This window comes from Chiloscyllium plagiosum, unplaced genomic scaffold (assembly GCF_037043375.1).
Source record: "Chiloscyllium plagiosum isolate Xiang-an unplaced genomic scaffold, Cpla_swu_hap1 HiC_scaffold_13, whole genome shotgun sequence".
In the NCBI taxonomy this organism is placed as follows: Eukaryota; Metazoa; Chordata; class Chondrichthyes; order Orectolobiformes; family Hemiscylliidae; genus Chiloscyllium; species Chiloscyllium plagiosum.
The window spans coordinates 52472476-52531816 of record NW_028270151.1 but is presented as its reverse complement, the minus strand read 5'-3'; the positions used below and the strand labels follow the sequence as shown (position 1 = coordinate 52531816).

The following is a 59341-nucleotide window of genomic DNA, read 5'->3' as shown; positions in this document are numbered from 1 at the left end:
ATGGCATGTCAGAAGAGCCAAGTGAAGTGTACATCTTGAGGCGTGTAAAATCATGGACATATCATGCATTCCAGATGAATATATCTGCAGGAGATGTCAGCAGCTAGAGATCCAGTTTTGGAACTTGAGAAGTAGCTGGAGTCCCTACTTCCATATACAGAGGATAATGTGGATGTAATGAGATGGTCACTATAAAGATGTACGCTGGCAGTGAGGGAATGGATGAGTACCAGGTAGATTAATAAAATTATGCAGGTCTTGCTGGAGACACTCATGTCTATGCTTCTTGCTCATCAGTATTCCATCTTGGAAACTCATGAAGGTGATGATTCCTGAGTGGAGTGCAGAGTGGAAAGGTGTAGTGCTGGAAAAGCACAGCAGGTCAGTAAGCATCTGAGGAGGAGAATTGACATTTTGGGCATGAGCCATGTCAGGAATTGGGAGGGAGGGGAAGGTCTGAGAAATAAATACTATGGTGGGGATAGGGGTAAGGCAGCTGGGAAGGGGATAGGTAGATGCAGATGGGGGCTGATAGTGATAGGTCAGAGGGGAGGATGGACCATATAGGTAGGAACGAAAATGGATAGGTAGGACAGCTCAAGAGGGTGGTGTTGATTTGGAAAGTTGGAGCTGTGATGAGGTGAGGGGAGATGAGGAAACTGGTGAAATCGATATTGATGCTCTGTGGTTCGAGGGGCCCAAGACAGAAGATGAGGCATTCTTCCTCCAGCGTGGGGTGGCTTGGATTTGGCAGTGGCGGCAGTCCAGGACTTGCGTGTCCTTGGTGGACTGGGAAGAGGAGTTGAGGTGGTCAGCCACAGGGCGGTGGGGTGGTTTAGTGCATGTGTCCCAGATATCGTCTCTGAAATATTTCGAAAGTAAGCATCCTGTCTATCCAATGTAGAGGAGACCACATCGAGAGCAACAGACACAGCAGATGAAGTCTACACATTCGCAGAAATATCTCTGCCAGATGTGGAAGGATCCTTTGGGGCCTTGGGCGGAGGTGAGGATGCAGTGGAGTGCAGTCAGTGCCACGCCCATGGTACCATAGGCATCCCAGCAGTACAAAGAAGGATGAAGAATGGAAGAGTTATAGGGAATTTGGAAGTCAGGTGATCAGGTAGGTGTTCCTAAGGTGTGAAATGTGACCCCAGGATGGTGTGTTGCCTCCTGGGTGCCAGAGTCAACGATGTTACTAAATAACTGCAGGACTTGCTTCTGGAGGAAGCGGATCAGCCAAAAGTTGTCATTCACATTGTTACCAATGACATGTAAAAGAGGGATGAGATCCTGAAGACAGATATAAGGGAGTTAGGAAAGAAGTTAAAAAGCAGGGCATCAAGAGCAGTAATCTTAGGATTACACCCAGAATCATGTGCTACAACGTATAATAACAAGTGGATTGACTGATTGAACATGTGGCTGGAGAACTGATTAGGAGGGAGAGCATTAGATTTCTGAGTAAGTGGGACTAGTCCTGGAACATGTGTCATCTGTGCATGCTGGACAAGTTACACTTCAACACGACTGATACTTTCAGACATTTGCTTGTGTTGTTGGAGTAGGTTTAAATGAACTTGTCAGGAGGATAAGAATCTGCGGACTTAAATAACGGGAAGAAAATAAAGTTGATAACAGGAAGTTGAAAAGGTGCAAGGGAGACTAGAAGACACAAGAAACAAATCCAAGCATGGAGTATGCCTTGAAAGCAGAATAGTATCAAAAAACATTAAAGGCATTCTACTTGAATGCAGACAGCATTCACAACAAGGTAGATCATCAAAATGTGCAAATGGAGATGCCTGGGTATGATCTAATTGCCTTCACAAAAACATGGCTGCTTGATGACCAGGACTGGAAAATAAATATTCAAGAATATTAGGAAGGACAGACAGGAAGGAAAAGGAGATGAATTTGAGCTAATAATAAATAGAACAAATCAATACATTTGCAAGGGAAAACATCGGGTTGGAAGAACAACATATGGAATCTGTTTGTGTGGAGTTAAGAAACAGCAAACTTCTGCAAAAACTGATTGGAGTTATTTATAGGCTACCACAGAGTAGTGGCAATGTGGAGTATCATATTAATTGGGAGACAAGAAAGAATGCAGCATAGACAACACCGTTATTATGGATGATTTTAATCTGCATATAGACTATGTAAATGAATTGAGGACAAAACTGTGGAATACAAATTTCTGAAATGTTAGGAATAGTTTGAGAGGAGTGTATTGAGAAATCAACGAGAGAGCTTTGCTATTTTAGATTAGTTCTTTTTCATTGCATCATATTCAATGAATAATCTTATTAAAGCAGGTCAAGATAAATGAGTTTTTCTGGTTGGCAAGATATAAGTACTGGGTTGTCACAGAGTTCAGTCCTCAGGTCTCAACTCTTCGCAATGTATATTCATGACTTGGTCATGGGGATAGAAAGTAGTATAGCCAAATTTGCAGATGATCCTAAAATAGGTGCACAAGTAAGTTGTAATGAAGAAATCCGAAATTTACAAATTGATATGGACAGCTTAAGTGAGTGCAGCCAAAATTTGGCAGATGGCATTTAATATGGATAAGTGTGGATTACCCAAATTGGTTGGAGAAATTGGAAGGCAACTTATTATCTAAATGGAGAGAAACTTCAGAGTGCTTCAGTATAGAGGGATCTGGGTGTCCTCACACGATTCACAAAAAACCTAGTTTGCAGGTAGAGCAGGTAATAAGGCAGGCAAATTGAATTGTGACATTCATTGCAAAAGGAATGGAGCATAAAATAGGGGAGTTTTGCTTCAACCGTACAGACATTGCAGGTGCAATTTCTCAATATAGTGCACAATTTGTGCCCTTAATTGAGGAAGGATGTAGTTGCATTGGTCAGTTCAGAGGTGGTATACTGGACTGATCCCAGAGAATGAAGCATTTGTCCTATGAAAGTGCTCCATGCTGAACCTCTCTTTGCCATCTTTCTCTCGTTCCTGAAAGATCCTCTGTTTGATTTTACCTTTGTTGACAAGGGGTGGTTATGGGGATTGTTGCAGGAATTTAGAACATCATTAAATTGGGATAGTCTGTTGGGTTTTCAGATAAGTTAAGCTATTCTGTGGTCTGTTCTTGATGGTGCTTCATTTGGTAATAATGCAAATAAATTGTTTTGTTTAAAACTAAGGAGCTACTTCCTTGAAATGTTTTGAGGGCATCTGGACTGGTCCATAACACCAGGATCTGATAGTCTACATACCAACAGGTTGCTATAAAAGGTAGATGCATTGGCAATTATCTACCAAAATTCTATAATTCCTTCAGAATGGAAAGTAATAAATGTATTCTGACTATTTAAGAAGGAAATGAGAGAACACACAGTAAGCTACATACACATTAAGCCTTGCATCAGGACTACGGAAAGTGCTAGAACCTGTTGTAAAAGGAAGTAGACAGTTGGATGGGAACGATCTGACCAGGCATAATGCAGATTTGCGAGTAAGATTCATCTTTGATGAACTTGAGTTTTTTTTTAAGATAGTGGTAACAAAATTGATGAGGGCCAACAGTCATAATAAATTTAGATTTTGTGAAGGCTTGTAATAAAGTCCCTCACAGGAGCCTGGTTTAGCAAAATTAAACACATGGGATAGGAGATAATGTACTAGCCTGGATTAATTATCCATATATATTACATACACACCTAAAACTAGGAAAGACTAGCCCCTAAAACTAGCAGTAAATGCCAAACAGACTGGATTTTAGTAACAGATTAATCCTTAAAATTCCTTCATTTGCCAAATCCACAATTTCTTTCCTATTTTCTTGACTTAAAAGGAGTACAGGAAACAATTACCGAGCCCCCCTCACTGGGGGAGGAAATAACCTATTGATATTATTGCTGGTCTGAAAATCCAGAGTAATATTCTGGGGACCTGGCTCTACATCCTACCATAGCAGACGGTGCAATTTGAATTCAATATCTGGAATTAAGAAGCTAATTATAACCATGAATCCATTGATAATTGTCAGAAAAACCCATGAGGTTCACTAATGCCCTTTGGGGAAACAAATCTGTCATTCTTACCTGGGTGTGACTTACATGCGACTCCAGACCCCAGAAGTGTAGTTTACACTTGACTGTCCTCAGGATAATTAGGGATGGACAATAAATGCTACCCCTAGGCAGTGGTACCTCATGTTAACGAATAAAAAATTTCACCCAAAAAGAAACTATTGCTGAAAGATTTCACAGCTCTTTCAAGAGATCACAAGCAAACCTCATTTTGACTGGAGTGAAATCGCTTGTAATCCATTTGTAATAGTTAGGTTGTTTGTGAAAGACATTTTTTCCTGCACTACTTATAACATCTGAGAGGTTAATTTTGAAATCCTGGAGGGTTGGCAATGATACTAACAGAGCAGAACTGAATCAGAATACAGATTGGGCTTGGTTTCTTGTTTCTCATCAATTTGATATTTAACAAGTGGGCGGCACGGTGGCAGAGTGGTTAGCACTGCTACCTCACAGCGCCTGAGACCCGGGTTCAATTCCCGCCTCAGGCGACTGACTGTGTGGAGTTTACACATTCTCCCCGTGTCTGCGTGGGTTTCCTCCGGGTGCTCCGGTTTCCTCCCACAGTCCAAAGATGTGCAGGTCAGGTGAATTGGCCATGCTAAATTGCCCGTAGTGTTAGGTAAGAGGTAAATGTAGGGGTATGGGTGGGTTGCATTTCGGCGGGTCGGTGTGGACATGTTGGGCCGAAGGGCCTGTTTCCACACTGTAATGTAATCTAAAAAAAAAAAAGATGTTCTGTGAGCTGAAACTGCAACATGGAAATCCTAGGGTTAAAGCGGATGACAGAACCTCTCATTTGCAAAATGTATAAATGATGCAAAGTCTTAATTTATATATTTTTCTTGGCTTCATCAGCTGTTTCGTTGAATTTATGGTGACCTGAAGAAACCATGTTGAAAACCAAGCTCATTGGCCATTTCTAAGCACTCAGTCAGACATTTCAATAGTTATTCACACTAAATAGGATTCCTAAAGCTACAGTGAGAATAATAGTACAGTGACACTGCAACTTCAAGGTAAATTCTGTTATCTGGTTAAATGCCTTCATTCAAAAGAATTAATAATGGACTGCAATAGCCGAATGAAACTCAAGACCCAAGCAGCTAAACAAGAGGGAGTATCTTGAAAAAGTATTGAGAAATACAAAAAAAACTTTGAGATAAAATAAAACAAAGAATTGCAGATGTGGAGATATGAAACAAAAAGAAAATGCTGGCAAAACTCAGCAGTTTGGCAGCGTCTGTAGGAAGAAAACAGAGTTAATGTTGAGTTTAGATCAGAGTGGTGCTGGAAAAGGACAGGTCAGGCAGCATCCGGAGCAGGAAAATCGACGTTTCGGGCAAAAGCCCTTCACCAGCATCTGCAGTCCTCACTTTTGCAGAGTTAATGTTGAGTCCAGTCACAGTCTATCAAAGTAAATTGAGACTTTTTTGTACAGTAAAATTCTTTAAGTCTCCCAAACAATAAACCTTATCATATCCTTTGGAAGTTGATCAAAAACATTTTTACATTTTATTGGCTCCCATTTGTATCCTTAATTGTTTCATTGAAAGCTGTGATAATCCTTACCTGGTGGTTTTCAAATCATGTGGCATTTGGTTATTAAACTATATGTGAACCAAAGAACAGTAACCAAATAAGGAGAAAAGGATATTATCTGCACACAAAAGGGACTGGAAAAAATTGAGATAAGAAACTTAAAGTATGAGAATGAAACTGGATAAAATAAATTATATTTGGTATGGATGAGAGAACAAGTATGAGAAGAGAAGTCAAAGCAGATCTCCTAAATTAATGCATTTGCAGTTTTAGTTCTCTATGAAGATTTGCTACCTTGTCAATGCAAACATTTAAAAACACTGATGTTGGGCAACAAAAATTCCCTGAAGGTGCCAGTAGTTAAGAGCTGAAATCACAGATCTAACATTTCAGTACATCTTACAATGCAAGCTGCAGTTCTTAAAATGAAAAGTCATAAGGGATTTAATACTATACTTTATTGAGGCTCAACAATAAACAAATCTATAGATAGGAAATGTGCATGCAATAAAATGAATTACTAAAAAATTAATTTACAGCAGTATGGATATATATATTTATATACATCGACTTAAGTCGCTTAAATGATTTGAATGTTGATAAAGACTTGTTAGCAGCAAAGGTATGGAGTGGAAATTAAACAGATACACCTTTCACTAACATTTCAAAAATACCAATTCTGCTTTCAAAAATATTCATTTTCCTGCTTTCAAAAATACCCATTTCCCTTCTTTGTGCCTATATGAAAAGGAGATAGTTTGTTCCAATTAATAATTTTAACATTGAGATCACAATGAACTCACTGGTCATCAGTTTTTAAATTGGCAAATGTTCATGTATTTCAAAATTTACATTTTCCTCATCATCAGTACCACAAAATTTGAAAAAGTTTTAAAAAAGATCAAATTTTAGGCCATGCATAAATTGTAAACAAAGGGCTTTATTTTACCTGAAATACTCTGCAGTACTAATCTGAGAAAAAGTAATTTAGGCATCCGTTTTTACATAAAGGGAACTATGTACCACAAATTTCACCAAAGGGTTTTGAGCTAAATAACTTGTTTTCAGCAACATTGGAAATCATGATTTTTCAAATAAAAATGTATCGACTGCTGTACCTAATGCATGATGCATAATTTAGTTGTTATGAATTTCAACTGCAAAATGGCAATACAGTAAACACATTGCTCAGGCATCAGGAATTGATATGAAATCTTTAATGGCATGAATGTTCCTGCATGTAGCTACAAACTGGAACAAGAAAATACCTTTCGAATGAAAATGATGCGAAGTCTGTTAGTTGCACTTTATCAAATCACCCAAGTGAAGTGATCTGATCATCTAATCTGCCAAACAGTCTGCATCTTCACTGAAATGTTTGGTTTCCAACATTCAGGAATTTTAATATATTTAAGATGTAGATGCATAGAAGAAAATGTTTATTTCTGTACATACAATTTGGATAAATTAGATATACACTCAAAGTAGATGGACTGAACTTAGCTTGCTAAAATTCTGAATGTAACTGATTTGGACTTATGAAAAAAATCTAAAGATAACATCGTCAGAATAGAGATTTTCATGAATGTTTCTGTAGTAAGTTCAAAACTCAAAACCTTTACAATGTACCACTGACAAAGTTACTTCTGCATGGAAATTTCAGAACTTGAGGTATGTCTTATCAATTTATTAATTTGACAAAGTTTACAATTATAAATTACATTTTCTGAACATGTGGGATAGAGGTGATCAAATTAAGGCAACAATTAATAATAACCATACATATTGTGTTGATAAACTGATATCTAGGTAAATAGCAAAGTGAAAATATTTCACAATGAAATTATGGTAGTCAGTTAATAAAATAGATATATAAAATTGTCAAATGATACATTAAAAATGCTGCCTTTGGAAAACCCTAGTCCTCTTATCCTTCAAATAAAATTTTGGCTCACATGCAAGTTAGGAAATATGTACAGTACACAGTTGGCTGCTAATATTCAAAAGCATGTATATGATCAGGATTTTTGGCAAAAATCAAACCCTTTGAGAGTTCTTTAGGCCATGAAAATCACAACTGTGTTCATTCTAATCATTTCATACAGTATCCAAAATTACAGTGATAAACAGAGCCAAACTGCTGGTAATTTGTTCATTTAGAACAATGCAATTACAAACTGTCAATAAACTTTAAACATACTGAATACATCAAAACTTGCCAATATACTTCCATACAACCTATCCATTTGGCAAAATATTTGTAACAGATCTGTTTTTAAAAAAAAAAATTGGTCACATCAATAATTGAGATTTACAATGATATACTGGCAATGGCTTAGTTAATTTACTGCAAATGAACTGTGCCTTAGAAAGTTCAAAACACCAGACAAATTGTACTATAAAGGGTGTCCAAATACATTGGCAAAGGCTTCACAATTTTACCAGGAAAATCTGATGATGAATCCCTTACCCGTACATATTCTTAACCCATTAAAATATATCCTTGCCAAATACTGAATTATACGGTAGGATCTGGGTAGGGCAAGGGGAGGGATGACAAAAAGAAAAAGGTGCAAAGTAGCAGCTCCAGTCACACTTCCACCTTACTGTTAACACTGGGAATGTTTTCACAAAAAAAATTGTTTCATTCACTCCCATTCCGTAGTTCCAGGTGGTTTTGAGGTCAAGTCGTACATGACACGGGAAATTCCAGGTATCTTCTTGATTTCTCTCACCATTTTTAAAATAACCTGACAAGGAAAACAGGGTTCTCATTCATACTTAAGTAAAAGCAAAGCACTTTAAATGCTGGAGATCTTAAATGCTTAAAGAGCTTGAGAAACTCAGCAGGTCTGGCAGCAACTGTGGACAGATCAAACAGAACTAATGTTTCAAGTCTTATGTGACTGCTTTGGAACCTGAAGAGGCTACCATTTTATGCTTGTATTTCATTCATATTTACTTCTTTGGACATGCATTTAAAATTATCAAAAACCTCTGCAGTGGAGAAGTGACCTGGTCATAAATAACCTGTGTCTGCGCTGATAATTTGTTAGAACTGCAGTCAAAATGTTAACTATTCCCTATGCTGAACTGAACTGGAGTAGTTGGTCAAAATTACTAGAATAGTGCACTAACTGAAAAGTGCGTAGGGCACAAACAAAATTACACTCAGTAATGATGTCCTTCATGATCCAGACACACACGTGCACAGAAAAACAGCCATCTCAAGCTGCTAAAAAAAAAAGGGTCCAAAAAATTTTACCCCAGGAGCGTGAAACCTCTGGAGGAGATAATCAAAAAAAACTTAAACACAATACCCAACGTACACTTGCATCCCACCTTAGTATCAAGACCAAGTCAATGACAAAAATGTTTTAAAACAATTATATATTGCTGCATTATCCTCTAAATTACTGGTGAAAAGGTTGTCACAGTTTCTAAGTACATAATACAAATCTCACCTCTTCAGGAATGTGATTGCCAGGAGTTGCTGAGATGCCAGTCATAAAATCATTTGTAATGAAGGTTCGAATCACCACAGATCTCTGACAAGAGGGCTGCTTCTGGAGTGGGTCACGGTCAAAATGTAGCGGGGTTAAAACAATTGGCATCTGACTAATTTTCCCAGAGTAACCTATAAAGGCATACACACACCATACCATTTACTTAAAAAGTGCTGACATAGCATATGCAGATATGTTCAAATCAACATAACTTTAAGATTGTCTCTCCTGAAAGAGGAAAACTGGAAAAAATGATTATGAAAATTTATATGGAAACACCTAAAAATATCTTAATTGAAAAAGACTGTAGTGCAGTAGCTTGGCTAATTGAATGCATTGCTCCGGAGGATGAAAGTAACCAACTGCGATCTAAGAAAGCTGATAGCAACTTAGTCTAAGCAAAAGATGTTCAATACTATAAATTAATGAAAATGTTTCCCTAGAGTACCATCCCATTCCAAACCAGTAGATGGTACCTTCTTGACCACCTCGCTAACAAATGACTAAAAGGATTGGTGGTGTGGAGACCACCAAATTTCAGATAATCAAACTATGATTGTATCAAACTAATTCTGTGGAAAGGAGAACACAACGTAATGCCACATACAGGTTTCTCAAGAATACTAACTGTATTCCTACCAGACTCTCTAAGAATGTTATGCGCCTCAAAGTCAGCCTGCCGGAGTGTACTAAGCACTCCTGTTGTTAGGAAAGTTGGTGTTACATCTGTTATAGGTTCTCGAATCTGTGGTCCAAAAACATACACAACTCTGAAACACAAACATTTTCATTAGTACAGGACAGATTTATTACGGCTTGCAATAGTGAAAAGATTGTTCATACTTAGCAATATCTATTTTCAAATAGCTTAAAGTACAAAATAAATACACAAACCTGTTAATATTATGGCACATTCGTGGAATAAGTCGGGCTAGGAATATGAAGGAATCCCAGTGCGGTTGATCTTTACTAGATAAGCCACAAACATAACTATACGTCCTACAGTCACCCTTCAAGAGAAGAATATGATTAGCGAGTTTGGAGAAAATTTGTAGCTCAGGTTAAAGTTCTGGATGTAAGCTGGAAGGTTCGTTTTCAGATGTTTCATCACCATACTAGGTAACATCAGTGAGCCTGGAGAAGCACTGGTGTTCTGATCTGATTTCTATTGGTGTGTTTAGGTTTCTTTGGGTTGGTGATGTCATTTCCTGTTCTCTCTCTCAGGGGTGGTAGGTGGGAGCCAAATCAATGTGTATGTTGATAGAATTCTAGTTGGAATACTGTGCTTCTAGGAATTCTTATATGTCTCTCTGTTTTGCTTGTCCTATGATGGATGTGTTGTCTCAGTCCAAGTGGTATCCTTTCTCACTTGTATGTAAGGATGCTAGTGAGGAAAACAACAAACCACCATTCCTATATGTTACAATGGAGCGAACAGCCAATGGGGAACTTCAAACCAGCATCAACAGGAAAACAACACATATGGACCGAATACTGAACTACAGAAACAATCATCCCAACACCCACGAACAAAGCTGCATTAGAACATTATTTCAATGAGCCACCACACACGCCCAGCACAGAGGAACGACAAACAGTAGAGGAAAATCACGACAGCATATTCAAAAGAACACAGTCCACCAATTTCTCAGCAACTAACCCAAACAAGCAGACAAAACATGCCCAGAAACTTAGCCACTCTCTCCTACATCAAAGACATTTCAGAAATGACTGCCAAACTACTCAGACCTCTTGGCATCATGGTAGCCCACAACCCACCAACGCACTACAATATCAGTTAATGAACTTGAAAGACTTTATACAGAAAACAAAATAAACATTTACAAAATACCTTGCAATTTCTATAACAAACACTGCATTGGACAAACTAGCCACCAGGATACATGACATCAACTAGCCACAAAAAGACATGACCCACTACCATTAGTATCCTTACATACAGATGAGAAAGACACAACTTTGAATGGGACAACACATCCATCCCAGGACAAGCCAAACAGAGAGACATACAAGAATTCCTAGAAGCATGGCATTCCAACTGGAACTCTATCAACAAACACCTCATCTTGGATTCCATCCAACAGCCCAAGAAAAAGAACAGGAAAAGACATTGCCACCCCAAGGAAACCTAAAGACAAATAGAAAGTGGGCCATAACACCAATGCTTCACTGGAGGCTCATTGATGATGTTACCTAGTATGGTGACGAAACCTTCCAGCTCAGCAAGCAAACTTAAATCAAGATAATTTTATTCCTGACATAGACTTTAGATTTCATTGAAAATAGACACGAGTTTAATAACTTGAAAATATAAAGCTACAGCTCATTTTCAGAAAAACAGAAATTAATAATTACCAGGTCAAGCTCTTAGTTGTTATTGTAAAAATATTTACATGTTAACTCTTCAAAATCAGTACAACCGAGTTCATAGAGATACAAATACCCGGTTACAGGCACAGTAATTTGCATCATCCAGTACCAACTCACAAATGTATATTACTTTCTATATAACAGGTGATAAATTTCCAAATTATACAATTTATTGTGGAAAGCATTTAAATTCAGGTTTTCTCAAGTACAATGACATATTTGAAACAGTGTACAAAAAACCAAGTTAGCGATGTTTAAGATTTGTAGCTCAGGTTCATGACAAGTATTTAAGTTAGCTCGCTGAGCTGGAAGGATAGTTTCCAGATGTTTCTTCACCGTGACTAAGTAGCATCATCAGTGAGAGCCTCCAGAGAAGCGCCGGTGGTATGTCATAGAGTCATAGAGATGTACAGCATGGAAACAGACCCTTCGGTCCAACCGGTCCATGCCGACCAGATATCCCAACCCAATCTAGTCCCACCTGGTCTATATCCCTTCAAACCTTTCCTATTCATATACCCATCCAAATGTCTCTGAAATGTTGCAATTGTACCAGCCTCCACCATTTCCTCTGGCAGCTCATTCCATACACGTACCACCCTCTGTGTGAAAACGTTACCCCTTAGGTATCTTTTAGATCTTTCCCCTCTCACCCTAAACCTGTGCCCTCTAGTTCTCGACTCCCCCACCCCAAGGAAAAGACTTTGCCTATTTATCCTATCCATGCCCCTCATAATTTTGTAAGCCTCTACAAGGTCACCCCACAACCTCCAACGCTCCAAGAAAAACAGCTTCAACCTGTTCAGCCTTTCCCTATAGCTCAAATCCTCCACCCTGGCAACATCCTTCTAAATCTTTTCTGAATCCTTTCAAGTTTCACAACATCTTTCCGATTGGAAGGAGACCAGAATTGCATGCAATTTTCCAACAGTGGCCTAACCAATGTCCTGTAAGCCGCAATATGACCGCCCAAATCCTGTACTCAATATTCTGACCAATAAAAGAAAGCATACCAAACACCTTTTTCACTATCCTGTCTACCTGCGACTCCACTTTCAAGGAACTATGAACCTGCACTGCAAGGTCTCTTTGTTCAGCAACACTCCCTAGGACCTTACCATTAAGTGTATAAGTCCTGCTAAGATTTGCTTTCCCAAAATGCAGCACCACACATTTATCTGAATTAAACTCCATCTGACAGTGGTCAGCCCATTGGCCCATCTGGTCAAGAATCTGTTGTAATCGGAGGTAACCCTCTTCGCTGCCCACTACACCTCCAATTTTGGTGTCATCTGCAAACTTACTAACTGTACCTCTTATGCTCGCATCCAAATCATTTATGTGAATGAAAAAAGTAGATGACCTAGCACGAATCCTTGTGGCACACCAGTCTGAGAAACAACCCTCCACCACCACTCTCTATCTTCTACCTTTGAGCCAGTTCTGTATCCAAATGGCTAATTCTCTCTGTATGCTATGGAGATCTAACCTTACTCACTAGTCTCCCATGGGGAACCTTGTCGAACACCTTACTGAAGTCCATATAGATCACATCTACTGCTCCGCCCTCATCAATCCTCTTTGTTACTTCTTCAAAAAACTCAATCAATTTTGAGAGACATGTCCCACTCACAAAGCCATGTTGACTATCCCTAATTAGTCTTTGCCTTTCCAAATACATGTGCACCCTGTCCCTCAGGATTCCCTCCAACAACTTGCCCACCACCGACATCAGGCTCACTGGTCTATAGTTCCCTGGCTTGTCCTTACTACACTTCTTAAACAGTGGCACCACGTTAGCCAAGCTCCAGTAATCCAGCACCTCACCTGTGACTATCGATGATACAAATATCTCAGCAAGAGGCCCAGCAATCACTTCTCTAGTTTCCCACAGAGTTCTAGGGTACACCTGATCAGGTCCTGGGGAATTTATCTACTTTTAACCGTTTCAAGACATCCAGCACTTCCTCCTCTGTAATATGGACATTTTGAAAGTTGTCACCATCTACTTCCCTACAGTCTATACCTTCCATATCCTTTTCCACAGTAAATATTGATGCAAAATACTTGTTTAGTATCTCCCCCATTTTCTGCGGCTCCACACAAAGGCCACCTTGCTGATCTTTGAGGGGCCCTATTCTCTCCCTAGTTACCATTTGTCCTTAATGTATTTGTAAAAATCCTTTGGATTCTCCTTAACTGTATTGGCAAAAGCTATCGCATGTCCTCTTTTTGCCCTCCTGATTTCCACCTTAAGTATACTCCTACTGCCTTTATACTCTAAGGATTCACTCAATCTATCCTGTGTATACTTTACATATGCTTCCTTCTTTTTCTTAACCAAACCCTCAATTTCTTTAGTCATCCAGCATTTCCTATAACTACCAGCCTTTCCTTTCACCCTAACAGGAATATACTTTCTCTGGATTCTCATTATTTCATTTCTAATGGCTTCCCATCCTCCAGCTGTCCCTTTACCTGCGAAAATCTGCCCCTAGACAGCCATCAAAAGTTCTTGTCTAATACCATCAAAATTGGCCTTCCCTCTGTTTAGAGCTTCAACTTTTAGCTCTGGTCTATCCTTTTCCATCACTATTTTAAAACAAATAGAATTATGGTCGCTGACCCCAAAGTGCGCCCCCACTGACACCTCAGTCACCTGCCCTGCCTTATTTCCCAAGAATAGGTCAAGTTTTGCTCCTTCTCTAGTAGGTACATCCACATACTGAATCAGAAAATTGTCTTGTACACACTTAAGAAATTCCTCTCCATCTAAACCTTTAACACTATGGCAGTCCCAGTCAATGTTTGGAAAATTAAAATCCCCTACCATAACCACCCTATTAGCTGAGATCTCCTTACAAGTTTGTTTCTCAATTTCCCTCTGACTATTGGAGGGTTCTATAATACAATCCCAATAAGGTGATCATCCCTTTCTTATTTCTCAGTTCCACCCAAATAACTTCCCTGGATGTACTTCCAGGAATATCCTCCCTCAGCACAACTGTAATGCTATCCCTTATCGAAAACGCCACTCCCCCTCCTCTCTTGCCTCCCTTTCTATCCTTCCTGTAACATTTGTATCCTGCCAGTTCTGCCCATCCCTGAGCCATGTTTCTGCAATTGCTATGATATCCCAGTCCCATGTTCCTAACCATGCCTGAGTTCATCTGCCTTCCCTGTTAGGCCTCTTGCATTTAAATAAATGCAATTTTTTAGACCTACCTTGTCCCTGCCTAACCTGACTGTTTGACTCACTTCTGTTCTTAACTGTACCAGTCTCAGATTGCCCTCTTTCCTCACTATATCCCTGTGTCCCCCCTCAACTTACTCGTTTAAATCCTCCTGAGCAGCTCTAGCAAGTTTCCCTGCCAGTTGTCCCCTTCCAATTTAGACGCAATCCGTCCTTCTTGTACTGGTCACTCCTACCCCAAAAGACATTCCAATGATCCAAAAATGTGAATCCCTCTCCCATACACCAGCTCCTCAGCCATGCATTCACCTGCTCTATCCTCCTATTCCTGCCCTCACTCGATCGTAGCACCAGGAGTAATCCAGATATTACTACTCTCGGGGACCTCCTTTTTAAATTCCTGCCTAACTGCCCTATTTAAACGTCCTGCCTCTCCCTTAAGAAACCAAGACGTATAAAGAGAGAGGCAGGACATACCACCAGCACTTCACCAGAGACTCTCACTTATGATGTTACCTAGTCATGGTGACAAAACGTCTGAAACAAACCTTCCAGCTCAGCAGGCTAACTTACATACTGAGTAGTTCAAAAATGCCAAGTATATTAAATTCAATAGTCCACCAATTCACTTTTCATTTCCAGGCCATAATAATTTAAAGATTCAATTTGATTCAAAAGAATAAAACAAACTTTATGACATTTGACTTCTTCAATATTTACAATGCAACACTAACCTGTACTCCAACAGTTTTAATTGGCAGAAGAAAAGCATTAAGTGAATGCAGGCTTGTAATTTGCATCAATTTTTCTTGCTCTTCATCACTTGTACAGGACTTGACTCTTTGTAATAGCGTGTGCGGCTGTAGAAAAACATAGTACCATGACTTCCCAACATCCCTAGATTCACATTTTCTGCAAACACATTCTTTGGTGAAAACTAGCATAAATCCTTTGATATACTCTCAACATGTAAAGTCATAAATAATCTTGTAACGGTTTTAATGCAAGAAAATACATTTTTTGGCATTTCTTTTTCAATATTACAGAATATTACAATGGTCACCTTTTGTATCAGTCCAAGTGCTTTCAAACAGCAGGTACACTTTGCCCCACATTTTAGTGTTGCCAGAACACAAATGCTCATAGCTTCAGGTACTTAAATAATTCTCGATTAAACATTTATGGATTCAGAGTCCATCATTTGAGGTAAAGTCTGAAGATACATCAGTAAAGTATTCCTATTCATCTGCCATTTAGATCTTCCACTAATTAACTTGAATCTTTGGTCTTAAGTTAATGACTTACTTGCTAAATGAACAATTCTTCCTCTACCTAATCTTTCAAAATCTTTCTTAGAAGCATTCATTCAACAGACCATTGTTCTTGGAGGAACAGACAAGATTAAAAAGCTTTAACTTTCCCCAACTTTCTCATCCTTGCAAACTTCTCGGCATCTCCTTTCTAAGGCCTTTAGAACATTCTTGAAGCGTTGTGCCCAGAACTGTTCACATGATACCTCCAACATTATTTGCTCCACTTTTATAATCTGTACTTCTTTACAAATGAAAGTAAACCACATTCTATAACCATCAACTCACCCTATCCCATTTTTCAAATCTGGGAACCTGGAACTCGTCGCGGCTCATCCACGATTTAAGAAATGCTATTAATTTTAAAATGTACTATTTTTCACAATGGTCCTTCCAAATGCATCAACTTCAGCAAAGCTATGATTGGCTAAAAGAATTATAAAATGTTTCTATGATATTTATATCCATCTACACCACTGCTTTTGATACTGTCATCTTTAACCCATGACAACATGTGTTTATCAGAATTCTGTAATAAATTATGAGTAGTTTATGTTAGAATTGAAAAAGGGTACAATATTTCTCTTTGGGTTGTAGACTTAGCATCAAACTTCTGAAACAGTGTGTCACAACAGCATTCTTGTAATCTGTTGCTCATGTCAATTGTATGGTGCTGAAAGTACAAAGCACCATAGCAGGGTTACTATGGCATTATCTAACTCAAATTCACAATTTTTCAGGACTTCTGTATTACTCCACAGAGATCTCCACTGAAAAAAAGAGAATCTTTATGCATCTAACCACAACCTGTCATCCTTTAACGTCAAAAAATGATGTTGGAATTCACCAAGTTAACGATTGCTAGTGCTTTGAAACCATAAGACTTTGGAGCAGAAAAGGGCCATTTGGCCCAATGAGACTGCTCTGCCAGTCAATGAGATCATGGCTGATCATATAGTACCTAACTCCACTTTCCTGCCTTATCCACATGATCAGCTTGCCTCACTGATTAGAAATCAGTCTTTCATTATTGATTCATATTCCTCAGAGGAGAAATTATTTGCCTGAAATGGTTGAACCCGTATTCAGATTAAACCTTTTGTTTCCCTTTGTAGGAGTGTTTAGGACTAAGCTCTCCGCTTCTACTCTGTCAAGTCCCCCAAGAATCTTTAAGTTAAAAAAAAGAACGAACGGCAGATGCTGTTCGGAACCCAAAACAGAAGTTGTCTGGAAAAGTTCAGCAGGTCTGGCAGAACCTCTGAAGAGTAATCAAAGTTAACGTTTCGGGTCTGGTGACCCTTCCTCAGAAAAGTTGGAGTATCAGCGCCTGCTCATAAGATGGTCTCTTCATGCCTGGGATCAACATAGGTGAACCTTCTCTGCACTGTCACTGCCTGCTATGCCAGTATATCTTTCCTTAGAATAAAGGGAACCAAAACAGTTCATGGTATTCCAGGTATGCTCTGAATAGTACCTTGTCTAATTTAAACCTGAGTCCTCTATTCTCCATTTCTCTGAAATAAAGGCAAGGCATTCATTTGCTTTTCCTATTACCCAGTGAACTTGGTTATTGACATTGAGATTCATGCACAAGCAGCCCCAAATCCCTCTGTGCAGCAGCATTCTGTAGTCTCTCTATTTAATATTCAGCTATTGCATTCCTCCTGCTAAAATACATAACTTCAGATTTTCCCAGATTATATTTCAGCATCATCCAAATTTTTGCCCACTCACATCCTGACTATATACCCACTGGTCACATGTTGCCAACCTGCAAGAACACTATTTCCTCACCATTAGCCTGGAGCCCATCCATCCACTTCGGTTGAGTTTTCCTCAAAAAAATTTGATTAGTTGGATACAATTACCCTTTAATGAAGCCATGCTAAATATGTTGGATCAGATTGTGATTTTTCCAAATGTCTTGGTATTACTTCCTTAATAATTGAATCCAAGACTTCTCCAAAAATAGAAAAGAGACTAATCGCCCAACAGTTACCTGCTTTCTGCCTCCTTCCCTCACTTCTATGTAATTACGCTCATTTAAGTTTAGCGTAGTTGTTTCTGATTAGTTTCTTGCTCCCAAACCGAATGCTAAGCACACCATGTTACGGTCACTGTTTCCTCTGGGATCTTTTGTTCTGACATTATTTATTAAACTTGCTTCATTAAATATAACCAGATCCAAAACAGCCTGATTCCCAGCCTGGTACACAACATACTGTTAGAGGAAACTATGTATATATTCTAGGAAATATTTCTTGTGGTTACATTTGTCAAGTGACTTTCCCAATTATCATGGGTAACTTTAATTTTCATGTAAAGTATACTGCCTTATTTTGAGCTCAAGGGAGATGCTAAATAGGGTGGGGTTTTATTTCCCTGGGAGTGTAGAAGGTTGAGGGGTGACCTTACAGAGGTTTATAAAATCATGAAGGGCATGGATAGGGTGACTAGCAAAGGTCTTTTCCCTAAGGTAGAAGAGTCCAAAACTAAAGGGCATAGGTTTAAGGTGGGAAGGGAATTATTTAAAAAGGACCCGAGGGGCAACATTTTCCATGCAGAGGGTGGTATGTATGGAACAAGCTGCCCGACATGGTTGAGTAGGTGGGTACAATCTCAAGATTTAAAAAGACATCTGGATAGGTACAATGATAGGGAGTGTTTAAGAGGGATATGGGCCAAATGATGGCAAATGGGACTAAATATGTTTAGGAATTAAGAGTTATACTGAGAGAGCAGGTAAGTGGAGCTGAGGCCACGAAAAGATGACCCATGACAGAGCAGGTTCAAAGGGCCAGAGGTCTATTCCTGCTCCCAGTTCTTTATATTGAGTCATAGTTATACAGCAAGGAAACAGACCCTTCGGTCCAACTCGTCCATGCCGGTCAACCATCAGCTGCAACAAAACATCCCAACTCCTACATTCAATACACCGACCAACGAAGGCAAGCGTACCAAATGCTTTCTTCACTACCCTGTGACTCCATTTTCAAAGAAATATGCATTTCCACCCTGTAGGGCTCTTTGTTCAGCAACATTCCCCAGGGCTCTACCATTAACTATTCAAATCCTAGCCTGATTTGCCTTACCAAAATACAACTCACATTTATCTAAATTAAATTCCATCTGTCACTCCTCAGTCCATTGGCCCATCTGATCAAGCTCCCATTGTACTCTGACATAACTTTCTTCATTGTCCACCACATCAATTTTGGTGTCATCTGCAAACTTACAAACCACAGCTACTTTATACGTATCCAAATCATTATCTGGTTGGTATGAGTTCGACTGAAGAGTTTGTTCCCAGTGCTGTAAACTGGGACTCTATGACTCTTATTTACACACCCTGCTTTACACCATGGTTTAGAATCACAAAAGTACTCAAATACTCAGCAGGTTTTGATACTGTTTAGATTAGGTTTCCATTAAGTCAACTCCATATATTTGAAAGCGTTGCAGTGTTATAATCAAATGCAGCTGATTTGTAACAATTTATTTACAATCAATCATTCCACAAACAGTCTTCGTCTGCACAGAAATAACAGCCTCACCCTGACTCTCAGACCAGCCATGCTTTAATCTTGTAGTTTTCTGAGATTCAACCAAACCAGACACCGGGATATGTATCATTAGACAGCCATTGTAAACTTATGCCCTTTCACAGTGTTCCAATTACAAATAACGAGAAATAGTTACATAACAAAATTTAACTCCATTACAATCAATGTTGAAATTTAACAAATCGTTCAACATATGGAAACACAAAATAATAGTTAATTCTGTTTCAAGCCCTTCAGCATGTACAAGATGCTGATTGCTCTAGATAATCTCATATGCTCATTATAGCACATCCTAATATATTTTCAGAGCAAATTATGGTGTGAGCCTACCACAAGACAATCAGCATGCACAATGACTGAAGTATCTATAGCCTTTGTTGTTAATGAAGCCTTATCAGTAAATGATTTAGCTTTGAAAGTTAGGACTTTGTAAGTTGTCATCATGGGGCAATGTAAGAAAGTGTGAAAACTGTTATACATAGGTGAGATAGATTATCTTTTATTGCATATAAACAAACTGCATCTGACAGATGTTTGCCATGTTAAAACGGAATTGGCAAATGGTGTTTGAAGTCAAGAATGAAGTATTCACTAATAAATTTTATTGAAAGGGGCAAGGAATATTCTCTGTAACTTACCTTTTTCACACTTGCAGAAAAATCAGCTACTATTTTCAAAATGTTATTAGTTTCCGCAAAGTCTTTGCAAATGTATGGCTCATCAGCACAGATTATTCTAATAGCAAGACCAGGTCCTTTAAAAAACAGCCAACATAAACCAGAAATTACTTATGAAGTTAGGTACAAAACGGAATGAGTTCTCATTTAATAAGGGCAGTAATGTGTATTAAGTTCACCTGGGAATGGATGTCTCAAAACTACATCTTCAGGAAGACCCAGCTCTCTGCCTAATGCTCTCACTTCATCTTTGTGGAAATCTTTTAGGGGCTCAATCACTTTACCCTGCAAAATAAAAGATCCACAGTTATGTACTTTTTAAATAGTTTTGAGATTAAACACATTTGACATCATGGGACACTTGTAAATACACAATAGCTCACTAATGCAGGCTTGAATACGAAGAGATAGAATATGGTTTAAATAAAATTATCAAATGAAGCCTCAGAATAAGTTCATCCCTATGAACCAAACTGTTAGAGAAATATTGAAAGATATCACTGACCTCTTCCCTCAATTTTCTTATCAGTTCAGTATCATTGTGATGAGTTTTGATGACATCAGCTTTCCCGCTTGCCTCTAATGAAGCACTTTCAATTAAATCTGGCCTCAAAGTACCTTGAGCAAGATACACTTCTTCAGGCTTCAGATTCATTTCTCCAATTACCTCATTTGCAATCTAGGATAAAGCAAATTTTTTTTTAAAATTGTGCCTTTCACCTTTCATTGAAATACAGCATGCACAAAGTTCAATCAAAATATTTGAGCATTGGGAAACAGAATCAATTTAGTTAATGCTAAAAAGTTAATTCTAAATATACCTTCACAAAAGTATCCCCTATTATTTTTCTTTTCTCTTCAGGATTTGTCGTCATATTTAGGGTCTTACTTATTCTCTTTCTGGGAGTTCTGTCTTCTTCTGAAATTGGCAGAGTTGTTGTACCGTTGTAGAATGCATGTGCTGCATTAACCACTGTAAATTTTAAAAGAAACTTATTGTAACAACTTGGACCACTATTTTGTTTGTTGTACTAATGATTGGCAATACTTTTAGAGCACAACTTAGCCAAATAGGAATTCAGGATAGCAGGGTAAGTGGTATAAATAAATACTGATACAGGGAAAAAAAAAGTACAAACAATTTTTGTTTCCGATTGGCATATAAAGCACAAAGCATAGGAATACTGGGGAATTCTACAAACTTCTGCTGGCATTACATGAACTTACGACAAACCTCAACTGGCTGTACTCAAATGAATCAAATATGGAACATTTTTATGACAGAACCACCAGTTTTATTGCCCCTCATTTACACATGCCAATCGAAAACTGGTTCTGAACGTAGAAATTTAAAGGACAGAAGAAAGCTATTTGGCCTGTTTCTGCATCAGCTGAAAAAACTATCCTGTACCCTTAATCAGCCTTGCTACTTCTGGGATCTATTGGAAAGCACTACAAAAACCCTGCATCCTTTTAAAATTCTCATTAACTGCCATTTTTTCACTACCCTTATATGGTTTTCTGAAATGCATTACCTCAAAATTCTCTGGATTCAATTCATTTGATACTTTCTTAACCACATCCTTAAGTCGACAGCCTTTCTGCTCACTATCAACCAATTTTCCACTATCTGCAAACTATATCATATCCCATACACTTAAGTCTAAAGTAATTGATATCATGGTTAGCAAGGTACCTACACACTAAGTCCTGCAGAACTAGATTGCAAACAAACAGTCAGAAAAATACTGATCAATATCCTTAGCTTCCAGGCACTGAACCAATTTTGGTTCCTTCTTGCCAGTCTACTTTAAATTGATGTGCTTTTTCTTTTCAGTACACATTTTTTCTATTTATTTTACCACAATCTTTCACAATTCTAAACAATTATATCACCTTAGCAATGGAAACAGATCTAGCATCTTAAGCCTTTTTGTCACCTTAGTGAATCTAAACTAAAAACTTTCTGTGGCTTTAATGGCCTTTTTAAATTTGTGTGTTATGCTCTACTATACAGGTAGGTCTTTAAATATTCCTGATTAACATGTTCCATCTATATGATAAATTTTACAGTATTACTGATCATTAAAATTAATCACATGTCATTTTGCAACTTTACCTTTAACTTTAATACCAAGTTTCTTCAAGGCTTCTTCAACAGACTGACTCTCTCTTTTTCGCATGAAACCATTGTCTATATGAACAGCTATTACTTGATCTTGGTTCAGAGCTTTATTCAATAAAGCTGTACACACAGTAGAATCTACTCCACCACTCAGCAGTACCTATGGATCAAATGACAACAGTCAGAATTCTAAACTGTGAAACCCAATTCTGTTTAACACAAACGTGTTCAAAGTCATGAAAAGAAAATTTTCATTTTTGTAGGAATTTTACACTAATAATAAAAAAAACTTACCAAAACTTTGGAATGTCCTACTTTATTTTGTATTTCTCGGATGCATTCTACTTCTCTGCTCTGGACTGTGAATGTCCCACTGCATCCAGCAATATCAAACAAGAAATTCTTCAAAATGTCTCTCCCATGCTCTGTCAAATCCACTTCTGGGTGGAACTGAACACCATAGAGTTTCTTGGATTCATTTGCGATGGCTATAGACAGTTTAACAGTAAAATCAACATTTGCATTTTTAAAATTATTCCTTTGCACAGGACCAAGTGTAAATTTCTTCAAATACTCCACATTCTTATTTGCTTTTATTTCCATAAACTAAGCAGTTCAAAGCATGTCCCTTAAAAAGAACTTTACATTAAAAAAACAAATACAGTTGCGTTATTCAATGATAGAAAATAAGTTTGCACCAGTCAACGTCTACATTTTTAAGCTCAATTCTTTGTGGGGAAATCACCGACTAGTTAATCACACACAGCTCCTTGGTTCTAGTACCAGAGTGGAGCACCTAATGCCCGAAAAACACACATTAGCATGGAACAAAGGATAGAAAAGTGACACTTTAACAAAAAAAAAGCTGTGTAGCTCACACACCAGGCTCTGTTCATCCTTGTCTGAAACCAACCATTAGATATGTGTAGCATATCAAATTTACTCTCATTTTATCTTCTTGTGCACAATACTTGTGCACATTGTTGTACAGCACCTACCAAAGACAGGGCTTAGTGCAGGTGCCTTGCTAACAGTGATATCAATTACTTTAGACATAAAAGTGTATGGGATATATATGATAGTTTGCAGATAGTGTAAAATCGGTTGATAGTGAGCAGAAAGACTGTCGACTGTAGAAAGATACCAGTGATGTGGTCAGGAAAGTATCAAATGAATTGAATCCAGAGAATTTTGAAGTAATGCATTTCAGAAAAGCATACAAGTGTAGCGAATAAGGTAAAATAAGCAGTTTCTTATACTTTGAATTCTACTGCCTTGTCTATAGGCAATTACAGTTCACTGCCCACAAACATGTACACATTTTCACTTTGGAATGGATAGACAGACTGCACTGGAAATTCAGATACTCCATTATGGATTATAGATAGGTCAGTTAATTACCTCAAACTGGAACAGAAATTTATTTTAAAGCAATTTCAAGATGGAAGATAATGTCTGAAATCATTTAGTTGATTTAGTTTTATTATATCTTAATGAAACAGACAAACAAACAAAACTTGAAGCTCAATTTAAAGCTATGTCCTCTCGTGCTAGCCATCACCATTTAAGGAAAAAGGTTGGACAGTGATAACCCTCTGATTATCTTGTATGTCTCAATTAAGTCACCTCTCAACCTTCTCTCTAACAAAAATAGCCTCAAGTTCCTCAGCCTTTCCTCATAAGACATTCCCTCTAAACGAGGCAACATCCTTGTAAATTTCCTCTGAACCTTATTCAAAGCTTCCACATTCTTCCTATAACGCGGTGACCAGAACCGCACACTATAGTCCAAATGTGGCTGCACCAGAGTTTTGTACAGCTGCAACATGACCTCGTGGTTCTGAAACTCAATCACTCTGCCAAGAACAACTCTATCAAACTGAGTGGCAATTTTCAAGGATCAATGCACCAATCTCTCTGCTCATCTCCACTGCCGAGAATCTTACCATTAGCTCAGTACTCTGCATTCCTGTTACTCCATCCAAAGTGAATCACCTCACATGTTTCCACATTAAACTTCATTTGCCACCTCTCAGACCAGCCCTGCAGCTTATCCATGTTCCTCTGTAACCTACAACATCCTTCGTCACTATCCACAACTCTATCGACCTTAGTGTCATCTGCAAATTTACTAACCCACCCTTCTATGTCATTTATACAAATGACCTGGATGAGGGCAAACAATAGTGCACCCAAAACAGATTCATGCAGTATGCCACTAGTAACTGAACTCCAGGATGAATATTTCCCAGCTAGCCAATTTCGGATCCAAACCCCTAAATCACACTCAATCCCGTGCCTCTGTAATTTGTGCAATAGCCTACCGTGGGGAACCTTATCAAATGCCTTACTGAAATCCATATACACCACATCAACTGCTTACCTTCATCTCCCTGTTTGGTCACCTTCTCCAAAGAACTCAATAAAGGTTTGAGGCATGACTTACTCTTCACAAAACTGTGTTGACTATCCCGAATCAATATATTCCTCTCTAGATGATTATAAATCCTCTCTCTTATAGCCCTTTCCAACACTTTTCCTACAACTGAAGTAAGGTTCACAGGTCTATAATTTCCAGGCTTGTCTCTACTCCCCTTCTTGAACAAAACAAAACTCTGCTTATGATCACAGTATGAATAAAATGCTGACTTTTCATTCCAATACAATGGGTCTGTCACATTACATTTATATCATAAGCAAACACAGTTAAACTGGGATTGGCAAGCTATTTACTGCTAATTATACCTGCTGCAATGTTTCCAGATTGTGCAACGACTTTGAACCCCTCTGCCACCTTGTCCACACTGTCACCATGTGTGAGCAGAACAAGCTCATCTTTCTGTAGACCTCTGATGGATGGAAAATGAAGAAATACAGAAAACTAGATAATAAATCACAAATTACACAAGATGATTGTGTTCATTAATGACAAAAGCCAATGTGAAATTCCTGGTTCTATTGGAGATTATTTTCATTCTCTTTTTAGAAAAACTAAGAAAAGCATAAACAATTTAGCCATAAAAGCATAGCCTAAATGATCAGCAGTCTTTGAGTATTCAAAAGATAGTCATATAATGTCAAAAGAATCTATTAGTACCAACTAGTGCAAGACTCTCCAGCAACAGTTTTTTTAATTATAACTCAGTGTCTCTCATTGTCACTGAACCCCTTCAGAACATATGATCCAGAGTGAGCAGTGAACCTTTCACACTATTTAACCCACAGATTACGTGTCTGTCAGTGTCACGCAACACGTTTGTACAAGCCAGTGTGTGTTGGTCTGTGTCCCACAAAATCCCTTCACACTGTATAACCCAGAGACTAAGTGCTTGTCAAAAACATGTGAATTAGAATAAATCATCAGTACCTGAACAGTGAACAACTGTTGTCCACATTTACAGTAAAAAGACCATCTTCTCTCACATTCTTTCTGTGCACTGTACCTCCAAAAACTTTATTCATCATCTGTGTGAGTGCAAATGAAAGATAACAAGTTATGTTTCAAATTTTCCTTCTGCATAAAATTAAGTTTTGCCCACTGCTGAGCAGATAAAATGTCCAAGGCACCGGATTAAAACACATCAGTGGAAGGTCACTATTACATAACTCGGCACAGGTTTAAGTTATGTGATATCATAATACCCCTGATAAGCACACATCAAAGTAAAATGCTTTGGGTCAGCTTCAAGTCTTTACTAACACATATGAATGATCTGAATTTGTGCATAATACCTGCATTCCATAGCAGATTCCAAGAACTGGTTTGCCAATTGTAAATATCGCTGGATCAAACCATGGAGCATCCTCTGCATAGACAGAACTTGGCCCTCCAGATATGATTATAGCTCTGTAAAACAGAAACCATATTTAAAGAACAAGACACCTGTATATTTTTAATGAATGTAATAACTGCATTAAAATAAGCTGGTAATCAAATACTGCAATAAAAATAAAGAAAAGCTTACAAGGCAATATTAAGTCAACTCTAAAAAAAGTAAAGCAAGAGCTACAATTCAGTACAAAAAGGAATGGAACAAATAGTTTTCAAAATACAGCAGAATTACTATTCACACCAAAGAGTGCCAAAGTTAATGTACCTGATTTTCTATAAAGTTAGTATCAATTACATAATTCAGAGAACTTCCAGAAACCAATAATTTAAAAGCAATTGAATTAAGAATGACTAGCTCATGATTACCCAATAAAACGAAGGCTTCAAAAAAATTTAGATTGTGAAGACACTATGTAATTTGGAATAGCAATCTGAATACACCTTAATCAAACAAAGTTCCAAAAACTAAACATGGAAAGTTTTAAAAGCTCTGAAATTGTAAACCTACCATGGTTCAGGGGCGGCACGGTGGTGCAGTGGTTAGCACTGCTGCCTCACAGCACCAGAGACCTGGGTTCAATTCCTGCCTCAGGCAACTGACTGTGTGGAGTTTGCACATTCTCCCCATGTCTGCGTGGGTTTCCTCCAGGTGCTCCAGTTTCCTCCCACAGTCCAAAAATGTGCAGGTTAGGTGAGTTGGCCATGCTAAAATTGCCCGTAGTGTTAGGTGAAGGGGTAAATGTAGGGGAATGAGTCTGGATGGGTTGCGGGTTGGTGTGGACTGATTGGGCCGAAGGGCCTTTTTTTCCACATTGTAAGTAATCTAATCTAGTAATCTAATCTACCTTTTCCACGTGGTTGAAACTTTATTGCTGGAACAGCACAGCAGGTCAGACAGCATCTAGGGAAAAGGAGAATCAACGTTTCGGGCATAAGCCCTTCTTCAGGAATTCCTGAAGAAGGGCTTATGCCCGAAACGTCGATTCTCCTGTTCCCTGGATGCTGCCTGACCTGCTGCGCTTTTCCAGCAACACATTTCCAGCCCTAAATAATAGGTTGGTTAAATGCTATTAGATGAACATTAACAACATATGCATAATGTTCTAAGTCTGTAATTTGAAGGTCTTTGGATCAGACACTTAAAGGAGTAAACATATCTCAGCAACTCCAGTTAGTTCTGTAAGATTTCCATTATTCCATGAGGTCTTTCAGCCAAGAGGGTAGATGCATACAATATATGCAGTTTATTCATGGAATGTGAACATTTCTGGCTGGGCCAGCATTTGTTGTCAATTTCCGGTTGCCAGAGATGGTGATGGTGAGCTGTTCACTTGAACTACTGTGTTCCTTTTAGTGCAAGCAGATCCACCATGATATTAAGGATCCACTTCTAGGATGTTAACTTAGGGACACTGAAGGAAAAGCAATATTTTTCTAAGACAGGATGGTATGTGGATTGGGGAGTAACTTGCAGGTGCTGATATTGTTATGACATGGGGTAAACCCCTCTAATAATTTAAACTAGTCACATATAAAAACGTTCAACTTGTGCTGTAATCTGTTAAATTTCAAATGTCAAAGAACTATCCCGGATCTTATGATTTAGTAAAATTAACAATTTTATTCTTTAAGTTCTAAAGAGAAAATTAAACTATTTATAACTCCTTTCTTTAAACCTATTTCTACCTCCCCACCCTACAACACTGGTCCGATAAATTCGCTCTTAAATTTAAGGCAAATCACTCAAATCCAGGTGACATCTTCGGATGTCAAACTTTGTACATTTCTCTAAGTCGTCTTCTCTTCAGTATTCTGCTTCACAGGTCTTCACACGAACAGGTACCTTTCAGAGAGCTATTGGTCAAGCAGTCTGCATTTGTTGGTGCTGGCTTGGCTATCTTTGCTGTTCTCCCTCCAACTGTTCAAAATGTCTGGTTTTATACCCCAAAACATCGGATCATTTTATTGGTTTGATGTCATCAAAACACTCAATTCAAATTCAATTGGATTTTGGTATCTTGGGGCATAATTTAAACTGATTGGCCAAATTTGAATTTGTTGTGAACCATGGCAACTCAGCTGCACTATTGGTTTCACAGTTAAATGTTACATTTTAAATTCTCTGTGTCTCTAAGTCCATGCCAGATCCCAGTGTCTCAAAAGGTACAGTACACACCTACACCTTTATAACAATATTCTCACGTATTTGTTTTCCTTGTCCTCCTAGATGGAAGTTGCTACAGCTTTGGAAAGTGTTGCCTAAGGAGCTTTGGTGAACATCTGCAGAGCTGGAGGAAATTGATGCTTATAAGTGTGATGCCAATCAAACAAACTGCTTTGCCATGGATGCTGTCAAGCTTGAGCATTGTTGGAACTGGATTCATCCAGACAAGTGGGGAGCATTCCATCCCACTTCTGATTTGTGCCTTCTAGATGGTGGGCACATTTTGGGAAGTCAGATGGTGAGTTACTGCAATAGAATTCCTAGCCTATGACACCCTTTTGATACCCATATAAATAAATGGATATAAGTTCAAGTTCTGATCAAAGCTAATCTCATGACGTTGATGGTGCGGAATTTAATGATAGTAACATCAATGAATAATCAAAGGACGATGGCTTGATTGACTTTTGGAGAAGATGGTAATTGTCTGATATTTGTATGATGCAAACGTTACTTGCTGATTATCAACCAAACCTAGACAGTGTCCAAGTCTTGCTGCATTTTGATACAGAGTGCTTCAGTACCTGAGGAGTCACAAATGGTGAACACTAATCATCAGCAAACATCACTACTTCTGACCTATGATTTGGGGGTGGGGTTATTGATGAAGCACCAGAAGGTATTTGGGCCTAGGACACTATCCAGAGGAATTTCTGCAGAAATGTTGTGAACGTATGATGACTGACCTCCAACAACCATAACGATCTTCCTTCCTGTCAGGTATGCTGCCAGCCAGCAAAGAGTTTTCCCCTTGATTCTCATTGGCTTGAGTTTTTCAAAGGCTCCTTGACACCTCAGTAAAATGTAATCTTGATGTCAAGGGAAGTTACTCCACCAAACTTCTGGAATTCAGTTGCTTTGTCCGTGATTGAACCAAAGGCATCAGGAGTTGAGTAGCCCTGACAGAATCCAAACTAAGCACCAATGAGTAGCTAAGTTCTGCAATGACAACACTGTTGACGATATTACTAATCAACAGGATTGAATTTTGCCAGCGTTGTGTATATGACATACCATATTGGCAGGTAGATATTGTAACTGTACTGGGATAACTTAGCTAGGGGTGCATAGGTTTCAGAGCAAGTTTTCAGGACTATGGTCAGAACGTTGTCAGGGTCCTCAGACGTTGCCATATTCAGTGCTTTCAGCCATTTCTGGCTATCACATGGAATGAAATAAATTGGCTAAACAGACTCGCACACAAAAGGCTGGGGACCTCTAGAGAAGGCTGAGATAAACCATCCAGTCGGCATTTCCGGCTGAGAACTATTGCAAATGTTTTAGCTTTATCTTTCGCACTGATATGCTAGGTTCCCCTATTGTTGAGGATATAGGTATTTGTGGAGCCCTCTTCCTCCAGTGAATTATTTACTTATTTACCACCATACAGAACTGAATGTGGCAGGATTGCTAAAGGTAGATCTGATCCATTAGTTGCAGAATCACTTAACTATCACTTGTTGCTAATACTGTCTGGTATGCTAGTGGTCCTATTTTGTAGCTTCACTTGGTTGATACCTCATTTTCAGGTAAGCCCAGTGCTGCTCCTGATATGCCCTCCTGCACTCTAAGGCAAGTCTGATCCCTAGGAGTAATGGTAAAGTGGTGGATAATTTGCAGATTGTGTTGGAGTGTACAATTTTGTCACTGCTGATAACTCAACAGATACAGAAACAATAAATTCTAAATACTTACGATATTAAAAATCATATTCTGAATAATGTTGAAAGACTTACACTCATCCAGTTAAACTGCACCAAACGTTAGTTCTTACCGAAAACCATTCTCTTTGATTGCAAAAGCAGGTGTCTCAAGTGGCAGAATTTCTGACTGTACAGAAAGTTCTCTAATACGCCGGTCAATTACTTTTCCATACTGTGCTCCTGCATCAAGAATTACTACAGCCCCTTCATACTGATGTCTGGCATCCTTAATGTCTCCTCCAGCAGTCTCCTATTCAAGGATGAGAAGACAGCAAATCAAAACTAATCACAATGCTTTTATATCTGATTTAAACACAAATTCTGATAACTTGTTATATCTCATATCTTCGATCAGAATTAAAATTATACCAATATACAAATCAAAATATATGTTTCATTAAAACAGCTGCCCTTTCACAGAGCATCATTTTAGGGACTAGTAAACCACAACTACAGAATATACATCGGAAAAGTATACAACTCAAATTTTAAAGACAAAATGCTGAATCAAAATACTGTAAATTCCTGAACACCACACTGAAAATAATTTTGATACTGTGACTTATAAGGTTTGTAAGAAATGTATTCAAAAACCCTGTGCTATTCACTGCAAGTCAAAAACTATTTTTGACAACTAACTTGGAAATGAAGTTACTGCCAGTGCCAATCATCTCAAAGAAACATTAAAAGTCAAATGCTTGAAGTACTTTATGATATACTTATTCCAAAGTTTCAATAGCTCTCTCCTGCCAGAAGACACTTTCTTTCATTTCATTTTGCCAAGGACTAGTAGCAGCATACAATTCAATGACAGCAGCACATTAACATTGCAAAATGCATGGATTTTAAAGTTTATACCATCAACATTCTGATCAACAGATAAATGTGAGGTGCTGCATTTTGGGAAAACAAATACTTAGCAGGACTTATACACTTAATGGTAAAGTCCTAGGGAGTGTTGCTGAACAAAGAGACCTTGGAGTGCAGGTTCATAGCTCCTTGAAAGTGGAGTTGCAGGTAGATAGGATAGTGAAGGTGGCGTTTGGTATGCTTCCCTTTATTGGTCAGTGTATTGAGTACAGGGGTTGGGAGGTCATGTTGCGGATGTACAGGACATTGGTTAGGTCACTGTTGGAATATTGCATGCAATTCTGGTCTCCTTCCTATTGGAAAGATGTTGTGAAACTTGAAAGAGTTCAGAAAAGATTTACAAGGATGTTGCCAGGGTTGGAGGATTTGAGCTACAGGGAGAGGCTGAACAGGCTGGGGCTGTTTTCCCTGGAGCGCCGGAGGCTGAGGGGTGACCTTATAGAGGTTTACAAAATTATGAGGGGCATGGATAGGATAAATAAACAAAGTCTTTTCCCTGGGGTCGGGGAGTCCAAAACTAGAGGGCACAGGTTTAGGCGTGAGAGGGAAAAGATATAAAAGAGACCTACGGGGCAACCTTTTCACGCAGAGGGTGGTACGTGTATGGAATGAGCTGCCAGAGGATGTGGTGGAGGCTGGTACAATTGCAACAATTAAGCAGCATTTGGATGGGTATATGAATAGGAAGGGTTTGGAGGGATATGGGCTGGGTGCTGGCAGGTGGGACTAGATTGGTTTGGGATATCTGGTCGGCATGGACAGGTTGGACTGAAGGGTCTGTTTCCATGCTGTACATCTCTATGACTCTATGAACTTGTACTTAAAGGCAATGATCTGAACTCATGTTCTCCCAAATCACCAAACTGCCTCAAAAAATTCTCTTTTGAAAGATTAGATTATAGCCTCCAAGAACCAAAGCTTACTATTTATAAATTATTAACACCAAATCTAACAACTAACCTCAAATTGCAGTGAATTACCCTTGGAGCATGCGAGACTTGTGCTCATCTTCTAAAAGCTGCTTGATTCACTGACAGTAACTTCACAATACTCCCAAACCGACACTTCAGTCCTGCTTTTGTACTTAAGCACATCAACTAGGGCAACATTCCAGGACTGCCTTGAAAGCACATAACAATTTCAGAGATGACACTAATCAGCTGAAATGTTGAACTGAGGCCTATCTGTCCCAACAATTCAGATTGAAACAGCACCCCACAGCAATATTTGAAGAATAAGTAGTTCTTCCAAAGTCCTGTTCAACTTTCTTCCCTCAATCACCAAACGTACATCAGCCCCTGCTTTTAACCTCAATGCCATGAATATACTACAGAGCAAAGTAAAATCATTTGCAAAGTTTTGCAATGTCCTGAGAATCATAGCAATGCAAAACCATTTGAACATACTTCAGAAGTTAGAACAAAGTTCACTTCTGCGTCAGTCCATAGTTATACAAACAGGACAAGCAGAATTCAAAGTACTGTCATACTTGTATATTTTGGCCTTATACAATAAGATGATTACTCAGATCACATACTTTGAACGAACTTTGAGAAGACTTGTTGCTCAGGTTCAGGTTGTAGGTTTGCTCGCTGAGCTGGAAGATTCATTTTCGAAGGAACTTTATCAACAAACATTGACTTGGATCCCATTTACCACCCCCTGAGAAAAAGAACAGGAGATGACATCACCAACCCAAGGAAACCTCAACATACAAAAAGCAGGCCATACCACCAGTCCTTCTTCTGGAGGCTTACTGGTGATGTTACCTAGTATGGTGACAAAACGTCTGAAAACAAACCTTCCAGCTCAGTCAGCAAACCTACATCCACATACTTTGAACTTAGACAAAAAGAGAGAACCTCAGCAATAAATGAAACAAATGAAGATGACATTCAATTGATCACATGCTTCTGCCATGCTATTTAATTCAAGATTACAATTTAGCATCTCTTACTGGAAGCTTTTTTTCTCCACTTGTTTGGATTTGTTTTAATTAAGAGCTTCCATCTCAGTAGAGACGGCTTCTGACCAATCCACATTCAATAATCATAGTTCCTTGCAAGTTGCATCCCAAGACATGATAGTGAAGGCAGCATTTTGTATGCCTTCTTTTATTGGTCAGTGCACTGAGTATAGGAGTTGAGAGGTCATGCTGCAGCTGTACAGGACATTGGTTAGGCCTCTTTCAGATTATTGTGTGCAATTCTGGTCTCCCTTTTAGAGGAATAATGTGTGAAATATGAATGAGTTCAAAAAGGAATTACAAGAATGTTGCCAGAGTTGGAGGATTTGGGTTATAGGGAGAGGCTGGAGCTGTTTTCCTTGGAGCGTCAGAGGTTGAGAGATGACCTTGTAGAGGTTTATAAAATCACGACTGGCATTGAAATGGTAAATAGATAAGGTCTTTTCCCTGAGTTGGGGAAAAGTCCAGAACTAGAGGGCACAGATTTCGGGTGAGAGGGCAAAGATTTAAAAGGGACCCAAGTGCCAACGTTATCATGCAAACGTTGGTGCCTATATGAAATGAACTGCCAGAGGAAGCAGTGGAGGCTGGTACAATTATAATATTTAAAAGACATCTGGATGAGTATATAAATAGGAAGGTTTGAGAGAAAGGGGCAAAGTGCTGGGAAATGGGGGTTACACTAATTCAACATAGGCGAGTTGGACTGTACATTTCAATGACTCTAACCTGCTCTGAAAACTCTGCTCATAAGACAGCTACAACAAATTATATCACTGTCGTTGAAGCAATCCACAACATTCTAAAATAAAATGTCGATTCACCCAATTTCCAAGGCAAATGAATGGATCTTTTAAGAGACTCCAGGATTACAATCCAGATATTCAATAATTAATTACTTTTTCTATGTGAAATTGCATTGACTTAGTTTTGCTGATGGTCACCCATTTGTTTTGGAAATATTTTGTTTAGAAATGATGAAAAGAGGTAAATCATTTTTGTTACAATGAGGTTAAAAGATTACTATTTGACACTATTTTCAAATTAGAGTAAAATGAAAGTGCCCTGTGACCCGCACTGAAGTCTGCCTGACAATGAACTGAGTGCTCATGATGAGATTCAAGGGGGTCGAGATTGTTCTGCTGGGAAGAAGGTGAAAGGTGTTTACACTTGGAGATAATAGGAGCTGCCTGCACGTTAATTGTAGATTGATGAGAGCCTCCAAACTCCAGAAAAGTGTTTAGAATATGAGGGTGTAAACAGCTGAGCTTTAAGCTGTCCAGTTACCACCAAGATAAAAGAGACTTGAGATGCGAAGGATATCTAATCAACATCTCTGTCTGGACTCAAGGCCAATGTAGTGCAAAAGTTATGGACTTTGCCAGGGAATGAGTACAGAGGAAACACTAAAATTAGTGAATATCACTGTTAGCCCGTTAAGAGTGCAGAAGAAAGCAGCAAGGAGTTCTACAATTCATTGCACAGGAATGTGCATTACAGTGAGAGTTCAGATGGGCAAGATCAATTTTTTGGAGTGTTAAAATAATGTTAGAAGCTATTTTCTAGAGACCTCTCCCCATAGCTAAAGTCCATTTGTTAGGACAAGTTTTTCAAAAACAACATTTTGCATCATACCGTTGGTCATTAGCTTTAAATTAATACTTAATCTTATTGTGTGTCCAGACTTATTAGAAGATGACAACTGAACTGATTGCATACACGAAGAATTGAACCTGCTAGGGTTCCTCCTCTAAAAGAACACAAGGCTGAGGGGTGACCCGAGAGGTTAGATTTATGGGGTTAGATGTGGAGTATGTCGAACATGGAACAAATTACCAAGTAGTAGTTGAAGAAAATCACAGTTACACTTGAGGTGAAGTTAAAGATGAGTCAAATAAGGAAATAATACATTTGAGGAAAATTAGATGAACAGGAGGCTTGTGTTTAGCAGAAACATTGACATGGATGCCTTGGTCCTATTTCTGCCTATAGACTCTATGGCCTGAACAATGTCAATGGCAAAGAAGCAGCACTTGCCATTCAGTATGCTGACTACTGCTTGAGCAGTTTTCATCAGTGTTTGGGTGGAGGTATGCTGTCACTGGGCATCTGATCCAACGCGCCTCTAATCAGATTGTAGAATCTTCACTGAAAGTTCAAAACCAAGTATAAAAGTGTACTGAAACCATGAACAGGAAACAAATAAGTGAAAAGGAGGGTAATTTTAAAATACAAAGCACAGAAAATTCAAACAAAATTAAATTCTGAAGGCTTGATATTCTATATTTGTAAAGTTAATTTCAGTGCCAGAGAATGCTTAGCAGAAATTAGGCTCATCACTGAACATTTATGATTAGATTAGATTCCCTACAGTATGGAAACAGGCCTTTCGGCCAAACAAGTCCACACACCGACCCATTCCCCTACCCATATACTCCTACACCTGAACATGAAACTCCTAGGTCTCAGGCAGTAATGGCTTCTTTCAAGCTCTGACCAGGTTTTAACAGCTATACTTAGTTTCTAATAGAATTTGCCACTTCCCAAATCTCTCAATTCTCATTGATGGATCAAAATAACTTTTCAAGCCTTGAAATGAGGTCCTAGTAGGAAAAGATTTGAAGAAATGCAATAGTTGATCAATCATGAATTATTCTGCAGGCTACCCCTAAAACATTTCATGTAATCTATATCTTCTGCCGCTTGTACCTAGTTGGAAGTCATTATGTAAAGAACTTACAGGCATCGATTCTATACACCATGTTAGTTAATTTGGATTTATAACTTTTTCTGCATTTTTTTCTGATCATGCAACTTAACTGCCTTTCTCCTATATGTTGATAAACTCAGTCTTCCCTTTTCTCTCAAATGCAATCTACGCTTCTGTTATACCGTACACATTTTTGGTGTCCTTATCCAAGGAAGAGGAGAGCACTGGAGATATCTGGAGAAGGTATACCAGATTAGTATTTGGAATGAGTGGGTTGTCTTATTAATAAATATTTTACATGGTGGACTTCTTTCCACTGAAGTTTATAACATTGAGGGATAATTTAATTGAAATATAAAAGATCCTGAGGGTCCTGGACAAGTTGAATGTGTAGAAAGATGTTTCTTCTTGTGGGCGCATCCAGACCAAGGTACACAGTCTTTCGGAGTCATCTTTTTTGGAGCAATGAGAATATTTTTCTAAGGAAGTACCAAAATGCTGGCGAGTCCTCTGGCAATAACAGCCATCTCTTCTGAGCAGCAACGGTAAAATCTCATATTTTAAAACATGTTACATCAACAGAATAAATAACTTCAACTGAAAAAAAAACTTACGATAGTAAACTAGTGGAAACATTTACTCCGCTGTTGTAAGTACACTGTCTCTTTGCAAAATAATTCTCATGTTACTAAGTCCAACTTGTTACCATTTTAATAACAATCAAGTGGTCTCTTCAGATTACTCGAGGGCAATAGCCATTTTACAACCGCTTATATTAATAATCAGTTAAGACATAAATACATCCGCACAAGCCTCCCCGAATCGTGGTACAACCTGACAGATCTTCGGGCGGGGAGTTGTGGAGGTGCGCCGCTTCACTTTGTAGTTTAATTCAGTGAAGACTGGGAGTGTAACTTCAGGAGATGTCGGCCGACCTTTCCATTCCCTCCCACCGGACAGCGGGCCCATAAGCCTGACTCTCCAACCTATACTGCCGAAATGAACAGATCCAGGCGAACAGCAGCCACTTTCTTTTTTTTTAAAGTCACGACAGCAGCACCGAGCCAGACACCCGGGGAAAGAAGTGAACTCAATCAACCACAACTGAACGCCCGAATCCCAGGCCGCAGCCTCGACTTCTCCTAACGCTCACAGCACTCGAGGGCCTGGTACTGCAGCTCCCTGGCCCAGCCTTCTGTCCCCTGCCCTGCCGGCAGTGGATACCGCGGGGCCGCTCGACGGGAAGCTCCGAGTCATTGCCCAGCCGGTGAAACTAACCTTGGAGTCGCCGTTACACAGCGCCATCACAGCGTTCCCCTGCTGCAGCCACGAGCTCCGACTTTACCGCCCACAATGCGAGAGCGGCCCACACTCCCCCGCGCTGGCCCGGCCCGGCCCAACCCAGCACAGCCCAGCCCAGCCCCTCCCCCCCCCCCGGACAGCACACAGTGTCACCCTGCCGCAAGGCCAGCCTATTCCGCGTACACACACATAAGCACCACTTTAGGCGTCTTACACAATTTCACTTTGCAGGTTTCTATTATCCCTTGGGTTGTGCGTGAGATACACCGATTTGTCAACAACGGCTTACGTTGCGCCTTCAACAAAATAAAGCATCTTAACAACCGCATAATGGAGGGACACTGAGCCACATGATGTATTGGGGCACATGGCCCAAAACCTGAGATGGATTCAGGGCAGCGTTTCGAAGGAGCTAAGAGAAATGTAAATGTTTGGACACAGCATTCCCGAGCAACTGAAGGCATCACAGCCAACAGTGCACAATGGGAGTTCTGAAGATGGCACTAGAGTGGAATTAGTAACTGTTGTTTTCGACACAGATGGTGCCTGAGTTGCCCCCCCCCCCCCCCAGCAATTTCTGTTTTTGTTTCAGATTTCCAGCATCCTGGATTCTTGATTTTATTTTAGTCCACAATCTAGGATGCTCAAGTGACCAGAGTTACACAGATGAAAGGAATATACATATAGAAGTAGGCCATTCAGCCCATTGAGCCTATTGCACTATTCAATGAGAACATGGCCGATATGTGACCGAACTCCCATTACCAGCCTTTGGTCCATAGTCTTTAATACTTTATAGAGTCATAGAGATGTACAGCATGGAAACAGACCCTTCTATCCAACTCATCCATGCCAACCAGATATCCCAACCCAATCTCGTCCCAAGTGCCAGCACCTGGCCCACATCTCTCCAAACCCTGCCTATTCATATACCCATACAGATGCCTTTTAAAAGTTGCAAATGTACCAGACTTCACCACTTCCTCTGGCAGGTCATTCCATACACTTATAACCCTCTGCATGAAAAAGTTGTCCCTTAGGTTTCTTTTTTATCTTTCCCCTCTCACCCTAAACCTATGTCCTCCAGTTCTGGACTTGCCCACCCCAAGGAAAAGACTTTGTCTGTCTATTTATCCTATCCATGCTCCTCATGATTTTATAAACCTCAATAAGGTCACCCCTCAGCTTCCAACGCTTCAGGGAAAACAGCCTAGTCGATTCAACCTCTCCCTATAGCTCAAATCCTCCAACTCTGGAAACATCCTTATAAATCGTTTCTGAACCCTTTCACGTTTCATCGTATCTTTCCGATAGGAAGGAGACCAGAATTACACGCAATATTCCAAAAGTGGCCTAACCGATGTCCTGTACAGCCGCAACATGACCACCCAATTCCTGTACTCAATACATTAACCAATAAAGGAAAGCATACCAAACGCCTTTTTTACTATCCTATCTACCTGCGAATCCACTTTCGAGGAGCTATGATATCCCAGTCCCATGTTCCTAACCATTCTCTGAGTTCATCTGCACTCCAAGGTCTCTTTGTTCAGCAACAACCCCGAGGACCTTACCATTAAGTCTATAAGTCCTGCTAAGATTTGCTTTCCCAAAATGCAGCACCTCGCATTTAGCTAAGTTAAACTCCATCTGCCACTTCTCAGCCCATTGGTCCATCTGATCAACCTCCCGTTGTAATCTGAGGTAACCTTCTTCGCTGTCCACTACACCTCCAATTTTGGTGTCATCTGCAAACTTACTAACTATACCTCTTAAGTCCATATCCAAATCATTTATATAAATGATGAAAAGTAGTGGACCCACCACCGATCCTTGGGGTTGGTGACGATTCGCCACAGCACATTCGCCGCTGCCGATTAGCCACTGCCGGATCGCCACTAGCGTTTCTCCACTGGTGTCGTTTGACCTCTGGAGACTATTCGCCACCGGAAATATATGTACTGATTGTTTTCCCTCCCGCCTGTTCTTTCATACTTCTCAGTCCCCCTTATACAACAACATAGTACATATTGATAGAAAAAGAGGTGAAATAAATATAATTTTATTGGTTTATTTATAAAAATGAGTTACAAACACTTGCGGTGGCAATTTGTCCTCAGCGGCCAATGGGCGGTGGTGAAGTGTCCTCAGCGGTGAAAGGGCAGTGGCTAATCGGCAGCGGCGAATGGTCCCATCCTGGATCCTTGTGGCACTCCACTGGTCACAGGCCTCCAATCTGAAAAACAACCCTCCACCACCAACCTCTTTCTTCTACCTTTGAGCCAGTTCTATATCCAAATAACTAGTTCTCCCTGTATTCCATGAGATCTAATGTTGTTAACCAGTTTCCCATGGGGAACCTTGTCAAACGCCTTACTGAGGTCCATATAGATCATATCTACCACTCCGCCATCATCAATCCTCTTTGTTACTTCTTCAAAAACTCAATTAAGTTTGTGAGACATGATGTCCCACGCACAAAGCCATGTTGACTATCCCTAATCAGTCCTTGCCTTTCCAAATACATGTGCATCCTGTCCCTCAGGATTCCCTCCAATAACCTGCCCACCACCGACATCAGGCTCACTGGTCTATAGTTCCCTGGCTTGTCCTTGCCACCTTTCTTAAACAGTGGCACCACGTTAGCCAACCTCCAGTCTTCCGGCAGCACACCTGTGACTATCAATGATACAAATATCTCAGTAAGAGGCCCAGCAAACACTTCCCTAGATTCCCACAGAGTTCGAGGGCACACCTGATCAGGTCCTGGGGATTTATCCACTTTTATGCATTTCAAGACATCCAGCACTTCCTTCTCAGTAATATGGACATTTTTCAAGGTGTCACCATCTATTTCCCTACGTTCTATATCTTCCATGTTCTTTTCCAAAGGAAACACCGATGCAAAATACTCGTTTAGTATCTCCGCCATCTCCTGTGAGTCCACACAAAGGCCGCCTTGCTGATCTTTGAAGGGCCCTATTCTCTCCCTAGTTACCATTTTGTCCTTAATGTATTTGTAAAAAAACCCTTTGGATTCTCCTTAACTGTATTGGCCAAAGCTGTCTCAAGTCCCCTTTTTGCCCTCCTGATTTGTCTCTTACATATACTCCTACTGCCTTTATACCTCTTCTGAAGATTCACTTGATCTATCCTGTCCGTACCTGACATTTGGACCTTCTTTTTCTTAACCAAGACTTACATTTCTTTAGTCACCCAGCATTCCCGATACCTACCAACCTTTCCTTTCACCCTAACAGGAATATACTTTCTCTAGACTCTCATTATCTCATTGATAGAGTCATAGAGATGTACAGCATGGAAACAGACCCTTCGGTCCAACCTGTCCACGCCGACCAGATATCCCAACCCAATCTAGTCCCACCTGCCAGCACCCAGCCCATATCCCTCCAAACCCTTCTTATTCATATACCCATCCAAATGCCTCTTAAATGTTGCAATTGTACCAGCCTCCACCACATCCTCTGGCAGCTCATTCCATATAAGTACCACCCTCTGTGTGAAAACGTTGCCCCTTAGGTCTCTTTTATATCTTCCCCTCTTACCCTAAACCTATGCCCTCTAGTTCTGGACTCCCCGACCCCAGGGAAAAGACTTTGTCTATTTATCCTATCCATGCTCCTCATTATTTTGTAAACCTCTATAAGGTCACCCCTCAGCCTCCGACGCTCCAGCAAAAACAGCTCCAGCCTGTTCAGCCTCTCCCTACAGCTCAAATCCTCCAAACCTGGCCATATCTTTTCTGAACCCTTTCAGGTTTCACAACACCTTTCCGATAGGAAGGAGACCAGAATTGCATGCAATATTCCAACAGTGGCCTAACCAATGTCCTGTACAGCCGCAATATGACCTCCCAACCCTTGTACTCAATACTCGGACCAATAAAGGGAAGCATACCAAATGCCTTCTTCACTATCCTATCTACCTGCGACTCCACTTTCAAGGAGCTATGAAACTGCACTCCAAGGTCTCTTTGTTCAGCAACACTCCCTAGGACCTTACCATTAAGTGTAGAAGTCCTGTTAAGATTGCTTTCCCAAAATGCAGCACCTCACATTTATCTGAATTAAACTTCATCTGCCACTTCTCAGCCCATTGGCCCATCTGGTCCAGATCTTTCTGAAGGTTTCTGATTGTCCAGCCATCTTTTTACCTGTGAACATCTATGCCCAATCAGCTTTTGAAAATACTTGCCTTATACTTTCAAAATTGGCCTTCCTCCAATTTAGAACTTCAACTTTTAGATCTGGTCTATCCTTTTCCATCACTATTTTAAATCTAATAGAATTATGGTCACTGGCCCAAAAGTGCTCCCCCACTGACACCTCAGTCACCTGCCCTGCCTTATTTCCCAAGAAGTAGGTCAAGTTTTGCACCTTCTCTGGTAGGTATATCCACATGCTGAATCAGAACATTTTCTTGTACACACTTAATAAATTCCTCTCCATCTAAAGCCCTAACACTATGGCAGTCCCAGTCTATGTTTGGAAAGTTAAAATCCCCTATCATAACCACCTTATTATTCCTACAGATAGCTGAGATCTCCTTACAATTTTGTTTCTCAATTTCCCGCTGACTATTATGGGGTCTGCAATACAATCCCAATAAGGTGATCATCCCTTTCTTATTTCTCAGTTCCACCCAACTAACTTCCCTGGATGTATTCCGGGAATATCCTCTCTCAGTACAGCTGTAATGCTATCCGTTATCAAAAACGCCACTCTCCCTCTTCTCTTGACTCCCTTTCTATCGTTGCTGTAGCATTTGTATCCTGGAACATTAAGCTGCCAGTCCTGGTCATTCCTGAGCTATGTTTCTGCAATTGCTATGATACCCCAGTCCCATGTTCCTAACCATTCTCTGAGTTCATCTGCCTTCCCTGTTAGGCCTCTTGCATTGAAATAAATGCAGTTTAATTTATCAGTCCTACCTTGTTCTCTGCTTTGTCCCTACCTGTCCTGACTGTTTGACTTGCCTTTGTTCTCAACTGTACCAGTCTCAAATTGAAATCTTTCCTCACTATCTCCCTGGGTCCCACATTCCCCTCCCCACACCTTACTAGTTTAAATCCTCCCGAGCAGCTCTAGCAAATCTCCCTGCCAGTATATTAGTCTCCTTCCAATTTAGGTGCAATCTGTCCTTCTTATACATGTCACTTCTACCCCAAAACAGCTTCCAATGATCCAAAAATGTGAATCCTTCTTCCATACACCAGCTCCTCAGCCATACATCCATCTGCTCTATCCTCCTATTCCTGCTGTCACTAGCTCGTAGTACCGAGAGCAATCCAGATATTACTATTCTCGAGGACCTCCTTTTTAAATTCCTGCCTACCTCTCTTTAATCTCCCTTCAGAATCTCAACCTTTTCCCTTCCTGTGTCGTTGGTTCCAATGTGTGCAATGACCTCCTGCTGGCCTCTCTACCCCTTGAGAACATTCTGCACTCTCTTGAAGACATCCTTGATCCTGGCACCATGGAAGCAATACACCATTCTGATTTTTCGCTGCTGGCCACAGAAACGTCTGTGTGTACCTCGAACTAGAGTGTCCCCTAACACAATCAATCGCTTGGAACCTGACGTACCCCTCATTGCATTTGAGCCAGTCTCAATAGCAGAAACTTGGCTGTTCGTGCTACATTCCCATGAGAATCCATCACCCCTTACATTTTCCAAAACAGCATTGAAATGGGGATAGCCACAGAAGACTCCTGCACTACCTGCCTACCTCTCTTACCTTTCCTGGAGTTAACCCATCTATGTGACTGTATCTGAGACTTCCCCCCCCCCCCACCCCTTCCTATAACTGCCATCCATCACATCCCCTTGCTCTTGTAAATTCCTTATTGCCTCTAACTGCCTCTCCAACCGATCCATTCGATCTGATAGGATTCACAACCAACGGTATTTATTGCAGATATAATCCTCAGTAACCCGTAAACTCTCTCTAAACTCCCACATCCGACAAGAAGAGCATATCACTCTACTAACGGCCATTTTTGCTTCTTTCAATCTACTTACCCAGAAAATAGCGCTGTCTTATTCCTCTACAAAACACTGTTCCCGGTTAAATTAATACTTATGGCTTATATTTTAAGTTTAATCAAGAGACATAACTCAATAAAGTATATAATTCAGAAAAAATCCACTCTACTCACTACTGCAGACTTATTTTAAGGCCACGCTTAAAATCCACTTATCTGTTTCTGTGCTGTGACCTTTCCCAAACAGGTTCCTGCAAGATCAGTTGTGAATTTCACCGTTTTTTTTAATTTTCCCAATTGCACTCTGATGTCCAGTGATACATGTATTTAACAGCAAAGGCAGTAACTGCTAACTCTGTCAGTTAGCAATGGGTGTTTTTTTTTTTCTCTCTCTCTCCCTCCTGCACTGACCTCACCATGTCTTCCTTTGTCTGTTCTTCTCCCTTTTAAAAGTGCTGGTGTTTTGACTTTTTTTTTCCAAAGTTCCAAACCAATGCAACAGCATATAAAACAGTAATTGCTAATCCTGAAATTTGAGGTAATCACCTCCAACACCTAAAATACCTCAAAAAAGGAGCAGCTGTTACAGCCAGAAATTTTTCCCATCCTCCATCTTGGATTACCCAGAAAGAAAATCTATCTCAGATTTAAAATTAACAACTGATTCAACATCCATTACAGTTTGTAGATGAGTGTTCCAAATATCTACCACCATTTGTGTTGAAGCTTCCTAACATCTCTCCAGAACGATGTGGCCCCAATTCTCAGACTATGCCTCCTAGTTCTAGAATTCCCCAACAGTAAAAATATCTTATCTTTATCTATCCTGTGAAGACTTTGATCAGATCACTCTTTAATGTTCTAAATTCTAGAGAAAATACATATAATGTGTATAATCTCTCCTCATAGCCCCTGAAGTCCAGGTACAAATCTTGTAAACCTACCTTGTACTCCTCCAAGACCAATGTCTCCTTCCTCTGTTGTGGTGCCAAGATCTGCTCACAGTACTCCAAGTGTGTTTAGTAATTGCAGCATAATTTCTGCATAGTCATTCTCCAATCCTCTAGATATTGAATCCAACATTCCATTTGCTTTCTTGATTATTTTCTGCATTTGTTCTTGATATTTTAAAGATTATGCACTTGAACTCCAAATGTCTTTGGACATCCACTGTATTTAATTTCATACCATTTAGAAAGTACCCTGACCTGTCCTTTTTTGGTCCAAAATGAAGCACCTCACATTTGCTTACATTGAACTCTATCTGTCACAGTTTTACCCATTCACTTAGTCTATTGATGTTCCTTGTAAGTTTATGCTGTCATCTGTACTATCTACAGTTTCAACCAACTTGGTGTCATCAGCAAATTTGGAAATATGACTTTCTATGCTATTATCCAAGTCATTAAAAAATAACATGAATAATTTAGGCCCGAACAAAGATTCTTGAGGGACACTATTGTTTACATCCTAGTCATTTGAATGCTTATCCATGATCCCTATTTTCTGTCAGCAGCAACTCTATAAATTACCTTGTCATAAAAGTAATTTGCCTCACTTACATAGGTTTCCACTTTAATTAGCAGTCTCTTATGTGAGACTATCAAATATCTTCTGGGGGAAGTCCATATAAACAACATCCATCGGCACTACCCTGTCCACTACTTAGTCACATCTTCAAAAAAATTCAATTAAATTTGTCAGGCATGACCTACCTATCATGAATCCATGCTGGCTCTCCCTGATTAATTGAAAACTTTCAAAGTGCTCCATTACACTATTCTCTATTAAAGACTCCCAACAATTTCCCCATCACAAATGTTAGGCTAACTGGTCCATAATTCCCTGGTTTTCCTCTTTTAATTTTATTTAAAAGCAGAGTAGCATGCAATTTTCCAATCCAGAAGGATGATTCCTGTGTATAGGGAACTCTGAAAGACTATAACCAGGCATTTACAATGCGCTCCCTTATTTCCTTTAATTCCTCAGATGGAAACCATTAGGTGCCAGGGCTTTGCCATTCTTTAATTTACTCATGTTTTACTTAAGTTAATTTTATTCAATCCATATTTCTGATCCTCTATCAATTTCCTCTGAACTTCCGACAAGCTATTCTACTGTAAATACTGTGATAAAGTAATTATTAAACATGTCTGTCATTTCCCCAGTCATTGACAATATTGCCATTTTCAGTCTTTAGAGAGCCAACATTGCTCCTGACCACATGCTTTCACTTTATCTAACTATTACATTTCTTATTGAATTTGATGCCTCTGGCAAGTTTCCTTTCATGATTCTTTTTAGTAGCTCTCCTAAGCTGCTTTTTGGTCTTTGCTGGTCTTTATATCTGTCCCATTCAACAGAAGTGTTTTTTTGCATTTTTGTAAGCCCTTTCTTTCGATGTTATGATATCCCTTATCTCTTTAACTATCCATGGCTGATTTCTGTGAAGTGGAGCTTTTCTCTCAGAGGTATAAACTAGTTTTGTATTGCATTAAATATTTCTTAAAACGTCCTCCCCTGTTCTTAAGTTGTTTTACCATTAACAGATTTTCCCAATTTACTACAGTCAGCCTTTGTTCATTTTGTTAAAGTTGGCCTTAACTAAAGCTAAAACTAGTAGCTGATCGTGCTTTTTTGCTTTCACAATCATATTATTGTCACTATTTGATCAATGTTGCACAGCTATTTAAATGCTGTGACTACAAGTGCAGGTCAGAAACTAGGAATTCTGCAGCAATTAACTCATATCCTAGCATCCTGAAATCGGTCCAAAAATCAGGAGAGTGATGAAGTACTTCTCACTTGCCTAGATGAATGCAGTTCCAAATACACTCAAGAAGCTTGACGCCATCCAGGTCAAGGCGAACACTTTATTGACACCACATCTTCATTTATCAATTCGTGATAATAGCATGATGGCATTCAATGCAGTGTGTTTGACAAATAGATTACTAATCAAATCCAGTTCATTACTAAATCTAATATTACTTGTCCCCTTGTTGCATCTAGGATATGGGAAACTATCCAGGACACATTCCAGAAATTCACTACCTTTCTGACAGGTGCTTGTTTGCCTCACCCAATCTATATTAAAGTTAAAATCCCACATTAATACTACTCTGGCTTTGCTACAAACTTCCTAATTTCTCCATTTATAGAATGGGTTTGTACACGACACCTACTACAGTTTTAGATCCTTTACTGTTCCTCACTATAGCCTCCGCTGAATGCTTTCCCCTCATTATATCTTCTTGACCATTCAAGTATTTTTGTTTCTCATGAGTTAGGCTACTCCACCTCCTCTGCAATTTTCCCTGTTCATTTTATAAACCTTATAACTTGGTATATTCAATTTCCTATCTCAACCATCCTGCAGCAATGTCTCAATGATGACTACTATATCATAATCTCCAATTTGAATTTGTGCCTGTAGTTTATTTAACTTATTCCTTAAGCTCCATGCATTTGTATAGAGAACTCTTATTTGGGCAATACACTGTAATCTGTCCCTCAGCATTGATGCTTTATTGACCTGTTTATTATTTCTGTCTTCTGGGTGAGACAAAAAAAACTTATAGTTTTGCTATTAATTGCTGTATCTGAAGTAGGATTCCTAACTGTTTATTTACTGGTATCTTAGAGGGTTTTGAGGGCTGGAAGAAATTACAGAAAAAGTGAGAGGAAAGGAAATGCAGGGCTTGAAAACAAGGACAAGAATGTTAACATCATTGCATTGCTTAAGTAGGAGTCAGCTTTAAGCTTGGACCTCCATTAAAATCAAACCAATGGCTATTCCGATGGACAGAGTCACTGCAGCACTCCAGACTAGAGATGCACATTGGGAGCAAGCGGAAACCGAGAGAAATGCCCAGGAAATTGGACCTTCCAAAGGACAATTCCCTTGCATCTGGAAATCCATGAAAAATCTTTTAAACTCAGAAAATTGACTGTTCTTACTCTGTCAGGCTTAAAACCGGGAAATGTGTCCAAGGCTCAAACATTTTGGTAATGAGTACCTCCACCAAAATAAAATCTACCAATTGCTCCTTGACATTCAGTGGCATTACCATCAGTGAATCACATACTATCAATATCCTGGGGGTTACCTTTGACCAGAAACTAAACTGGTCAAAGTTATTTAAATGTTGTGACGACAAGTGCAAGTCAGAGGCTATGAATTCTGCAGCAAATAACTCATCCTAGCTTCCTGAAATTGGTTCACAAGTCAGGAGTGTGATGAAGTATTTCTCACTTGCCTGGATGAATGCAGCTCCAACTACACTCAAGAAGCTTGACACCATCCAGAGCAAAGAATGCACCTGATTGGCACTACATCCACAAACATTTATTACCTCCATTAGTAATACACAGTAGCAACAGTGTATACCATCTACAAGAGGCACTGCAGAAATTCACCAAGGCATCTTAGACTGCGCCTACCAAACATACAGCCACTACTATCCTAAAGAGCAAGGGGAGCAAATACATGGGAACACCACTGTGTGCAAGATGCGCCAATCCACTTACCTCTCCTGACCAAATGTTAGCGTTTTCTAATATGCACCCCAATTTACATGACTTTCGAACCAAAGTTGATTGGAAGGTTTCTGTACTAAACAGCATGGTGGTGGCGAGTGAGGCCATATTTACTTTTGTGGAGCGAGATTGGGACCTGGCATTCGATATGGTGGCTGCTACATCAACGAAGTAGGCTCAGCAGTGAAAGATGGTGCTTGAGGATCAGTGACTTCATCATTGGTTGGATCCAGTGCTGGCAGTGGTGGAAGGGCATCATAGCAACATTGTCAAGGTGGGCCCAGTGGCAAGAGATGCTACTCTAACATTGGTGAGTCCAGCACATGTGAGGCGGTGGCTGAGGAGAATCGGCCAAGCAGTGATGAGATATTAAAGAGTTCGTTTGCTCTACTGACCTGCAAGAAATTGAATGCCCCAGAAGTAAGGTGGTGTGTCTTTGTCTTATAGGTGGAATGTGGGAGGTTTACACGACCATTTCCTTGCCATTCAGGGATGATTTACATTTTCATCCATAAATAAATAAAAACATTACAGTTGGAATTTGACCACTCCACTATAGTTACAAAAAACAATTTGTAACAGATTTGACCATTAAGGGATGATTTGCATTATATTGTTTCTGGAGGTGGAATGGTCACTGCATTGTATCTTGAGTGGCATGTGACTATGAGGGGATGGCTGAGGGTTGTCTTGTGGGCAGCACTAACTGTGATTTTGAGAGTTTTGTATAAAGAAAAAACTGTTTCCTTTGTTCAGTGATAGCTTTTGCAACAACCCCAGAAGTTCTGCGAGGTGTGTATTAAAGGTTCCTCCAGAAAGCTTGTACTGAACTGTGCTGAATAAATTTGGTTGCTTATTCACAGAAGTTGGTGTGTTGCAGTCGTATCAAGGGTGTAAGAATCTCAACAGTAAAATAACCTAACATTTGGAAGCAACGATGGGATTCCAACATACATGGAGCTTTCAGGTGGACTGAATGAGCAATCGTCTGAGTGTTAGTTGTGTGAGACAGATGGGACCACAAGTTTCATCTTGATCTCTCTCTCTCTTTCTCTAAACCTACCACTAAGACAACCCCTCATCTCCTGGGACTCGGTGGTGATGAAATCTTTGAGGCAACTTGTACACCAACAAGTTGCTTTGCGAGAAACTGGGTTTGAAAAGTGTTCTAAAAAGGGTTAAACCGTCGTTAGAGTCCCAGGCTTGAACTTGGGTTAGAGTCCCAGGGCTGAATTGGGGTCAGAGTCCCACAGTTAAAATCAGGTGTTAAAGTCCTCTAGGTTTTTAAAAAAGGGGTTAAAGTCCTCTAGGTGAAAAGGGGTTAAAGTCCTCTCACTGAAAAGGGGTTAAAGATCTCTAGGTAAAAGGGGGTTAAAGTCTTCTGGGAAAAAGTGAGTTAATGCCCTCTAGTGGTGAGGTTTGTGGCTCCACAGCATTAAAAAAGGTGAGAAATCAGGAACTTCAAAGAAAAACATCTAGAGAAAATTTGGTACTTCTTAAAGTTATTGCCATTATCCCCCACACGTCCCCTTAGAAGTACTTTTAGGACAATACGGCATCACTGGGAAAAGGGGGAGAAAGTGGAGTCAGTCCACTCGGGTCCCGACAGTAAAGGGCACTGACTGCTGGGGAAGCATTTTCTGGGTTTTTGAGCTGTGGGCTCGACTCTGTGAGTCTTTGTTCTGGGGGAAGGGAGTGAGATTGCCTGCGACATCATGTGGTCCGCTAAGAGGGTTTTCTCTTTTTATAGGTGTAATTTCATCAAGAGGATGCGGGAAAAAAAAAAGAGAAATGCTGAAATTAAGATTGTACTAATGCTTGGGTCGAGGGGGCAAGTTTCAATGAAAATTGTGCCATGCGGAAAGTGTTTGATATTTAAATATTTTGGTTTGTTAAAATACTGGTTCAGAAAATATTAAAGTAACTGTTTTGCCTTATTTGGATCAGGATCTCAATTCAATGTGTTTTGTGGGCTATGTAATAGGGCGGATTCTGTTTTTACATTAAAATTATACAACATTATGTCCTTTTTTAAATAATCAAACTTGTAACCTTAAAACAAATTGATTGAGGGCCTTGAGCCCCTGATTTGTTTGAAATTCTACAATGCCTGTTTTTAAAAAATTGCCTATTTTTAAAATAAACACAATCATATCAGTGGTCATGCTTTAGCCAGATGAGAATATTGTATTAAAATATCTTTGCTTTTTTTTAATGCAGAGTGTTCATAAAAAGAAGAGTGCATTTTAATTTTGATGTTTTGTTAAGATTTTAGAGACTAATAGAACTTGAGGCTGAACTGTTTCAGTTCTTTCAATTATTATTAAGACTTCATTGGCTGTCTTGTTATTGCAAATTCAAAGAATGTTGATCTCTAGAAAAGTTGTCACTGTAATTCTGACTGTTTTATTTGGGAAGTTTCATTTGGAGAACACATTTTAATATATTCTGCATGATAATATAATATATTTGACACAAATATTTGAGATTTAAACCTGAACTGAAACTGCCTCTTCAATTGCTAAAGCACAAGAAACATTTTGTTGTTTTCTTGCTGTTCTAGATTTTGGAAATACTTTTCCTGACAGCTTTCATGATAGCCAAGTATTACTTTGTTAAAAAAAATAATAATTTTTGAATAACCTGAATGGGAATTTGTAACAGCAACAGTATGTGATGACTGGCAGTTATAGGAAGGGGTGAAAGTCTCAGATACAGTCACATAGTTGGATTAACTCCAGGAAAGCTAAGAGAGGTAGGCAGCTAGTGCAGGAGTCTTCTGTGGCTATCTCCATTTCAATAAGTATGCTGTTTTGGAAAATGTATGGGAGGATTGATTCACAGGGGAACGTAGCACGAACGGCTACATTTCTGGTATTGAGACTGGCTCTAACGCAATGAGGGGTACGTCGAGTTCAATTGTGTTAGGGGATTCTCTAATCCAAGGTACAGATAGACATTTCTTTGGCTTGCAGCAAAAAAGCAGAATGGTGTGTTGTTACCCTGGTGCCAGAATCAAGGATGTCTCAGAGAGGGTGCAGAATGTTCTCAAGAGGGAGAGGGGCCAGCAAGAGGTCACTGTCCATATTGGAACCAATGACATAGGAAGGGAAAAGGTTGAGATTCTGAAGGGAGATTACAGAGTTAGACTGGAATTTAAAAAGGAGGTCCTTGAGAGTAGTAATATCTGAATTACTCCTGGTACTACGAGCCAGTGAGGGAAGGAATAGGAGGATAGAGCAAATGAATGCACGGCTGAGGAGCTGGTGTATGGGAGAAGGATTCACATTTTTGGATCATTGGAATCTCTTCTGGTGTAGAAGTGACCTGTACAAGAAGGACAGATTTAACCTGAATTGGAAGGGGACTAATATACTGGCAAGGAGATTTGCTAGAGCTGCTCGGGAAGATTTAAACTAGTAAGGTAGAGGGGTGTGGGACCCAGGGAGGTAGCAAGGAGAGAGATCAATCTGAGACCGGCACAGTTGAGAACAGAAGTAAGTCAAACAGTCAGGGACAAGGTAGAACTAATAAATTAAACTGCATCTATTTCAATGCAAGGGGCCTAACAGGGAAGGCAGATGAACTCAGGGAATGGTTAGGAACATGGGACTGGGATATCATAGCAATTACAGAAACATGGCTCAGGGATGGGCTGGACTAGCAGCTTAATGTTCCTCAGGATATAAATGCTACAGGAAGGATAGAAAGGGAGGCGAGAGAGGAGGTGGAGTGGTGTTTTTGATAAAGGATAACATTACAGCTGTACTGAGGGAGGATATTCCCGGAAATACACCCAGGGAAGTTATTTGGGTGGAACTGAGAAATAAGAAAGGGATGATCACCTTATTGAGATTGAGGGAAATTGAGAAACAAAATTGTAAGGAGACCTCAGCTATCTGTAAGAATAATAGGGTGGTTATGGTCGGGAATTTTAACTTTCCAAACATAGACTAGGACTGCCATAGTGTTAAGGGTTTAAATGGAGAGGAATTTCTTAAGTGTGTACAAGAAAATTTTCTGATTCAGTATGTGGATGTACCTACTAGAGAAGGTGCAAAACTTGACCTACTCTTGGGAAATAAGGCAGGGCATGTGACTGAGGTGTCAGTGGGGGGGAGCATTTTGGGGCCAGCGACCATAATTCTATTAGATTTAAAATAGTGATGGAAAAGGATAGACCAGATCTAAAAGTTGAAGTTCTAAATTGGAGAAAGGCCAATTTTGATGGTATTAGGCAAGAACGTTCAAAAGCTGATTGGGGGCAAATGTTTGCAGGTAAAGGAACGGCTGGAAAATGGGAAGCCTTCAGAAATGAGATAATGAGAGTCCAGAGACAGTATATTATTGTTAGGGTGAAAGGATAGGCTGGTAGCTATATCCAGAATGCCGGATGATGAAAGAAATTGAGGGTTTGGTTAACAAAAGGAAGGAAGCATATGTAAGGTATAGACAGGATAGATCGAGTGACTCCTTAGAAGAGTATAAAGCCAGTAGGAGTATACTTAAGAGGGAAATTAGGAGGGCAAAACGCGGACATGAGATAGCTTGGGAAATAGAGTTAAGGAGAATCCAAAGGGTTTTTATCAATACACTAAGGACAAAAGGCTAACTAGGGAGAGAATAGGGCCCCTCAAAGATCAGCAAAGCGGCCTTTGTGTGGAGCCGCAGAAAATGGGGGAGATACTAAACAAATATTTTGTATCATTATTTATTGTGGAAAAGGATATGGAAGATACAGAATGTAGGGAAATAGATGGCGACACCTTGAAAAATGTCCATAATACAGAGGAGGAAGTGTTTGATGCCTTGAAATGCTTAAAGGTGGATAAACCCCCAGGACCTGATCAGGTGTACCCTAGAACTCTGTGGGAAGCTAGGGAAGCGATTGCTGGGCCTCTTGCCGAGATTTTTGTATCATTGATAGTCATAGGTGAGGTGCTGGAAAACTGGAGGTTGGCTAACGTGGTGTCACTCTTTACGAAGGGTGGTAAAGACAAGCCAGGGAACTATAGACCGGTGAGCCTGACCTCCGTGGTTGGCAAGTTGTTGGAGGGAATCCTGAGGGACAGGATGTACATGTATTTGGAAAGGCATGGACTGATTAGAGATAGTCAACATGGCTTTGTGTGTGGGAAATCATGTCTCACAAACTTGATTGAATTTTTTGAAGAAGTAACAAAGAGGATTGATGAGGGCAGAGCGGTAGATGTGATCTATATGGACTTCAGTAAGGTGTTCGACAAGGCTCCCCATGGGAGACTGATTAGCAAGGTTAGATCTCACGGAATACAAGGAGAGCTAGCCATTTGGATACAGAACTGACTCAAAGTTAGAAGACAGAGGGTGGTGGTAGAGGCTTGTTTTTCTGACTGGAGGCCTGTGACCAGTGAAGTGCCTCAAGGATCAGTGCTGGGTCCTCTACATTTTGTCATTTATATAAATGATTAGGATGCGAGCACAAGATGTATAGTCAGTAATTTTGTAGATGATACCAAAAGTGGAGGTGTAGCGGACAGCAAAGAAGATTACCTCAAGTTACAACAGGATCTTGATCAGATGGGCCAATGGGCTGAGAAGTGGCAGATGGAGTTTAATTCAGCTAAATGCGAGGTGGTGCATTTTGGGAAAGCAAATCTAAGCAGGACTTATACACTTAATAGTAAGGTCCTAGGGAATGTTGCTGAACAAAGGGACCTTGGAGTGCAGGTTCATAGCTCCTTGAAAGTGGAGTCGCAGGTAGATAGGATAGTGAAGAAGGCGTTTGGTATGCTTTCCTTTATTGGTTAGAGTATTGAGCACAGGAGGTGGGAGGTCATGTTGCGCTGTACAGGACATTGGTTAGGCCACTGTTGGAATATTGCATGCAATTCTGGTCTCCTTCCTATCGGAAAGATGTTGTGAAACTTGAAAGGGTTCAGAAAAGATTTACAAGGATGTTGCCAGGGTTGGAGGATTTGAGCTATAGGGAGAGGCTGAACAGGCTGGGGATGTTTTCCCTTGAGCGTCGGAGGCTGAGGGGTGACCTTATACTCCCTCAGTGAAGCTGTTCTCCAGGCACCATAGCATATCTTTACCAAAAATCTATCTTCTTCTCTTATTAAGATATTCAATAAGATATTCAATCCAAAGCTGTCTAATGTATAGAATTCCAAAGCCCTGCAACTCTATGAGTGAATAAACTCCTCACCATCCCAATTGTAAACATGAGATCTCTTCTTTCATGACAGCACTACAGGTGTAGTCTCACTAACGGCTTCTACATTTTGAGAAAAACCTTTTTATTCTTACCCTAATGCTTGAACAAAAATTACCGTGGTACCTCACTTCAAATGGCCTATTGTATCTATATGCTTACTTTCTGTGATTCATGCAAGGATACTCAGGTCCCTCTAAGTGCTCACTCTGAATTTCCCAGTCTCACAATTTAACAAAAAAAATCTTATTTCTTATTTTTCTTACTTAATAACTTCACTGTTCAGCACATTCTGTACAATCAGATGTATTTACTCACACACTCTATTTCCTTTGCAGCTTCTTTGTGTACTCACTGCTTGCTTTCTTATCTGACTTTGTATATTAGAAAATTTGGATTGGTCAATTTCTATCCCCTTATCGATATCCTCTCAAAGTTATCCTCAATTCAACATATTTGCCCAATCCCAGAGTCTTAATTTTGTGTTCTAGCCTACTGTTACCTTATTGGATGCTTTTCAAAATCCAATATACCACTTCTACTCTTCTACCTTTCTGAAATAATGGGATTCTTTTTGCTACCTTGCAATCCTTGGAAACCCTTCTATATTTTAAGGACTTCTAGAAGATCAAAACCAAGGCACTATCCACTATCTCTGCACTGTCACTATCTTTATTGCTTTTGAAATCTTTGGAAGCAGGTCATTAGGTCCAGGGGATTTAGTACCACTTAGTTCCATTTGTGTTCCAGTACTCACTTTTGACTTATTGTGGTGGAATCCATGGTAATAAAATAAAGACAAACAGAAAAGGAAAACACAGAAGGGCATGCTGTTGATCTCCCTAGTAGAAGCTGATTGATTTTTGTTTACTGCAGAGAACACAATTTAAACTTGAAGAAACCAATTACCTGTCCTGCGAGCTTTGACTTTTGAATTGATAAATAAGAGACATTTCCTGGGTAAATCAGATGCTTTGTACTACTTACAAATGAGTGGAAGCTTCCAAAGACAGACAACGGAATACCAGGGCTTGGCTAGTTGAAGCAAGATCATCTCAACATCGGTATTGGAAAGCAAAGACCACTAAACTGATTTTCCAATATTTTCTATCTCTGCAATTAATTTATTTGCCCAATTTGTTTGTGTGTATGTAATGGGGAATGAATGAATGATTTTATTGTCACGTGTATTTAACAGTGAGAAAAACAGTAAAATAGAGTGAAAAGCTTTTTCACTGTCTCCATGATTTGGTGCCGTTTTGAATAGATTTAAGAATAAGAAAGAAAAATAAAAATACAACTTAAAGAGAGTCCATCACTCCTGAGCCAAGTCATCATCAAGAACACCTGCACTCTCATCCCTCCTCCACTGCCTCACTGCCATCCATACTGGACCTAACCAATGTTGAAGTCATGCTCTTCATGTGCCATCTTTCAATGTTAGGTTCTTTTACCCTTGAGATTCTTACACACCTGATGCAACAGCAACACATCAACTTCGGTGAACAAGCAACTAAGTTCATTCAGCACAGTTCAGTACAAGCTTTCTGGAAGAACCTTTAACACACGCACCTCACAGAGTTTCTGGGGTTGTGGCAAAAGCTATCACTGAACAAAGGAAACAGTCTTTTCTTTTTACAAAACTCTCAACATCACAATTCGTACTGCCCACAAGACAACCTCAGCCATCCCCTCATAGTCACATGCCACTCAAGATACAATGCAGTGACCACTCCACCTTCAGAAGCAGTGTACTGCAAATCATCCCTTAATGGTCAAATCTGTTGCAAATTGTTTTTTGTAACTATAACAGAGTAGTCAAATTCCAAGTAATGTTCTTATTGATTTCTGGATGAGTTGGAGTATTTAGGGATGACATTTACTCATTACCAGAGGTTTTAAGAAAAAGTCACTGAGTTCAGATAAATGGCATTAACAGTGACATCTGAATATTTATGAGGTCTCTCATTTGCATGAGTTTACTGGTGTTGCAACAGGTTAGAAGAATCAGTGAATCCTTCCCCACACTCAGAGCAAGTGAGTGCGGTGGTGAGTTACAACCTGATGTGGGAACTTGAATTTCTTTCCACATACATCACAATCCCATGATTTCTTCTCTCTGTGAACTGCACTATTCACTTGCATGTTCAAAATTTGATGAGATTCAGGTCCTGGTGAATTGAGTAACTCTATCAGGTCCTAATGTGATGTTTACCAACTGCAAATCCACCACTTCTCATACTTCCCCTTGTTTCCACCAATCTTTGGTATTTGAGTGTGGGTTTCCCCGAGTACCAGGCAGTTTCTGTCCAAGAAATTCAAGCTTCAGTACTTGTCACTTAATCCTATTTCAATGTGGCTTTCTTCATCTTGCAAACTGCAGAATGTGGATGTGTATTTTAATGTGAACATTCAGCTTCAGTAATTTGAGTGAAGGATGTAACCTGTATCGATCTGTTGATTAGTACCAAAACATGAGATTTATTTGGTTTTTGACAGCAGAAAGATTGTTTACCCTGGCTGGGGAGTCTAGAACCAGAGGACACAGTTTCAGAATACAGAGTGGACCATTTTAGACTAAGATGAGAAAACATTTCTTCACTCAGGGTAGTGAACCTAGGAATTCACAGAAGACAGCGGAGGCCAAGTCATTGAATATATAAATGAGATAGACAAATTTTTAGTTTTATCAACATCAATGATTATGGGGAGAATGCAGGAAATGGCATTAACATAGTGAGTCAACAATGATCATATTGAATGGTGGAGGAACACGAAGAGCCAAATGGCCTATTTCTGCTCTTAGTTTCTTTGCTTCTATGAAAAAGATCTACATGTATGCAATGCCTTTCATGACCACCAGATGTCTCAAAGAATTTTACATAATGTAGACAGGCCTACAAGGGGCGAAGCCACTTTAGATTTAGTACTGGGTAATGAGCCTGGCCAGGTGTTAGATTTGGAAGTAGGTGATCACTTTGGAGACAGCGATCACAATTCTGTCAGGCTTACTTTAGTGATGGAAAGGGATATGTGTACTCCACCGAGCAAGAGTTACAGCTGGGGGAAGGGAAATTAGGAAAGATTTAGGAAGCGTGGGTTGGGGAAGGAAACTGCAGGTGATGAGCACATTAAAAATGTGGAGCTTATTCAAGGAAAAGCTCCTGTGTGTCCTAGATAAGTATGTACCTGTCAGGCAGGGAGGAAGATATAGAATGCGTGAGCCTTGGTTTACTAAGGAAGTGGAATCCCTGGTCAAGAAGAAGAAAAAGGCTAATGTTAGGGCAAAATGTGAAAACTCAGTTAGGGCACTTGGGGGTTACAAGGAAGTCAGGAAAGACCTAAAAAGAGAGCTTAGAAGAGCCAGGAGGAGAGATGAGAAGTTGTTGGCAGATAGGATCAAGGTTAACCCTAAAGCTTTCCATAGGTATGTCAGGAATAAATGAATGACGAGAGTTAAATTAGGGCCAATCAAGGATAATAGTGGGAAGTTGTGTGTGGAGTCAGAGGAGATAGGGGAAGCACTAAATAAATATTTTTCGACAGTGTTCACTATAGAAAATGAAAATGTTGGCGAGGAAGATACAGAGATACCTGCATCTAGACTACAAGAGATTGAGGTTCACAAGGAAAAGGTATTAGAAATACTGCAGAGTGTGAAAATAGACAAGTCCCCTGGGCCGGATGGGATCCATCCTAGGATCCTTTGGGAAGCAAGGGAATAGATTGCCGAGCCTTTGGCATTGATCTTCAAATCATCATTGTTTACAGGAATAGTGCCTGAGGACTGGAGGATAGCAAATGTGGTTCCCTTGTTCAAAAAGGGTAGTAATTACAGACCAGTGAGTCTCACTTCAGTTGTTGGTAAAGTGTTGGAAAAGGTTATAAGAGATAGGATTTATAACCATCTAGAAAAGAATAATCCGATCAGGGACAGTCAGCACGGTTTTATGAAGGGTCGGTCATGCCTAACGAATCTTATTGAGTTTTTTGATAAAGTGACCAAACAGGTTGATGTGGTGTATATGGATTTCAGCAAGGCGTTTGATAAGATTCCCCACTGTAGGCTATTATACAAAATGTAGAGGAATGGGATTGTGGGAGACATAGCAGTTTGGATCAGTAATTGGCTTGCTGAAAGGAAACAGAGGGTTGTAGTTGATGGAACATATTCATCTTGGTGTCCAGTTACTAGCGGTGTACCGCAAGGGTTGGTGTTGGGACCACTGCTGTTTGTCATTTTTATAAATGACCTGGACTCAATACTCTGACCAATAAAGGAAAGCATACAAAACGCCTTCTTCACTATTCTATCTACCTGCGACTTCACTTTCAAGGAGCTATGAACCTGCACTCCAAGCTCTCTTTGGTCAGCAACACTTCCTAGGACCTTACCAGTAATTGTACAAGTCCTGCTAAGAGTTGCTTTTCCAAAATGCTCCACCTCGCATTTATCTGATTTAAACTCCGTCTGCCACTTCTCAGCCCATTGGCCCAACTGGTCAAGATCCTGTTGTAATCATTACTTGAGAAAAGATGTACTGGCACGGGAGAGGGTGCAGAAGAGATTCACTAGTTTGCTTCCAGAGTTCAGAGGGTTAGCTTATGAGGAGAGATTGAGTGGACTGGGGCTATAGTTATTGGAACTTAGAAGTATAAGGGGGGAATCTTATAGAAACATAAAATTAAGAAGGCAATATATAAGACTGAAACAAGGAGGTTGTTTCCATGGCAGATGAAACTAGAACTAAAGGGCATAGTCTCAAAATAAAGGGGAGCAGATTTAGGACTGAATTGAGGAGAAACTTCTTCACCTAAAGGGTTGTGAATCTGTGGAATTCCCTGCCTAGTAAAGCAGTTGAAGCTACCCTATTGCATATTTTTAAGGCATAGATGGATAGATTTTTGAACAGTAAAGGAATTAAAGGCTATGGTAAGCAGGCAAGCAGATGCAAAGTGGAGCTGAGTCCATGAAAGGATCAGCCATAATCTTATGAATGTTGGAGCTTGAGGGGCCAGATAGATTACTTCTGCGATGCGGTCTCCTCTACATTGGGGAGACTGGACGCCTCCTAGCACAGCGCTTTAGGGAACATCTCCGGGACACCCGCACCAATCAACCATACCTCCCTGTGGTCCAACATTTCAACTCCCCCTCCCACTCTGCCGAGGACATGGAGGTCCTGGGCCTCCTTCACCGCTGCTCCCTCACCACCAGATGCCTGGAGGAAGAACGCCTCATCTTCCACCTCGGAACACTTCAACCTCAGGGCATCAATGTGGACTTCAACAGTTTCCTCATTTCCCCTTCCCCACCTCACCCTCGTTCCAAACTTTCAGCTCAGCACTGTCCCCATGACTTGTCCTACCTGCCTATCTTCTTTTCCACCTATCCACTCCACTCTCCTCCCTAACCTATCACCTTCATCCCCTCCCCCACTCACCTATTGTACTCTATGCTACTTTCTCCCCACCCCCACCCTCCTCTAGCTTATCTCTCCACCCTTCAGGCACTCTGCCTTTATTCCTGATGAAGGGCTTTTGCCCGAAACGTCGATTTTACTGCTCCTCGGATGCTGCCTTAACTGCTGTGCTCTTCCAGCACCACTAATCCAGAATCTGGTTTCCA

General features: G+C 39.9%; 1 protein-coding gene across 3 annotated transcripts; it reads right to left on the bottom strand.

Moving 5' to 3' along the window:
• Nucleotides 1-6043: 6043 nt before the first annotated feature.
• gmps (guanosine monophosphate synthase) lies at nucleotides 6044-37064 on the bottom strand. Of its 3 annotated transcripts, none has more exons than XM_043702183.2 (17): nucleotides 36949-36967; nucleotides 34998-35108; nucleotides 30196-30374; nucleotides 26098-26212; nucleotides 25733-25830; nucleotides 25111-25214; nucleotides 22660-22853; nucleotides 22360-22525; nucleotides 21062-21213; nucleotides 20746-20919; nucleotides 20420-20525; nucleotides 20202-20317; nucleotides 15425-15550; nucleotides 10001-10116; nucleotides 9746-9876; nucleotides 9065-9237; nucleotides 6044-8350 (listed from the first exon to the last, which is right to left on the bottom strand). In XM_043702183.2, exons 2-17 carry the CDS (start codon nucleotides 34998-35000, stop codon nucleotides 8249-8251), a joined length of 2055 nt encoding a protein of 684 aa, XP_043558118.1. In that variant the 5' UTR covers nucleotides 35001-35108; nucleotides 36949-36967; the 3' UTR covers nucleotides 6044-8248. The 3 variants fall into 3 exon arrangements, with proteins under 3 accessions (XP_043558118.1, XP_087849723.1, XP_043558116.1); XM_087993597.1 differs by lacking the exon at nucleotides 36949-36967 and adding an exon at nucleotides 36285-36887; XM_043702181.2 differs by lacking the exon at nucleotides 34998-35108 and having other exon boundaries at nucleotides 36949-37064.
• Nucleotides 37065-59341: the final 22277 nt, after the last annotated feature.

Coding starts and splice junctions, on each gene's coding strand:
- gmps (XM_043702181.2), bottom strand. CDS start 36,975: ATGGCGCTGTGTAACGGCGACTCCAAG. Junction 22,854..25,110: donor ATCTGGAAACATTGCAGCAG/GTATAATTAGCA, acceptor AACTGTCTATAG/CCATCGCAAATGAATCCAAG. Junction 20,526..20,745: donor TAAGAAAATTGAGGGAAGAG/GTCAGTGATATC, acceptor TTTATTTTGCAG/GGTAAAGTGATTGAGCCCCT.